This window comes from Oryza sativa, chromosome 2 (genome assembly GCF_034140825.1).
Source record: "Oryza sativa Japonica Group chromosome 2, ASM3414082v1".
Lineage (NCBI taxonomy): Eukaryota > Viridiplantae > Streptophyta > Magnoliopsida > Poales > Poaceae > Oryza > Oryza sativa.
In genome coordinates this window covers 8,909,198-8,970,555 of record NC_089036.1, presented here as the reverse complement: position 1 = coordinate 8,970,555, position 61,358 = coordinate 8,909,198, and the positions used below count along the sequence as shown (strand labels likewise).

At 40.5% G+C, this 61,358-nt stretch overlaps 4 protein-coding genes across 4 annotated transcripts; 3 read left to right on the top strand and 1 right to left on the bottom strand.

The window, feature by feature from the left end:
• The first annotated feature begins 859 nt into the window (after window positions 1–859).
• Window positions 860–6,379, top strand: LOC4328928 (protein ENHANCED DISEASE RESISTANCE 4). Its single transcript, XM_015768419.3, has 5 exons — window positions 860–1,394; window positions 2,926–4,963; window positions 5,082–5,142; window positions 5,229–5,452; window positions 6,105–6,379. Exons 1-5 carry the CDS (start codon window positions 1,244–1,246, stop codon window positions 6,157–6,159), a joined length of 2,529 nt encoding a protein of 842 aa, XP_015623905.1. The 5' UTR covers window positions 860–1,243; the 3' UTR covers window positions 6,160–6,379.
• A 1,028-nt stretch (window positions 6,380–7,407) lies between these two features.
• Window positions 7,408–9,384, top strand: LOC4328927 (high mobility group B protein 13). The gene is made up of 3 exons (XM_015768067.3): window positions 7,408–7,856; window positions 7,972–8,106; window positions 8,183–9,384. Exons 1-3 carry the CDS (start codon window positions 7,470–7,472, stop codon window positions 9,173–9,175), a joined length of 1,515 nt encoding a protein of 504 aa, XP_015623553.1. The 5' UTR covers window positions 7,408–7,469; the 3' UTR covers window positions 9,176–9,384.
• Window positions 9,385–15,847: 6,463 nt separating this feature from the next.
• Window positions 15,848–17,004, bottom strand: LOC107278569 (uncharacterized). The gene has a single exon (XM_015769255.3). The coding sequence runs from the start codon at window positions 16,725–16,727 to the stop codon at window positions 16,311–16,313; it is 417 nt and encodes a 138-aa protein (XP_015624741.1). The 5' UTR covers window positions 16,728–17,004; the 3' UTR covers window positions 15,848–16,310.
• A 4,103-nt stretch (window positions 17,005–21,107) lies between these two features.
• On the top strand, window positions 21,108–31,371 carry LOC107276690 (uncharacterized). Its single transcript, XM_015769392.3, has 9 exons — window positions 21,108–21,276; window positions 22,246–22,394; window positions 22,480–22,554; window positions 22,808–23,317; window positions 23,627–23,962; window positions 25,695–25,786; window positions 25,887–25,933; window positions 26,007–26,059; window positions 29,922–31,371. The coding sequence occupies exons 1-9, from the start codon at window positions 21,258–21,260 to the stop codon at window positions 30,222–30,224; spliced, it is 1,584 nt and encodes a 527-aa protein (XP_015624878.1). The 5' UTR covers window positions 21,108–21,257; the 3' UTR covers window positions 30,225–31,371.
• The last annotated feature ends 29,987 nt before the right edge of the window (window positions 31,372–61,358 follow it).

Sequence of the window (61,358 nt, the reverse complement as noted above, 5' to 3'; positions counted from 1 at the left end):
GTATGTAACAACTTGCAACAACTTGCATCAACTTAAACCTACTAGAAGGAGAACTACTTGATGGTACAAATAAAACATATTTATTAACAATATAGTTCTTTAGAATTTGTAAAAAAACAAGTAAAAATTCTATTAAAAAAGGGGCCAAACAACTTACTTCTAATTTACACTTGATTTGTTAGACATGTTTTCCAAACAAACTAAATCGAACTTCCTTTTATATAATAAAGAGATCATAGATAATTATTTATACATATGTAATAAATATGATATATTTTAAACCTAACAAATATCTTGGAAAAAATATCGAAGAAAAATGCCGAAGACCAGCGGAGGCTTCACCTGATGTGTCTTATTCAAACTTTTAAACATGGGAGGTGTCAGCCGATTGATATTCTGTTATATATAAATATATATATATATATATATATATATATATATATATATATATATATATATATATATATATTTCAAATGCAATGTACAATCATGGTTGGAAATTTTGGTCATTTCGGACCCCTCCGATACGATATTATTTCAGCCGAATTTTTTTCATGAATTTTGGTAATATTTGTTTAAATTCAACTAAATTTTGTTTAAAATTTCAGACCAAAAGTTTAATCTTGTGTATAATACATGCCCACGCATTCGCGCGGGCTACCCTCCTAGTTAGTATATAATGAGGAATACTCGACCTGATGAGATGCATATGCTGTGCATAGTTTGGTCCAAGGTGGACGACCACCTTTGGAGCAAAGAGAGAGCACAACAACACGATGCCTTCGTACGGCCGACCTAGCTACCCAAGAAAAACAAGCCCGGATACCATAAAAGCAGAGTGTGGTTGAGCTGCCTGAACAAGTACCGTGTGGTTGATCCTCCTCCTCTCCCCCCCATAATAAACTAACCATCTCTATTCTTCTTCTGCACCACCATCGCCAGCAGCAATTTCCCTTTCTTTTTCCTTTCCTTCCTTTGCTCTTTTCTTTGCTTGCGAGTTGCGACAGTGACGGAGAGAGAGAGAGAGAGTACTGTAGCAAAGAGAATCGGTGAGAGAGTGAGAGCGGCAAAGACAAAAGGCGGCGAGGGCGAAACCCCCAAGAATCAAGGCAAGAGGGGAAGCTTTGCATTTGCCCGGCCGACTCTCTTCTTGGTTCTTGGTTGTGGCGTCGGCGTCTCCGTGTTGTTTGGGCTGGCCACCGTTGCTCGCCGTTCTTGGGGGCAGGCAAACGGCACCGGCGGTATGGAGGCATTGGGAGATATGGAGGGGGAGGAGGGGCAGCGGCGGCAGCAGCAGATACGGGTGGTGCGGTGCCCCAAGTGCGAGAAGTTCTTGCCGGAGCTCCCCAACTACTCCGTCTACGTCTGCGGCGGATGCGGCGCCACTCTCCAAGGTCCTCCTCCCTTCTCTTCTTTCCCCTCCCTCTCTCTCTCTCTCTCTCTGTTCTTCGCGTTGCACCTAACTGTTCCCTTCTCATTCGCCATTGATCTCGCTTTTCGGTTTGTTTCTCTCCTTTGAGAGCACCCGCAATGGTAAAATAAGGTGCTATCTAGACTAGATTAATAGTAAACCATCTCAATAGTATGTCTACATGGGTATCTATAACTCTCTAATACATTGTCTCGTTTTTCTCTATAGACTATCTCCAGGTTAGTAGATAGCTTTGCTCTCTCTCTCTCCATTTAATCTCTTCCAAGTAGGAAAATATACTGACATGGATCTCTTATAGAGAGCCTATACATAACCATTGTGGGTGCCCTGATTAATTAACTGTTGATGTGGTGAAATGTTTGTATTATTTTTTTTTGTCACTGAAGGTTCGTGATGAAATCAGGTTGTTCGCCATCGATTTTCTTGCTTTGTTTTGGTATATATATATGCACGCGGAGTTTGAGACTCAATTTTGTTTGCTTCCACACGGTAAAGGTTCCATTTCTTTTTTTTTAGCGCGCCTCTTTGGCTTCAGCCATTTCGGCGGTTCTGCTCGCTCTCCTATTGGCTTTGCATTGGGTTTTCTTCCCTTGTTGTGTGCTTGATTTGATTAGCATTGTTTGACGCAATCGATGCATGTACAAGAGCATGTTTGGTACTACTAGTAGTAGTAGTAGCAGTAGCTTTGCATCCCTACGTTTAATTTACTTATTTATTTTCAGGCCGTGGCTTCAAAGCCCAGTTATCTTGTGGGGCGAATTTGTTTATTTATTTTTGTGTTTCGGTCCGGACGAGAATGTTCATGTGTTTGTAAGCTCTTCCCAACTGGTTAATAATGTTTGATACGGAGTATTAGTGGGTTTATGCAACGGGCTAGCTTCACAAAACAATTTTTTTTCGAAAATTCTATTTACTCTACATGAAAGCTTTATTTTACCCTGCATTAACATGCTGGTTTGGTTACTTGAGAATCATGCATTTCTGTCGGTTGACGCCAATGAGATTATAACACATCCTTCGTGGTGAAATTTAACTAATCATTCTGGGAATTTGTCTCCTTTTTTTTTTTGGGGGGGGGTTTGTTGTCCCCAAATTTTAAACGCTGAAACATGTTGAATTTTCCCGGCCCTAATGTTTGTTTTTTTTTCAGTTAAAGTTGTAAGCCCTTTTAAAATATGAAATGGAATTTAGCTAGTAATTATTTTGAACAATTCACTTGGTGCTATTTTTCATTCAGTTCTCATGTTATATTATCAAGTGCATTTTCGTATTAGCTGCTCATCCGTAGGATTGATGTCATGCAAGAATTAAGTGTGTACTTGAAAGTCTACTTTTTTTTTGTACAGATAGTCTACAGAATCAGTTGCATTAAATTCTCTCTATCTTTCAAGGGTTTTTTGAAATCTTTTCAATCTGCATATTTAGTCAAAATTTACATTAAAGTTGCAATATCCGAAAGTAATATTTTACTGCATTTATGGTCCATTTTGCAGCAAAGAAGAACTCAGCATCTGAGAATTCCTCAGAGAAATCTGATGGTGGACATGTGAAGTACCTTGAAGTGCTGGAGAGTTCACCAGATAACAAAGGAGCTGCATCTAAAGACACTTGTGAGGCTGCCCAAGAAGGAGAAGCCAAAAATGGAGAAGCTAAAGCAGAAGAGAGACAGGTACTTCTTGACAGAATGGCAGCTTGTGATGATAGCCGAATTCCAAGAGAACCAAATGCCTTGAAGCTTGAGGCTTCACTTAGAGATGACAGCAGGGAAATTCGGGAGGCCAAGTACCGGCGCATCCGCAGTGAGGACAAAGGAGAAGCAAAACACACAGTGAGAGCCAGAGACAGATCGCCAAGATCAGTTGTTGATGCCATCCCTCCGAATGCATATCCTGCAGAAGGCCCGTCTGACTACCATATTAAGTCAAGATTCAGACATACCAATGGTGAGCAAGCTGATATGAGAAATTTGGAGGGCCTAAACAGAGTCAATGGTCTTGAAAAAGACCGTGCTGATCTGTTACGGATGCTTGATGAGCTGAGGGATCAGGTGCAGAGATCCTGTGAGATCACCAACAAGCCAAGTGGAAGTACTTCTACAGATAAAGCGGTGGATGCCTCAGGGTTATATAATCCTCGTGAGCGGTTGAGTCGGTTACGACATGGTTCACCTCAGTTGCAGCGGAGTGGTTCTCAGCAGTCACCATCCTTGAATGGGCAAGCTCCTTGCATTCCGCAAGCTTATGCTCCAGGAACTGCTCAGCAAGATCTTCATGGATACGGGGAGCCAATGGCACACATGGGGGCTCCAAGCTATCCTGTTGGCACATATCCATGGAGAAATTTTGATAATTATTTTTATGGACAGTATGATCCTGACCCTCTGATCTCTTACCACCATGATGGCTTCTACCATCAGCCTGCCTGTTCTTGTCTACATTGCTACCACCGTGAGTTCTTACCTGTTCAGGGGCCTCCTCTGGGTTTCAACCATCGCAGGGTACCACCGTATGTTATGAATAATCCTAGAGTTTACCCGGTTGATGGTCCTGCAATGTTTGGCACACAGAATTACAATTCAAGAGTCAACGCTTCAATGCAGCGCAATCACATGAGGGCCGCTATGAGTAAAAAACCTGCACAGACTTGTGAACCGATTGCATGTGGTGCCCCATTCACTATATGCTACAACTGCTATGAAGTACTGCAACTTCCGAAGAAATCCCCCGTGCCAGGGAAGGATGAGTACAAATTACGTTGCGGGTCATGCTCACATGCGCTTGTGGTCAAGCTTGATGGAAGCAGGCTTGATGTTTCAGCACCTTCACCTATTTCACACATATCTGGCGGCAGCAAAATTAGTTCCAATGATGGCCAAGGAAGCAATGCGAATTCTGCTCCACATGAGAGGGTGCTTCCACTTTATAGTTTTTCTGCAGCAAGTCATGGTTCTCAAGACCTACCCTCGAACTCAAGTGAAGCTGAAAAAATGCAAGGGATATCGTCTTCTTGCAGCATTTCTGAAGATGAGAACAGCCCTGCGAGATCTAATTCCCAGAGGGACACCCCTGGGTCTAGGGATCTTCATCCTGAAGCTGAGGTGTCTACCCGTGTTCCAAGTTTACATCTTCGTGATCATTTTGGATACTCGCCATCTGAGAAGGTAGTTGATGGATCAGGGAAAGGAAGCAGAAGTACTCGATCTGAACATGAGAAGGCTGTGTTGACAGAAAGTTTCAAGCAGAACACTGTAAAAGATGTATCAGTAGTGAACATAATGGACTTGTCGGATGATGAGTATGATGATCCTGACTACATGCAAGATCGAGGTGATGTGGCACAACCTGTAGATCACCCTCGGGCCGTGAAAACGGGTGATTCATTTTTCACCAATCTCATAAAGAAGAGCTTCAAAATTAACAACGGAATGGGCAATGGCAGAGCAAAGGTTTTCATTAATGGCTATCCCATCTCTGATCGGGCGGTCAGGAAGGCTGAGAAGATAGCTGGACCAATCTATCCTGGTGAATACTGGTAAGCCTGCAACTTCTGTTTGCCTCCGATCAGTTTAGACATATTTTAGTTTTAAATATTACTAAATACTGTCAGCACCATTGGCAATGACATTTTGTTCTTATGTCCTATTGTTTAGGTATGATTACCGTGCTGGTTTCTGGGGTGTAATGGGACAGTCTTGCCTCGGCATGATACCGGTAAGAGCAATTACAGTGTAGCTGATATGTTTGTCTTACCCTGATATGTTTTGATCAAAGTTTTTGGCTGAATGTCTATGCTGCAGCCATATATTCCAGAACTCAATTATCCTATGCCCAAGAAATGCGCTGCTGGAAATACAGGTGTATTTGTTAATGGGAGAGAACTTCACCAGAAGGATTTGGATTTACTTGTGGGTCGAGGACTCCCAGATTCTCCCGGTAGATCATACAGAGTTGAGATGTCCGGTAAAGTGTCGGATGAAGTCTCTGGTGAGGAGCTGTATTGTCTCGGCAAACTTGCACCAACGTAAGTAACTTAACAACATCAAATAATGCCATTGTACTTCAAAATTCTAATGCGCATTTAGTAATCACTGTTTCAATCATTGTAGAGCTGCTGTCAGAAAATTCATTTCTTCTGAGTATTTGCTTGGCTGGTGAATGTATTATACCATTGCATGTTTTGGGTTTTTGTCACTAGCTTATCTGCTATAGTGTAACTTAGAAACAAGAAGGCCTATAAACCATGGAAAGAGAAGTCATGTTCGTATAGTTTTGTAATGTGGTAGCGGACAAAGTGAAACATGCCGTTCCCCATTTTAGTACTTGCTATTGAAAGATCTTAAAGTCATCGAATAAAGACAAACAGGCATATCATTTTTAATAGAGAAATATTGCCACCTCTAAGAAAGCTCCTATTGCTGATGATTACTTTCATGGGTTAACATAGAGATGCAAAATGTGCCAAATATCGATCGTTGAGCTGGGAACATCGAGAAAGATGCAATCTAAATCTATATGGTTATATAACTTAATATTATCAGGAAATGTTTCGTGACGTTGGGGCCTTTCTTGTGCATTTTATATGCAATGCTACCTCAAGTTATTTATTTCTTTGAAGTGAACCACCCTCTGTTTCTTACTTCGAAGTTCTACTTACAACTGATCTCTGTAAACAGCGTCGAGAAAATGAAGCGCGGATTTGGCATGAGAGTCCCCAGAATCATCCCTTGAGATCAGTGATTCTTCGGCACAACTGTAGAATTCAAGACCCCATTTTGGATGCTGTTTCGGTTCTTCTGCGAAATGCTTTGATGCTTGTTGGTTGTTGATTGTCCAGCCGTCTGTTTGCGTGGTCTCATGATCTGAGATGTATAATCTGTGGTTGCTTTGACTGGTGCTTGTCTGAAAAATTATCCAATGGAAATTTTGCAATGTGAAGTTTGTTTTGTGCTATGAAACCGGGCCATGCTGGAAGTATATATAAAAAATGTCAATTGGTTTTTGACCAGTTAAATTTGGCCAAACTTTATAACAGTTCTTTTTGCTTGGAATGGCTATTTGATATTTGCTCCGTTTACTGGATTTTTGTACACAATGGATTTTGTAGATTACTGAAATATTAAAGTGGCCCGATCCTCTTATTTTATTCTAAAATATGTAGAAAATGCATCACCCTAATAGTCTTCAGGAATATTTCAAGGCAGAAATAACTTGATCTTAAGAAGAACTTTGGATCTAGAGTTGGGTTTGTTTCGTAGGATTCTACTCAATTAGGGTAACTTTTAAATTTAACTTTAGAAATAGGGTGTAGAGTGAAGTTGTGGAGCTGTCTTTTTTGGTGGAGCTGAAACCGTTTGGTTGGACCTCTAGATGGAGCTGAAAACTATTTAGTTGGGTTCTAGCTCCATTTGGGTATGGAGCTGTAACATGTGTTAAATTTGAACCGTTTCCAATCAAATAGTGGGCTAAATTTCACAAAATTAGGACATCTCCCTTGCCGGGCTAAAAGGCCATAAACAACTCCTGTCTCTTCACCCTTGGGCCCTTGGGCCGGTTGACTTCCAAATTTGACCCATTAGGCTTGGCCCAGATCACTAACACCCGGACACGCGGGATCCCACCCGTCGATTGCTTTCCCTTCCGCTCCTCCCGCCGCAATCACAGCCGTTCACTTCACACTCGATCGGCTTGAATGGAATGGAATAATCCGCGCCACATCACCCGTGTGAACAGGTCCACGGATACCTCGCCGCTGACAACCCGGCCCCACCTCCGGCAACGGTCCGATCCCTTCCGCGTGGATCTCTCCCAAGTCCCAACCCCGCGTGGACCCCACCTGCCAGTGACTCTCGCGACTAGCCGTTACGCTGACGTCACCTTCCTTACTCTATCCGACGTTCAAATTTCCAAAAAATTCTGACCGTTGCTGCCTCCGCTCCTCGACCTCTATAAAATCCCGCGCGAATCAGATCACCGACCATTCATTCCCATCTCCTCCTCCGATTCGAAACCCTAGCTCGTCTCTCTCTGTGCTAGATTCCATGGCGACGGCGGGTAGTAGGAAGGGCGGGAGGGGCCGGAAGGCGCTGACGGCGGTGCTGGACAACGACGCTAACATCTCCGCCGGGAAGGCCGACGTGGCCGCTGCCGCCGGGATCCTGTCGCCGCCGCAGAAGGCGAAGAGGGCGACGTCGAAGAGCAGCAAGGGGAAGGCCGCGGCTGCGGCGGCGGCGGAGGAACAGGCGTCGGTGGTGGACGCGGTGTCGGAGCTGCAGGGGATGCTGGAGGAGCTGCGGCTGGAGAAGGAGAAGGCGGAGGAGATGGTGCGGGAGCGGGACGAGGTCATCCGCAGGAAGGAGGAGGAGCAGGGTCGCCTCCAGGCCGAGCTCAAGAAGGTCCAGCGCGCCAAGGAGTTCAAGCCCACCGTGGTATGCTCTCGATCTCAACTTGCGCGATTTGAGCCACGATCTGATTTCTGCATCCATTTTCTTCGTGGTTATTCTTGTGAATTTTGATCTGATTCGATTTGGTTTTGCCTTGCAGAGCATTCCTCTCGTGAAGGCATTGATCGAGAAAGACCAGGAAGGAGAGAAGAAGAAGGGCAAGGGCAAGGCCGGCCATGAGAGGAAGAAGCCCTGCCCGGCGTACGTCCTCTGGTGCAAGGACCAGTGGAACGAGGTACGAAACCCGCACCATTTTCTTCGCTTCGTTTTACTGCCCGTCAGATGTTTGACGAAATGCTTGCCTGTTTCAGATCAAGAAGGAGAGCCCGGACGCCGACTTCAAGGAGGTCTCCAACGCTCTGGGAGCCAAGTGGAAGGCGCTGGGCGCGGAGGAGAAGCAGCCGTACGAGGAGAGGTACAGGCAGGAGAAGGAGGCGTACCTGCAGGTGGTCGGGCAGGAGAAGCGCGAGGCCGAGGCGATGAAGCTGCTCGAGGAGGAGCAGATGCAGAGGACCGCCAAGGAGCTGCTCGAGCAGTATCTCAAGTTCCGGCAGGAGGCCGACGACGACGGCGACGGTGGTGACAACAAGAAGGCGAGCAAGAAAGGGAAGAAGAAGAAGAAGGAGAAGGACCCCTCAAAGCCGAAGCAGCCCATGTCCGCCTACTTCGTCTACACCCAGCAGCGCCGCGCGGCGCTCGTCGCCGAGAAGAAGAACGTCCCCGAGATCGGCAGGATCACCGGCGAGGAGTGGAAGGCGATGTCCGAGGCGGAGAAGGCGCCGTTCGAGGCGGCGGCGCGGAAGCAGAGGGAGGAGTACCAGGTGGAGATGGCGGCGTACCGGCAGAGGAAGCAGGAGGAGGCGGCGTGCCAGGAGAAAGAGGAGGAGGAGCAGAAGAAGATCATGAAGCAGGAGGCGCTCCAGCTGCTCAAGAAGAAGGAGAAGACGGACAACATCATCAAGAAGACCAAGGAGGAGCAGAGGAAGAAGAAGGTGGGCGGCGCCGCCGCTGCCGCCGACCCGAACCGGCCCAAGAAGCCGGCGTCGTCGTTCCTGCTGTTCAGCAAGGAGGCGAGGCGGCAGCTGGCGGAGGAGCGCCCCGGCGTGGCGAGCTCCACGCTGACCGCGCTCGTGTCGGTGAAGTGGAAGGAGCTCGGGGAGGCGGAGAAGCAGGCGTGGAACGGCAAGGCCGCGGAGGCCATGGCGGCGTACAAGAGGGACATGGAGGAGTACACCAAGGCGGCGGCCAGCGGCGGCGGCGGCGGCGACGCCTCCCCCTGTACGTCCTCCTCGGCCTCGTCCTAGTCGCCATGGATGGCGATGGTGGTGGTGGTCCTAACGCTGACGAGGATTCTCTTCTCTGAATCCAATGGAGAAAACAGTAGCTTTGGTGATTGGTGCGAAGTTATCTGTTGCGTTTGGTCTGGTTTAGGCGTAACATTTCGTATGGATTGGGGTATTCTGCTTCAATTTTATAACTCAGCAAGCTTGAGAAATTTCAGCTTATTTTCATACATTCTCGTATCAAAATTCGTTTTGATGCTGTGTCACCAAGATTGGTATTCTATAATTGAATTTCAATCAAAACTACTTAATCTCTTAAAGAAGGCATTTAAGTTATATATAACGCAAGGAATATTTCTGATCGTAACTGAAATTCTTAACTGAAAAGCTAACTGAAATTCGTAACTGAAAAGCTGTTTCTTGAGATCACAGTTCGACACAAAATTTGGGAGAATTATTTCCTGCTCATCCGCCAGTCTAATCTGAAGGCCTTGAATTTTTGTCAAGGCTGAAATCTAGACCGACTTCATAAATGAGTCCACTGAAATCTAGGCTGAAATCTGAAGGCCTTGAATTTTGTCAAGGCTGAAATCTAGTCCTGCGCATTCATGTTATGGGCCAGCCTTGTACTGTTCGGACAAGGCTTAATCAACAAGGCCGAATTCAGTAACCTTATGGATTCCAGCCCACCAGCCCACCTTGGGATGTGCAGATAGGAATAAGGCTGCGTTCTTGGCTGGGAGTTACCAACTCTCCATCATCGTTTTCCGCGTGCACGTTTTTCAAACTACTTAACGGTGTATTTTTTTTGCAAAATGTTTTCTATATCGATCCATTTTTTAAAAAAATAGCTAATACTTAATTAATCACGTGTTAATGCGAACATCGTTTTGCGTGAACCCCTCCTCTCGAACACAGCCTAAGTCCACTTATAGTCCCTCATCTTTACTCGAGTTTATAATTTCCAAAACCACAATACCTCTTCCACTTTCCTCACTCCTGATCTCCTCCAGCACATCAGCAGCGTTCCTTCCGCCAGCCTCTCCCTATCCCTGCCGCAGCAGACCCATCCACTCCAGCCTGTCTAGACGCCCCGGCCATGGCCGATGGGGGGCCAAGCGGCGGTGGGCGGGTCGGATGCCCTCACCGCAGGATGCCGTGATGCCACCAATTTATTATAACGAAAAATAATTCGTGGCAATATATTGTACTATCGCAATGATAATTTTTTGGCAAATAATTATACTTTGTTGCAACGATCTACGATCGTTGTTTTATTTAGTATTTTTGTTGAAATAGGAAATGAAAAATTTATCATCACAAAAAAACATGTTCTATTGTCACAAATTTAATTTTTGTGGCAATTTTCATAGTATATGGTACTTTACACTATTTCTATTGCCATGATCAACAAATTCTTTACAATAAAAAATTTATCATCTCATAATTTGACTTATTCTTTTCATATGGACACAGATTAGGACAAATTTTATATGAAATTTATAGCTCTCGACGAGATATACAACTTCAAGTTTTCATTTGAAATCTTTTAAATATTCAAATTCATGATTCAAATTTCAGTTAGGCAGGCTCAAATGGAATTATATGCATTTTTAAACAAAATTGATGCGTAGGTGAGTTGGTAATGGAGAGCGTGCGTGAGGGAGAGATCTTGGGTTTGAATCCCAGCCATGAGAAGATATAAAAAAAGATAGTTAGGATGATAAATTAATATTGGAACATTTAATTTGGTACGTAGAACTAATGCCACACATGGAGTGATGGCAATATTTATTTATTGCAACGATATGAAGTGTTGCAATATATATTTTTTGCCACATCCATTTTATGACAATATCAAAATTTATTACAACTAAATAAAAATCATTGCAATAACCTATTACTACTCTATTTATTACTACGGTTAGCAACGATTTTAAGATTGTAGCAACATGAATCTATTGCCACTATTTTAGCATTGATGCTACGATTTTTTTCGTGGTGATAAATTATTTTTCTAGTAGTGAATCAATTGGCATATGAGATTATTTGTTTTGATATTTGGATATTATTGGTGAAGTGGTGTTGGAGATTATTGGAACTGTTGTTGACAGGTGAGAACCGGTCAGACCTGAGGTATGCATGCAGTTACTCTGTATCGGTTTCGATTTCGAGATGTTTTGTTGGATATCCGTGGATAGTTCATGTTTATGACTTCTAGATGGATACTATGCGTATGTAATATTGTTGTTTGATAACAATGAGTCAAGTTGGAGATAGCTAGTGCTCAGATATGGTTTCTTGGTTGATGCATGTGTAGATGGTCTTGATGCCTAGGGAGAGTATTGCCGGTGATGGATCAGGAGTCAACTTGGGAGAAGATAACGTCCGGACGATCAGGATATCATGCGGGATGCTTAGGCTAAAGATCAATGCATGTGGTTGGTGAAGATTCCATATGACATACGATGGAGATATTGTGTTCGTATGGGATGCGGAGTCGAATTTGAAAGAAGTCTAAATTTGGTACAATTGGAGTTTGTAAAGTTTGTTTCTTGTACGAGAAGATTTCCTAGGGGATTAGGACTTCTTGTACAAGTTTGGTTCATGGCTTTAGGCTGCCTACCTCGGATATAAATAGAGAGTAAGGGTGAGGCCTCCCGGTATCGCTTTAGAGAGAGTTGAGTTGAGAGAAAAGTTAGAGTTTCGAGTTTAGTCGAGATTTTTGTGATGAGTGTTGTTGTTGCACTTTGTGATCACAGAGAGAAGTAATAAAGTTGCAATCTACTTTGAGAGATCTTCGATTTGTGTTTGCTAGGTTCGGTGGTCCAACCGACGAGACACCGACGGTCAGACCGACGTCATTGTGCTAGTCAGACCGATGGGAACACGGCGGTCAGACCACCGGCGGCGACAGGAGGCAGAGGCCACTTTGGTGTGGTTAGACCGGGCGATCAACATCGATCAGACCGGTGGCATAGGCGTGGTCAGACTAGCAGATCAACTCCGGTCAAACCGATCTTCATCGGATTAGAGGATAACTTTTAATTCTGCTAAAAGTTTTTGTTCTTGCTGTTCGATCCTACAGTACGGGGACCAGTCCCAGGCCAGGTCATCCGTCTCGGTGAAGAAGGCCAGGAGCGGCAGGACGACGTGGATGGTGCCGGTGAAGGGGCGGAGGAGGGACATATAGAGAGGTCAATGAGATCGATGGAGTGGTGGGACTCCACCATGAGAGCGAGCTTCCGCAAGTCCTCGCAAGGGCAGAAGAAGAGCTGAGATGGGAAGGATGGGAGAAGCAACCATGGCGACTGCGACGGTATCGCAGCCGCCGCCCTACCTGCTGCCGCCCGACAAGAGGATCAGATCGATTGGAATCACATGATATCCGCCAGCTTGATGAGACTGCCAACGATCTCAGAGAGGAGCTCCGACGATAGGTCGGACCAGCCCATGGCAGCCATGGCAACAATGAACTTGGTTTGGAATAGTGTTGGGCGGTCATGGGGGATCAAAATAACTGCCCTCGCCGCCTCGTAGCCACCACTTCGTTGTAACACTTGCCACCATAGCCTCCTCGCTGCCCGTAGTCAGCGTCGCTCCTAGGCTTTAGGAGGGAGAGAAAGCAGAGGAAGAGAGAAGGTAAGAGAGTGAGGTTGCCACATAAGCATCTAGTCAGCGGGAGTGGACCAGGTCAAATTTCACGCTAGGGAAATCATGCATCTATACTGCCGGAGGACTTAATTTTAAACGGTTTTGCAAGTTTGAGGTTTATTCTGGTATTACGATTAGGGATGTAAATTAAACTTGATGTAAAGATGGGGGATGGTAAGTGAACTTATTCCGCGCAAGGCCTCAAATGAAAAATCCAAGGTCACCTAGCCCTCTTGCAAACAGAGTTCATGTATGGGAAAAACCACTGCCTGCATTAATTGTCTGATAGAGCTTCAAACTCATATCCTAACTTCAAGCTAACTCCAACGGGAGAAGTGAAACTGGAAGGGGTGTGATGGCAATTTCCTTGTAAATTCGACGAAAAGAGCTGGGTATCATTTTAATCTGGTTAGGAGTGGGGCAGTGGAGCTACCGAAATCTATCCCTCTAGTTCATTTTATGGGAATGATCCAGCCCACTCCATTCCAATTTTGGTCACATCTGAACTATTTGTTGTGCTCCAGGCTCCAGCTCTAGGAGTTAAATCTCAGAAAGATGAATCTAGGAGCTAGAGTCTTTGCTAACCGTGCCCTAAAACCATGGAAACCGAATCATAAATATTATGAAAGAGAACTCAACTTCATTAGCAAGATATGAAATTAACAAACAGTGAAGAAAAAACAGTAGCATTGATTCTTGTCTTGTTCTTAGACAAGAAAAATGGTAGTCTTAGATATTTGTCAGTTTCATATCTCTTAAACGAGGTTGAGTTTTCAACTACATCTTTTCACTGCCAAATTAATGTAGGCAGTTTGAGCAACTGTCAAGTGCAATTTTGTTAGGCAAACTGCCAATATTACGAAAATCACGTGAGAGTCACTAGCTAGTATTTTTGCATGAATTTGGAAATGTGATCTAGGTACCTCGCAAAGGGAAAATAAATAAATGCGATCTACCCCCTCCGTCCCATAATATAATGGATTTTGACTTTTTTCTTGCACTGTTTGACCATTCATCTTATTCAAAAAAAATTTAGTATTATTTAATTTATTTGTGACTTACTTTATTATCCAAAGTACTTTAAACACAACTTATTATTTTTTATATTTACAGAAATTTTTTAAATAAGACGAGTGGCCAAACAGTGTAAGCAAAAGTTAAAATCCTTGTAATATGGGGCGGATGGAGTAGGTGTTTACATGTTGCAAGCTACCATGCCAACAGTGGTGGTCTGGTGGAGCCTGGATTTAGATATGACAACAATGTTAATTTAAATTTAATGCAAATACTCCCTCTATTCTAAATTGATCTACATATTTCATAGGTACATCAAGACCAAGAAAAACTAATAACTCCCTCATACTATATTTACTCTAGCAACAAACTCTATGCAAGCACAATCACCACTATTTCCTAGCTAATAGCAAATCAAGATATTGCATGTGGGTTATAAATACTTGTATGCATGAATGCATGCATCAATTTCCATTTACTCCAATGCACAAATAACGAATAGACTTATGTAGATCATTTAGGAACAACCTAAAAAACTATATGTAGATCATTTTGAAATGGAGGGAGTATATCCCATCAGTATATATAGAGCAATTCTCTTTTTTCAAAACAAGACTCCTTTGGAACACAAGAATCCTCCTTGGGCTCCGCGCCTCTGCATGCCAAAAGCTAGGTTATAATTTTCAAGAAAAATCCACAGGGGCAAATCAATCGTTCTGGTTTTGAATGTTTGAATCCAACAATGAACTAAGCACTTGTACCAAATATATTATATATACTACGTACTTTGGACAACGGTACAAAAAATTGTCTACAACAATGACAAGGAAAAAATAAGTTGCTAAGCACATATGCTAAATTTTCGCTTTTACTTTCAAATTTAGAATAACCACTTTCTTAAAAATCTAAAAATCATAGTTGACCTCCATCTACTTGTCGGCTGACAAGTGGATCAACACCTCTTACAATATAATGGATCACCACAAAATTATCTGAACGTACACAACTAGTACACATCATGTGAAACTAATAACACGTGAGAAAGTGAAACGGGAAAATATTGACCTTTAGCCATTAATTAAGTTATTAAAAGAAGAGTAGATTTCACAAAACTACAAATACTTTGATCTAACTATTACTCCCTCCGTCCCATAATATAAGGAATTTTGAGTTTTTACTTGCAATGTTTGACTACTCGTCTTATTCAAAATTTTTTGAAATTATTATTTATTTTATTTGTGACTTACTTTATTATCTACCGTACTTTAAGCACAACTTTTCGTTTTTTATATTTGCAAAAAAATTTGAATAAGACGAGTGGTCAAACGTTACATGTAAAAACCAAAAATCCCTTATACTGTGGGACGGAGGGAGTATAAAACTACAGATTTAAGATTGTGTTTCAAAAAATTACAAATTTAGTGTCAAATTTATCACGGAATTACAGATTTAAGGTATTATATCACGTAACTATAGATTTAATAATAATTTTATCACAAAACTACATATTTATAGCTTTAAATTAATAATAGTGCTATGATCTAAACTCTAGAATATGTAGTTCTTTGATAATTTCATTACTAAATCTGTAGTTTTATGATATGGTGCATTAAATTTGTAGTTCCGCGAAAAGATTGACGCTAAATCTGTAGTTTTATGATACATATTCTTAAATCTATAGTTTCGTGATAATTTGATCCAAGTATATGTAGTTTTGTGAAATTTACTCTTAAAAGAAAAAAATAAAGGGAAATATAAAAAGGTCTCCTTTCCCAAACAACACACATGAATGAAAAGGTTTGCTTTTGTGATAGCTCCAAAGTTGTTGTAGCAACCAGTAAGAACCATACAGGAAGAAAAAGTTACAAGTGAACATGTGACCGGCCAAGAGAGAGAGAGTAGTAGTAGTACACCAATGTATACTCTACTCTGGCCACTGCTACTGTACATGTATTGAGAAGTTGAAAAACCACACACATCACTGGTGATGTCAACAAGACAGCAGCTTTTACTGCTGCCCAAAAATGACACAACAATGTTAGTAATACTATTGCCTTTTTACACAACTACCTTCTCGTGAGTGATCACTGTCCCCTTGACGAATTACATGTGACCTTATTTTCACTCTCAAATAACAGAGTTTTCTTTTTTCCTTTTTTCCTATCTATCATCTACTACTTAAGTATATATATATACACATCTCTATGCTACACAAATTAAAATCTTGTCACTAATTAACAACAAGACTAAAAATTTGATCTTTGATACATGCAAACTGCACAAGTGCAGATTCGGACCATCCGATGCTGGCTTGAGATGTAACACTTTCTGCCTCTATTCTCGGGAGCCGTCCGATGAACTTTGAGATGCGTGAGTGAGGGTTGATGCGTGCAGAAGATGATCTGAAACGTCCATGACCTCATCCAGACCGTCGATTTCTGATCGGACGGCGATGAGGATAGAGCTGAGTATAGCAAGCTTAGCTCACTCAGCTAGCTGCGCCGCGGTAATTTACTACTACTACGGCGACGGCGGCGGCCTCGGCGGCGACGAACTGGTCGGAGTCGGAGCGCGCCTTGCGGAGCGTGGCGGCGTCGGCGGCCGGCGTGCCCTCGTCGGAGCTCTCCTCCTCCGGGATGGAGGAGAGCACGCCCGCCCAAGACGCCGGCCCGGCGGCGCCGCCGTAGCTGTAGTAGTAGTACTCGTCCACCATCCGGTAGCCGTAGTAGGCCTCGAACGCGGCGGCGCCGGGCTCCGCCGCCGCCGCCGCCGGCCTCAGCCGCAGCACCTTGAAGAAGAACTTGTGCAGCAGCCTCGGGAGCCCCGCCCGCTTCTTCGTCCTCCCCCCGTCGGCGACGCCCACCGCAGCGGCGGCGGCGGCCATCGGCGGCGGCAGCTGCGACATTTTGTACACACGAAAGTTAATTAGTTGCAGTAGCTAACTAGGCTTGTGATGATGGAGCTCGAGTGTCACGTACTTAATTGGCTAATTAATCTATTTTTGTTTAGCTAGGGCTGTGGTTTTATATACCCCTATATAGCTAAAGCTTTGAGCTTAGCCACAAGCTTAGAGTTAGAGAGAGAGAGAGAGAGAGAGAGAGAGATTAGGATAAGGACATGGATGAAGAAGAAGCTTAGCTTTACAGGTGGATGGAGGAGAGAGGAACGCGAGGGTTTGCATGAAGCTGTGAACGTGGAGGTATTTAATGGAGGAAAGAGGTTAGCTTAATCGCAAGGCTAAGGGAGTAAGGACGCGCGACGACAACGACGACGACCTAAGCTAGGGTTCTTGAGGCCGTACGTTAATTAGGATGGATCTCTTTTTAGATTCGAACGATGTCGGATTACATGTGCAGTGACATAAGGGGTAACATATATTCCTTTTGCTGTCAAAACGATACTTACAAGAGGAAATTAAAGTAACCTGTCATGTGATTAAACATATCGATTGGATGTCGCATTTCCTTTACTTTAATTATGAGCATGCATACATGTAGCCAAAGTTCTGAAAATTTGGCAAAATCACCTTATGTAAAACTTATTTTAAGAATAGAACCAAAAATTAACTTAAAAAATAAACCGTGATCTCAGCACTGAAATATAGTGTCTTAGTGCCAACGGCCTGTTGGCGCTTAGATATTATCCGAGGTGGTATAAAATCGACAATTCAGCCTAGCTCACCGCCACTTTAATTGGCACACTAGATTAAATAAAACTATAACCTTTCTATACATGGTATCGAGGCTAGTATGGTGGTGGAGGACTTTAGCAACAACCCTGGGGAGTTTTGCCCACACCTCTGCAACTTTTAGATTTTCTTATTTTTCTTTTTCTCTATAAATTTATTTTTGAAATTAGAAAAATATGATAATAAATATGTTTGATGAGGATACTAGTCCCGATCTTCCGATAGGTATTGATAACTCTCAATTTAGTGGAAACTTGAAACACACGATCCGGCTTCCAATCAACATGATCCGGACTCTGCAATCGTAGCACCGTATCTCCTCTAGTTATCAACCGTGCACTGCCCGGTTGACCTCGCTTAGAAGTCTAATCTCTGCATGTTAATCGAACAACACAAGCAAAAAAAATATAGATTTCAACTCAATTGCATATAAATGATTAAGCACTTGAATTTGGGGTTCTACAAACTAATCTAGCGGTGAAACTGTAATGGCAGAAATAATCTAAGCAAAATAAATATAATTTAAACTATGATGGCTATTGAATAAATATAATTTAGGACGTCCTAAGGTTGCCCTAGGGCGCACACCCCTTTGGGCTTAGCCCATGACACATTAGGCCCAAAACCCAAATCAGATTCCGACTGGATGATATATGTGGCTTGTTTTGCAGATTCCATATAGCTCGGTGGGAATTTTGACGTGGGACCAAAACCATATGAAAGTAGATTTCATAAGCTTTCCAACAAGTACTCATGGGCCCCTAAATTTCTTCTAAATCAGCGGCTAGGTACATTTGAAGTTGATGCTGTCAGGTGGCCCGAATCCGAATCCAAAACGTGTAGAACTTTATCTCTTGCCTTTTATGGACCAAAATTGACGTGGTGAGGTAAGAGTGGACTTGGAGAAGGTCTTGGTTTGCCCCCCAATCAACTTCTTTGATCATCCATGCATTCCTTACGCTCGGTCTCTTTTCCTTCACAAAGCAAGTACCTCTACAAAGGAAAACACACAAAACTCATTGTGTAGTAATGTTTGTTCAAATATATAACAAATAAATCTAATATAGAACATATGCACCTTTGGTTGATGTATAAATAAGATAGTAATGGTCATATCTGAGCTACTTGCGTCACATCAATATTACTCCATCCGTCTCATAAAAAATCAATATTACTCATCCTAACACTACAAATTTGGACAAACAAATTTGGAAACTTAAATCATATAATTTTTAAATTAATTTCTATAAATTGATGTCCTGATAAAAAATTGAGAAGTGGATATATAATATACTTCATTCCTATGAAGAGAGAACATTATAATTAATTCTTTTCATCAACAAATATACTTCATTTGAAAGTTCACGTGATTTCTAAGTTTGTTTTATTTCTAAGTTAAGATCGAAAATATGTAAATTTATAGCTGTTAAGCTAAATATTTTATTTAGAAAAATATTATACAAATATGTTCCTTCCAAGTAAAAAAATGCAAATATGTACTTGTTGAGTTACATATTTTATTATGATTAGTATTATAATTCAACTTTCATTTTTCTTTTCAAATTTGAAACTTCAATAAAATTTAAACAGAACATGTGACTTTTTTAAAATAAAAAATAGACAAAATAAAAAAAGGGGAGAACAGTAGACAATATTATCCAAAAATTTCACAGTGCTGTGACTTTTTAAAATAAAAAATAGACAAAATAAAAAAAAAAGTGCTCTGCCACCAGGGTACTAGAACTTGCTAACAATACTAGCCGATGCGTTTGTATATAGTATCAACACCTCAGCGCCACTTACACAGCGGTGAGCTAGGATGACTTGGCGTTTGTGACACCACAGGCAATATCTCAACGCCAACCCCATTGGTGCTAAGACACTATAAATGGTGCTGAGTTGATGGTTCATTTTTAGAATTAGTTTTTAACACGGTCTATTTTTAAAATAAGTTTTGTAAAATGGTCATTTTGTCAAAATTTTCGAGCCAAAGTTGAGGGTGATCATTGATAGAGAGATCTTTTTGGGAGATCAAGCGATTATATATAAGTGGTAATTTTTAACTAGAGGACTATATGACTGTGTCGGAGATATGGGAACTGGGGTCCTCATTCCTCCGGATTACTGAGGCGTAGTGATACATATCGAGACATACAAGATCTAAATCTTCAAGGTGCAGAGAGCAGGTGCATTCAAGTAAAGGCTTCACTTCCAAATTGTGCAATCATGAACGCCTTCATCTTTGACATCTTCGAGATGCTCGTACAAATCCAACAAACAATCTATGTCTAGCAGTGTGCGTGGCACACATTCCTGGGGGCGTATGCCTCGGATGCGGTGGCCGTCCAAAGTCTAAAATTTAATTTGTTGCAGAGTCTAAAATTCATCCTTGAAATGCAATAACAGGTATAACATGTAGCCGAACTCGTAAGACTGTATCAACTTTCGTACTAAGACGGCATAGCTCCTAGTTTAGTTCCACGTGGCGCTTTAACTCCGGTATGCTGTGCTGAGTCAACATGGACCTATGTGGCCCGCACATGCTAGTAGAAACCTCTCTCCTCCTCTCTCTCTCTCCCCTCTCTTCGCCATCCTCACCAGGCCAAGGCAGCCCTGGGACAGTGGGGGCGCGGACTAAGTGGACATGGGAGGCGTCCTGCATCATCCGGCAGGCGGCTGGTAGCAGGCCTGACTTCACGCCAAGCGATGTCCCCACCACCACCCCAGCTTGATGACAGAGAACACCGGGAGGAGTCCTCTCCACGCATCACGGAAGGTGGCGTCGTAGAGTCGGAAGGTGCCTCGGGCGACGTTGGCGATGGTGCGGGAGTTGGAGATGGAGGAGATCAACTGTTGCCACCCGTGCCTTGTGGCCCTGTGCACCGCACGTAGCACATGATCCCACGCCACCGATGCTCTCTGATGTCATCCTCTCTTCCTCTCTTTTCCCAACCTTCAGGGTGACAGCCAACTGGAGAAGGGCGGCACACGGCGGGCGCTAGTGGTCGACGAGAGAGGAGTTGAGCGGGCCCTTCAGCGTGTGGCCGCCGTCCTCGCGCACGAGGAAGGATGCGGCGGCACGCTTTCGGGAGAGGAGGAGCTTGTGCGGTGCCTAGCCCCTGCCCCACAACCCTCTCATCCCCTCTCTCCCTACAGGCGGGAGAGGAACTGGGCGCACGCGGCGGGCGTCACCGAGGACTTCAACCGTTCGACGACTCAGCATCCTATCATCCCTTGTCGCACATGCTCCTAGCATGTGGGTCCACCAATTCTTTTTTTATTTAGACTAAATTACCCTGATATGTTTGTCCCATGATGATTCAGCTGCCACGTCTGCTGAAACTGGGAATACTATACTTCCTTGGGGCCTCGGGTACACTGTTTTGCCAATTAAAGGACGCGTTATACCTGATATGGCGCTCAGGATGAATTTCAGACTGGTGACAAACTAAGGGACCTAAAGTGAACTTATTCCTAACAGTAAAGTCGTGGAATGGAAGGGAAGTGATTGGAGTGGATTGGGCCTGATGGCCCAGCCCATGAGACCATGATGGATGTGAGTGCCTTTCTTTGCGTTGCTTATTTGTCAAAAAAAAAAGAAAAGAAAAGAAAAGAAAAAAGAAACCCTAGACGAGAATTCCTCGCCTCTAGTTCCACACAAATTCATCTCATCTCATTCATATGGAGATCTGGTTGGTTCTACTCTACTGATCCAGGATTTCTTGCCCAATTAATCTCCGGGAGGCCATGTCGGAATCGATTCCAGGTAATACATCAATTAATCAGTTTTTGATATCACCATCGTCTTCTTCTTTGTTGTCTTCCTCTTGTTGTTCAATTACCATATCGTTTCCTTTTGCATCTTCAAAATCATACATTTGCAGATCGCCACCTCCTCTCTCTCTAGATAAATTTGATAATTTAACACTTTTTTCTTTGCTCAATTGTTTTGATTGATACTTGTGAAAATAACATGTGGGATCATCTGGGTGAATGAGAGTGGGTCAAGATGTCAAATAATTGAAGCCCGTCTTCACTTGTGTTTTTCTGTTTCGCCCTCCTTTAATTTCTGTTGCTCTGCCGCCAACCGGTCGAGAGCAACTTGAACATGTTGATCGGCATCAGTAATCACTAGTTTCACTCTTTTTTTTATTGTTTTGTTGAACAGAAATATCAATCTTAACTAGTTTTATTTGTGCAACACAATATTGTGTTACATTTCAGTCAAGCATACATTTTTTTTATTTTTGATATATATGGCCATTGAAGTAGGGAACTTAGCCCCACAAACAACCCAATCTGAAATTCGCTCCATAGAAGATTTGAACTCAGAACCTTGGGTACTACTCAGGTCACTGTAACCACTAGGCTATATGCCCTTTCGTAGAGCATACATGTGCCCTCAAAACATATATCGTTTTAGTAGGGTTCCTACCGATCAAAATAATAAACTTTCACTACTAATATAAAAGAACAATGTAAGATAGATATTGCTAGATTCTTCACGAAAGTAACTTCCATAATATTTAATCATCTTTTATTTCAAATCTCGTGTTTTCATAGAAATTGCTAGCGAAAGTGCCACTCTGCGGGTCGTCTAGACATCATTTATTTTGTCTTCGTGGTCGTAATAAGGATCACATTTTACTATTTTGTATGTATGCCTTACATTATGTTGCTAACAATACAAAATTATAATATTCTTTTGAATGAAACTCAATCCTCTTTGTTTCAGACAAGCAAATAGTGGTGAGATTTCCCAATCATGTACTGCCAGCAAGTTTGCGCGAAAATATGGGCAAAGAAGGAGCAACCGTAGATAACATGGATCCTTCCTGTCCTTTTCTAGTTCTTGAGAAATATGATAGAAAAAAGTCCTATGAGGTATGGTGGCCCATCTTTACGATCCTCCTCTCGGTTTCTGTCTTCCCTTAATTACTTACCTGTTTCTTGACATTCTCTCTTCCAGTGGCTGAATCTAAGAGCTGCTTGGGTCGCCAAGTCCATGCCAAATGATATAATTATCCCAGACCCTACTCCTGAGGTTTTTCTCTAATCTTCATTTACAGATTTCAGTTGCCAAATCATCCTGTTATGTTTTTTTTTCCCAATCCTGCCGCATTTTATTTCACCCAAATCGTCTCTTCTGTTTTCTTAAAGAGCTTTACAAAATGTTCTGTTTCAAAAAGTGCATGTCAATGATACTTTATTATGTTTTGATTTCTTAATTACATGGAAATTAAACTGACCACTTTTCACCTCTCTTAATTTAATTGCCGATGGACCCAATATTGTAGAGGGTGCGAGATGCCTTCTCTGAAATATCTCGCAGCTTGAGCAATGTCATGGCAGAGGACAGCGTCCAGTGCTTCCTAAACATGTTCTTGGAATCTCCTTCAACCTTCGCATACAGGTTCACCATCACCTCAGAAACCTTAACCTTCATGATCAGGTACAATGCCTTGCGATGCATGAAAGCCGTGTTGGAGGGCAAGGCACCTGGCCTCGGCTCGATGCACGCCAATCCAAACTGCATGAGCCCGTATGGATGCTTCCCTCTCCATGAGGCTGCAGAACGGTGTTCGCCTCGGATGATCAGGTTGCTCTTCAGGCACGGAGCTTCAGCAAACGTAAGAACACTCGCTGATGATGGTACGACCGGCGTTGATCAGGGACGGCTACTGCCGCTCCATGTTGCAGTTGAGAATACTTGCTTGCATAAGTGTCTTGTGGACAATGTGTCTCCTATGCAGTATCGTGAGGATTGCGTCTACAGGCTCGTTCATCTGCTGTGCCTACCTGATATGGTTTGTTTTGATTCACTTATCTCTCGATCTTCCCAAAGTATACTATCTTTTCAGCATGACAAAAGGAAGTTTTTCCGTGTCATCTTTTGAAATTTTGACATGTGCTAAGGCATGTTCTTGTTTGAAATTTATAGACAATAAGTTAACTTAGGTAAATACTACTAGATTTTATCCTGCTTGGAGCTAGCCTAGGAGGTTCGTCCTACTTCATGCTTACTATATATGATTAGAGGAAATAAGATGTAACATGAAGTTATTCCAAGCTGCTTGCCTGCATACAAATTCTGAAAGTCACTTATTATTGTGCAGATAGTTTCCTTGGAGGTGATTAGACTGCTTGCCCAAAAAACAGATAATGTAGTCGATGAGCTCTGGAATTACATGAAGAACGGCAAGCTTGCACAGGCCACAGTTTTATTCCTGGCAGCCCAAAAACATTTTCGCAAGGGCAAACCTAATGGGTTTTCTATCATCGCGCAACGCATATTTGGAGACTATGATTCCCTAACGTCTGACAAAGGTAATGGAGAGGCACATAAGCAGTTGGAGGAAAGAAAAGCACTTTTGAATTGCCAATGTCTGCTTTATAATATAATTTCGCAAGCTGGCGAGGCTCTTTATGATTACGTTCAGACACATTCAGAGGTACCACTATTGTTGGATTCAGTGCCATCAGATTTCTTCCTCTTACAGTAAATTTTATATTGGCATTAGTATTTTCACTAGTTACTTCCAAAATTCCATTGTTCCCTAATATGAGCAAGAAGAATACTAGTGATTTGTTGATTTCCATGGCCACTTTTCATTATTTGTACTACTATAGTGTGCATGGGGTAGCATATCCAGCGTGTAAGTGAACGGTCAGTCCTCATTTCTGTCTTCAACTCTTCAATATCATGTAAAAACCATTCACAAGATTAAGCTTCCCCAGAAGTGGTGAACGATCGGTCCTGTTCTGTCAATCTTCTCAATATCATGTTAAAACTATCACAAGAGTAAGCTTCCTCAAAATTGGTGGCATCTTGAGCTTTCGTATGAAGCTTATGATGTAGGAGGCTCCACTGCTTTGAGAAGCTGAAACCCTCTGCACCTTATTGGGGTAATTTCCAGTAGTAGTGGCTAACTGGCTATATCCTTGAAATAGATTAGCTTAGATTAGTAATCCTCTTGTTGATTTGAGATAGGACTGAATTAGTGATGAGATTAGATATTTAGATACATTATTTTGGGCACACCATTTGACAAGTAATCCCTGTGAAATTTTCTCCAACCAACCCTGTGGTACCCTATCCCGTACAATTGGCCCTGTTTGATTCAGCCTGTTAATTCATACTAGCTTCTTTGAAAACCAGGTTTTGGAGGAAGCTCAGCCTTCCTAAACAACAGTTTTAAGGTATTCCTTTCAGATGGTGATATGCATTCCAATATCTGAGTTCTGTAGTTGAATCATGAACGCCAAGACCCACATAGTAAAATAAGATTGTTGTGCCTTTGTATGAACTTTTTGTGCTTGTTTTTTCTTTTTGACTAAACTTTTTGTGCTTGTGAGTTAGAGTATGGAAGTATTATTACATTAAAACTGATTAACATTATTGACAGAAACGTTCATAAACTATATGTATAAAAAATGTCACTTTTATATATTAATAGAATAACCAAATATTATAAACGCAACAAGCCTCTATAATTTTAGTGGTAAGCACAGCAAAGCCTTGTATACAGAGCAACTCTGTGTACACAGTTTTATATATTTTGTTTACTCATTAGCAGATGTTGATCGTGCAATAAATAACATATCGAATTGAAGTTCAGGTTGGCGAGAAACCACTATCATGTTACCGTGTTATATTTTTGGTGTGAGATTTGTGATCCAGTTTCGTAAGTTTGGGGGGGGGGGGGGGTGAAGAAAACCAGTTTAGGGTGAAAAATGGACTGCAAGCAAAGTTCAAGTGCTACAAAATGGACTTATACCTTTTTTATAAATTTAATTATAGTTACAAAGTTGATATTTGAATGACTAAAAGACTGCCTGTGCCTACCTTCTGGACCATCTACTTGTATTCTTTGGTTTCTAATCCTGTACGTAAAGCAAGACAAATAGGCTGTGTTTAGTTACCAAAATTGGAAGTTTGGTTGAAATTAGAATGATGTGACGGAAAAGTTGGAAGTTTGAAGGATTATTTTGGAACTAAACATGGCCATAGTTAAGGCAATTTTGAATATGTTTGTTTACAAACTTTATGAAAACATGTATGCTTGAATTCAATGTGATTGCAACTTCCTTTCATTTCAACTAGTATAATTAAATTTTCTCTAAATCATTTCTTCTTTCTTTTCCTTTTTATCTATCTGATACAACGGTTTAAATGTGATCCAGGTGTCCCACGTGGAGGTCCTTGCGCATGTCTCATCTATTCTCAAGGAATTTGGGTTTTGCCCCAAGGAAGAGTACATTGACACCATGAACCTGTACTGATATCACCTCTGTATTCAATGTTAGTAATGTTTAGTATGCAAATGGATATTTGGTTTGTTGATAATTAACTATTTCTTCAACTTGTTCTTGAAGGTCTCCTTATAACCTGGATAATTTTTACAGCGTCGTATTTCAGGAAGGTGTGTGTTTATTATTTAAGTAACTGTTTTTGAGTTTCTTAGAATGAACCCTTATTTTTTTAATGGACCTTAGGTCAAACCAAGCCAGTTGAACAAACGTCTTCTCCGAATGCTGCAGAGAAAAAGGTAATTGTATTCAGATGTTACCAATGAGATTTTATATTCACATTGTTAGTTTTCATAATGCCTTATTAATTACTGTGTTGTGTATATATGGGTGGTGTTTGAATCTCGATAAAGATATAGATTAAGTGTTTCACGTAAAACGAGGTGGTAATAACATGTGATTAATTGAGTTTTAATTATTACAAACATGAAAAAGGGATTAATATGATATTTTAGAACAACTTTTACATAGAAAATTTTCGCACGAAACGTACCATTTAGCAGTTTGAAAAACGTGCCACGAGTATCCAAAAGTTTATTTGGATAAAAGAACAGGGCCATATGGTATACATTGTAGCATAGCATGCAGAGAGTAGCAGCAGATAATGATAATTAATTTCTTAGGCTCCAAGTTATAACTATTAGTTACCATCTAGAAAAGTAGAAAGTCATTCTCCTGTCTGGTCTGTTCTCTATCCCTGGTAAGTCATGGTTGCTCGGCGTTTTTTTTTATTTTTTGAACTAGGGCTTTGCAGCCCCATTTCTCTTACTAGAAATGAGCATCATCTTACAGAGTTTTGTTCAGATAACAACAGCAAAAGACTAGGCCTATTAAAGACCAGGCATATCGCCAAGCAGAGTTTATAGGCAAAATTACAGCAAACACTGTAAAAAAATGATTTTTCTGGACGAGACCCTCGTTAGGTTCTAGACGGACTATAACTGACCGCGTCTGTAAAAATCAACCTCCATTTTCGCATACGGCTCCTTAAGAGAGCCGCACACAAAAATCAATTTTCGCAGGCGGTCCTCTTAACAGGTTCGCACAAGAAAATAATATATTTTCGCAGGCGGGCCACTTAAGAGACCCGCACGGAAAAATCTATTTTCGCATGCGGGCCCACCTGCAAGTCCAATCCTCCTCTTTCCCTCTCAACCTATTCAAAAAAAAATTAACTTCCTCTTCTCCTCTCTCTCTCTCCCCCTTATCTTCTCCTCACTCCCTCTCCTCCTCTCATTCTCCCGGTGAAGGACCACGGTGCCGGCGCCGGCACTGCCTCCTTCTCCTCCTCCTCCGGCTCCAGCCTCTTTGCCTCCTCTGGCTCTAGCGAAGGCGGTTCGGGAGCAGCGGCAGCAGCCGGTCACGGCGGAGGCAGCTCAGGAGCGGTGGCCGGCGTGCGCGCGATGATGGAAGGCGGTGAGGGGCGACGGCGACCGGCCCCTGGCCCCGGCCCAGATCTGGCGGAGGCGGTTGCCCCCCGCTTGGATCTGGCGGTAGGCAGGAGCGGGCTCGGACGGTGGGAAGGCGTAGCGGCGGCATCCGGCGCTGGGGATGTGTGGGGGCGATGGATCCGGCGACGGCCACGACGACAGTGACCACGAGGAGTGCAACGGCGACGATAGCGATCATGAGGAGGGTGGTGGCGACAGCTTCTAGTGTTAGGGTTTCGGTTTTTCGATTTTATTTTTTTTGTTTTCTATTTTTGCGTGCGCCACCCGCATGTAAAAATAGCAATTTTTCCAGACCCTTTGATTCGTGCGGAGGGGCTAACTGCATGCAAAAACCCCTTTGGGACCGCATGGAAAAATCCTTTTTTAGTAGTGAAAAGGCTTGGAGCAACAGCTATCTTCAGCAAAGGAGGTATACTACAGACATCATAAGTTTATGGAGCAACTTTTTCAGCCTTCAGTCCTTCTGGTTCTCTCCATCCATATCTTGAACCGAAAATTTCACTTGCAACTTGTCTTATGAGCATGGCCGCCAATTGCAGTCTTCTTCGGTTTGCTTCCAGCTTCTGCAGAGATGTCCAAGAGTCCACCCAGGAATAAGCCACAAAGACCAAATCAGTGGGATCTTTTGAAAAGTTATTCTCAAAACATGCTTTGTTTCTAAATTTCCATATAGTCCAAATAATTGCAGCTAGACCCACCACAATCAATTGTTTCATGTTTTTATCATAACCAGTAAGCCAATGACCAAAAAGTTCTTGGTAACTCAAAATGGGAGTTACATTCAAAGCACAGCTCATAATATTCCAAAGAAGTTTGGCCATTGGACAATAAAAAACAGATGCTGAACATCCTCTTCTTTGTCACAGAATTGGCCTTTTTTTTATCAAGTTTTCTCCAACCTCTTTTATACAAATTTTCTTCTGTGAGTATTATGTTTTTAACAAACAGCCAAACAAAAATTCTGATTTTCAAAGGAACTTTAAACTTCAAAAAAATTTTCTAGGGAAAGCATACCTGTTGCATTTTAAGAGCTCTATAAAAAGATTTCACAGAAAAAACACCATCTTTTGTCAAATTCCACCAGATTTTGTCTTCACAACCATCCTGCAAATTCAGACTATCCCAACTAATTTTGATTCTGTCCCAATCTCTGAGTTTGTCACCATGCAAAGTTCTTCTAAATTTTATATGCTCCAAACCTTTTATTTTTACCTTTGCAATAGTCACATGTTTTGTCAGAATTATATTATAAAGGTTTGGAAACTGTATGTTTAGGGGTCACCCACCAATCCATCTATCTAGATCATAGTACTGTCAACAAATTTGAAAATAGTTGATCAGCTAAGGGCTCAAATGCTTTGCTTTAAGTATTTTGTGTTTAGATTGATTTTTTCCTCATTTATCTGTGCGTATGTAGTCTTGTGAGTGCAGTGGTTCTGCTTGGATGTTTAATCATTGAGAAAATTCAGTCTATATCACAGAAATAAGACCGGTACCAAAAAAAATAGGACAAAAAGTTTCCATTTTCAACTGGTAGCATAAGCCATACGTTTTCCTTCTATCAATAGCATTTCTTTCTCATCTAGACCTAACGGAGGTCTCTAGCATATCTTCAAATTGTTTTCCCCACATCTCTAACTAACCCTAGAACAAAGATGGAGAACAACGGAGACGCGCAGTTTATCGCCGATGCGCAACAGTTCCCTGTTTCTCTCTCCCTAGGAGAAATTCAGTGGAAGGGCCAAGTGCTCACCACACAAAGCAGGAATTGAGTGAGGAGATGGAGAAAGAGATGTTAAGAATGCAGTTGTGCTCCGCAGTGCAAATTATTGGTGTCCTTTGGAGCTTAATTTTGCAAATCAATGATTGAAGACGACACAACAAACTACTCCCTCCGTCCAAAAAAACGAATCTAGGACGGGTATATGTAGACTTATAGTATTAAAATGTGTCACATCCAGTATTAGGTTGGTTTCTATGGGACAGAGGGGGTAGTTTATCATCACGAGGTTTAGGGATGGGAAGGAGCCGCCAGTTGCCGTCGACGTTGCGGCGGAGAAAGCTCCGCCGTTGTCGTCAAATTCCTTGATCCCGTGTGCCATAGCGCAAGCCGCTAACCGTCGACTGAGTGCTGTTGCCCTTTTTCCGCCAGCCACTGCCCTCGCCTGCTCCCATGACTGAACGAGTGATGAAGATCAGGAATGGTTCAGCCTAACGTGTGAATACGGAGAGGACTAAGGGTAAATGAGCGTTCTGTCCTATCAGTTGGAAGCGGAAATTATTTGTGCTTTTTTTTTACCGGCCTTATTTCTGTGCTACAGATTGAATTTTCTCTCGATGATAACCTAGGTAAGATGTTAGATAATAGAACTCAGTATGATTAGTCATGTTACAGTTGGATTATAATGAATGAGTTATGCTCTTGACCAAAGGAAAGGGATAAATAGAACAAAAACGAAAGGAAAAAACATGCAGAATAGCCACCTCCTGGTTGCTCTGTTTCTGCCATTCTGCTTACCCTGGTTCAGCTGCTTGTCAGGTCGCTTAAGCACGGCAGTCAGCTATTACACTTATTAAAATCACTCAAAAGTAACTAGAGAAAACAATATTGTGTTTCACAACGCCTAATCTGTATTGAATTATTGGACAGGCTATGAGAAAAATAAGACTTACAGGATCTGAACCATCATTAAAGAGGAGAGGTTTTTTCCGCTACAGGAGATTACCAGTAGAGGCCCAGTCTCTATCCACAGCAGCAGATGACAAGTCTCTACGACTCCATGGTGGACAGCTCCGTAATTATTCGAGTACTTCGATGAGCAATGAGTCTTTGGTTCCTAATCATAATATTGGTCTCTTGGGAAGAATTCAGCAACTAATAGATTCCCATCAATCAAGAAGGTGCCGTACTGCTGCATTCGATGTGCTCAGGAAGGTGCTAAAGCATGCATGAACAAAAAGGTATGTGTACGATATTTGTCTTCCTGTTTGAAGTTCATGAACATGTGGAAATAATTGCTGTGACACGCATATAATAAATAAAAAATAGATTATACTGAACATTGTTTGTCGGGGCTTAGGAATTCTACCTCAAACACTACTTAAAAAAAGAATTTTTCTGTACGAGAATCCCTATAGGTTGCAACCGGACCGTAACTGGTTGCATCTCCATTTTCGTATATGGCTCCTTAAGAGGTCCGTATACAAAAATCGATTTTTACGGGTATACCACAGAAGAAGCCGTATGCAAAAGTGAGCTTATTTTCCCTTGCGATCATCTTAACGGGTCACATGCAAAAATATATTTTCGCACGTGGGCCTCTTAACTGTACCGCATGCGAAAATACCCTCATCTTCTTCATAGATATTTTCTCCTCTCCTCTCTTTTCCTTCTCAACACTTCAAAATTTTCCACCACCTCTCCTCTCTCTCTTCTTCTCCTCTCCTTATGTCTCTTCCTATCCTCTCTCTCTCTTTCTCTCCTCTCCTCACCGACTAGGAGTGGGCAACGCTACCGATGAGGCGGCTGGGAGCAGGTGGCACCGCCCTGCGTGGATCCGGTAGCCCTCACTCTCCCAGCCCCCACTCCTCTCCCACATCCCCCCACTCCTATCCCCCCTCCTTCCTCACTCCGACGGCAGGCTCCGGCGATGGCGGTGGCGACCGAGGGTGGCGGTAGAGGGAGAGGGCAGCATGCGCGGACTTCGGCGGCAGCGGTGGCGGTGGGAGATGGCCACGGCGGGGGCGAGCGTGCCTGACAGCGGGAGCGCTCCACTACCCAGATCCAGCAGCGGCGGCCCTCCCTCGCCTGGATCCATCGGTCGCAGCCCTCCCTCGTCCCAATTCGGCGGCGGCTGCCCTCCCACGTGGATCCGTCGGCGGTGACAACGGGAGGAGGAAGATGATGGCGGCAACAACGGGAAGAGGAGGAAGACGACAACAGCGGCAACGAGAGGATGATACCAACGACGACGGCGACTGGAGGATGAGGATGGCGGCGGTCGACTAAAGGACGAGGATCGGAGGATGTGGCGACGGCGGCGACAAGTCTAGGGTTAGCATTTTTTGTGTAATTTTCAGTTTTGGAATTTTAATTTTTTTTCATGATTTTTCCTTTTCGCATGTTGTCGTTTTCAGCGCTGGTTGCACTGGCCGCATATGAAAATCCCGATTTTCATATACCTTTGGGCGCATTGTGGGCTACCCGTCCGCATGCAAAAATCGATTTGAGCCGTATGGAAAAAATCAAATCTGTTCTAGTGAAACTAGCTGAATGCGTGTGCTTATCTACCGACAAGAGAAAATATATTATATATTATCTATAATAATAATAATATATTCCCATGAAATGTGTTATTATTCCTTTTTATAGGGAATGCATACCCTAATTTGATTTTATACATGGCTTTGCATTAGATTTGATTGATCCTCATGGGGCACTTAAATCACTCTAATAATATATTAGATTTTTCCATGAAATTAAGAAATGTCATGTAATTATGATAATATAAGGGTATTAGTTCGTAAATCCTAACTACTTCAAAGATTGATAATTTTTTTATCGTAAAGTCTTTGGGGTTGTTTGGTTTGCTCTCAAAGTTTGCCAAAGGTTACCACACCTCATGTTATGCAAGTTTGACCAAGTTAGCATATTGTTTGGTTCATAGCCACACTTGTGGCAAGATTCCTTCTCATCTATTTGGGCCCCACATGTCATTAACTCAACAAAGTGTGGCACAATCCAATTTTGCTAGCTAAGATGTGGCTCACTTTTTGTAAGCCACAACTTAGGCAAGTGTGGCACAAATAGTATGGTGAATGGTGGCAAACTTAGTATAGCATCCAAACAGCCTCTTTGTCCGTCACTCTTGCATCATGCGTGCGTCATCCCTGAGTCAACGACATATCGGTTATGATCATGATTTTATATATATCAGACTAAATTTACACTAGATCGTGTTACACCAGGAGAACTTGCTTCATCGTCCCGCATGTACATATATAGCCGCATATACATACAGGATTAATCGTTCAGCTGCACTATAATTCTTGTTTGATTAGAACTGATCAGAAGAGACGGCTTCGCTTATTCAGTGAGTGTCCCATAAACTCTTAGCATGTGTTTGGTTCAATGGATGGGGTGGGTCGGGTTAGATCGAACCTATTTTTAAGTGTTTGGGTGTGATGAGATAGCCCCCGAAAGGGAATAGTCCCCAAAGATCCAGATTAGCTTCACACCTCAAAAAGTGACGGATCAATCCAACAAACTTTCTCTTTTTCACTAATATGTGGGCCACACCCTTCCATCTTTTAGAAAACCAGGACCACTGTATCGCTCAAACCAAACAGATAATGGGATCATCCTATCCGAAAAAACAGGGATAAGTCGATCCAGTCCCACCTCATCCCAAACAAAACACAGGCTTAGGTAGACTTGAAAAGCCTAATCCCAAAAGTGAATAACCATAAGACTACAACCATCAAATCCCGTGGTAATCTATCAAATTGGACTTGACACCTATAAATTTGGTAACCTATCAAATTACACTCGATTATAGTGATTTGGGATTATGAAGGTGTTAATATACCATAATGTTATTTGGCAAAGGCAAGATGCTAGTAAATAAAAACAACTGTACTTTGCAGGCACAAGAAATTAAAGTGGACCGGTTGAGTACTTTGTGGGCCTTGGTTTGGTGGATTGGAACAAAGAAAAAGTTTGAAGGGGCAACTGTAATGGGTAGATTTGATCTTGTGGCCCAAACTCAAAACTCTATGTATAGCCCAAACAACATGAACAAGGCAAGGAGTAAGTCCACTTTACATCCCTCATATAGAGGTTGATAAATTTCAATACCTCAACTACAAAACCAGAAATATTGCATCCCCAACTTCTAAAACTAATGCAAATATAGTCTCGAAGCAATGTCGTGGACTGTTTCGGCTGATATGACTCCTACATGGCATTTCGTACTAGTGTTTGTCCAACGTGACAAGTTATATGATGCTTATGTGTCATTACAATAAAAAAGAAATAGAAACATAGTGGGACCCACGTGTCCATATGTTAGTGACCAGCATCCATCTTTGTCCTCTCAATGGCGAGAGGCTCCACTACCCATCCCCTCTCTCCTCTCACCGCTGAAGACCGACATCAAGTGACAGCTTCCAATAGAGAGAGTACACTATGACGGAGAAATAGAGCACACATACAATATATATATATGAGCACCATGGGACACTCATATGGGGCACCATGGTGCCCGGGCACCATGGTATCTAATGCACAAAATCACTCAAATTTTTTAAAATTTTCAAATTGTGAGTATATACCTAGTTATAATAATTTGATTCATACCTATACTTATCAACAAAACAACTCAAATTTAACTTTATTTCACAATACATGATTACATACCTAACTAATTATATGTATGGATGCTATATACCTAGAATCAAAATCTAACAAAAACAAGTTCAAATTCAGTTCAAACTTGCTTTAAACTAGTTAGTAAAGTAGTTAATGTTAATACCTAGGTAATTGAAAAAGTTTCATACTCATTTGAATTGGGTATATACTCAATTTCAACAATGGTGCCCGGGCACCATGGAGCACCAAACAAATTTACTATATATATATATATATATATATATATATATATATATATATATATATATATATATATATATATATATATATATATATATATATATATATATATATATATATATATATATATATATATATATATATATATATATATGATAATCTTTCATTACAATCAAACTCTTGTACTTTACAGAGTATCTGTTGACTGGATGTACTTGTTCCCTGTTATGAGAAACGCACTATTACGCAAGAAAATTTTCAAGTTTTCATACATCATTCTTTTTTTTTATCACGTAAAAGACTTACGTGTTGATATATTAGCAGGAAATAAATAAATTTTATAACTGTGACCCGCTAAAGGGGTTACGGGGGAGAGGGAGGAGAGAACACTACGCAATCTACGAAAAGCAACCGGGCCTCAAAAAGCAACAAGGGAAAAGGAGAAATAGCTTGTGAAAGCCAAGAAGAACTCCAAGGGAATTAAGCTTCGCTACAACCCAAAGTTTCCCTTATACGATGCGATTGATCACCATGTCCATTGTGGAAACATTTAAATAGCTTCTTTATACTATTATTCCTAATTGGAGGTTTTCCTTCTATACAAGCTAGAGGCACAGGGTTGAGGGTTTGCCTTATCACTGGTTAATGCAGTAACCAAACTTACTGTTGGGCCTACATTAGGGCCACTAATCCGGTATACATTAGCAGTAAGGACCAAGTTGAAATGAAATTTAAATATATTTTTTTTGAATTTTAGGTAAATTTCATCTGATATTCCCATTGTTCAGTGAATAGCGCCATCTACGGTTACCACAGTTAGCAGGCTTACCGTCGAGGTATGGTAACCCCTCATACCAAGGTAAACCCTGGGTGGGCGCTCACATTAATGAGAAGTCACATATGTCCCTTGTGAAACCAAGGTCTACATAAACTATAAATTTAAGTTATAAAAAGTATTTACATGTGCGACATGAAAAAAATATTGAATTTACACATCAAATAGTGTATGCACAATATAGAAAATAATGGACTCAATATTGTAAATAACTATTCCCTTGAATAAAATAAACTTGCTAACAAGTACTACTACTAGAACATGAATGGAAATTACAGCAAAGATTCCAAAATACCCCCATGAACAATTGTGACATACGAATTACCCCCCTAAAATATAAAACCAGACATTTGATATACCCAATTCATCAAACCAGACGAATTAACCCTCCCTCCCCCGAACTATTTCGGAGCGGTTTTAATCCTATGTGGTGCACACATGGTGGTCTAGTCAGCCAAAAAAGTTATCATAATAAGCAGGCTCCACCTGTCAGCTACTTCTCTTCTATCTTCTCTTTTTTCTGCTTTCTTCCCCTTCAATATTATCTTTCTCTTCCTCCGAATGGACCAGGCAGGGGGACAGCGGATTGATTCCCTCCATAGGTTGGCGACAGCGACGGCCTCCATCCTTCAGCCAGTGGTCCCCCTCCATGGAGTTGGCGATGGCGGCAGTCTCCATCCTCTTTCGTGGAGGATGTTGCCCCAGATCCACGCTAACGGTAATGGTGGAGCTTTGCTAGAGCAAGCGATGGAAGGACGTGAGCTCACCAATAGATGGTGGGGACTATGGATCGGACCACCACGTGCGTGGTGAGGAGCCCTGCGAGCCTCCGCACCACCCCGAGCACCGCCTCCGTAGCAAACCTCCTCCGCTTCCTCATCCTCGGCACAACAGCATGCGACCACATTGTTGCTTTCTTGCCGCATACGCTCGTCATCGAGGGGTGAGGGGAAATATAGGGAGGAAGCGGAACATGAGGTGGCTCATGGGTGAAGGCAGGACCCCTCAACTTCTTTTAATTTCTTCCCCGATGGCGGTACCGAGGAGGGACTTGCAGTGGGTGCGAGCCGAGTGTGCACGAGGCGACGGACGATGTCGAGGTAGAAGGGTGGCAGCGGATGGTGGTGGCGAGATCACAACAATCCTGATCCAATCCTCCCAAAGCGAGCTCTATCTCCTACACGAGCTTGCTCCACCGGCTCTTCCCCGACCTTGCGGGCACCATAAGCTCTGTCCAAAGCAAGCTTGAGGGAACCGCTTGTCATTGCACGCAGTCTGCCTGGCTCCCTCTTCTTCTAGCTCTCGCACAACAAGCTTTAGCAACAAGGTCGTCATGGATCCATGAGCTTTGTGTGAGAATGATATAGCGGCGACCTCTCTCCTCCACCACCGTCCTCTCCTCGACCGGCGCATCGAGCAGGGGATTGGAGCGGTGCGGTCTGGCAGTGAGCTCCTAGACTTATACGTAGATTAGGTCGAGGAATTGCATGGATCCATTGGTACGAACGAGGAGCACAGGGTGGGATGGTGATGGAGTAGCGGAGGGCGAGGTGGCAGAGGAGCAATTGAGCCAATCGGTTGAGCAACAGGGAGAGGGTTCTTCGGGCGACATGATCTGTCAGCGAGAGTGAGTCCTACATCATGTAGAGGATGATGAAATGGGTACTGACCAGTGGGCCCACTATTTTATTTATTTATTTTTCTTGCCACACTGGAAATGCCCATGTCAGCAAATCTAGCCCAAAACAGTGATTAGGGGGCAATTCGTCCAGTTTGATGAATTAGGGGTGTCAAATGTCTAGTTTTGTAGTTTATGGGGCTAATTCGTACTATCGCAATAGTTCGGAGGGTATTTCAGACTTTTTCCAAACTATAAATTAAAAGAAAAAAATAAAGAAACCTAGTGTGGAATATGACATATTCTAGTACTAGGATGTGTCATATTCCATAGTAGTAGGTTTATTTATTTTGAAAACCGAGGGTGTAAGCTGCAGAGTCGAGATCGTTCAATCGATAGCTAGCTTGCTAGCCAACCATTTGATAGATCCAATCCAAACGTGAAAAGAGCTGAGAGAAGCTCTGAAGGCATGCAGCATGTATGCATCCACCGTTAGCATGCATTCACATTTCATTCAGAAACCTTTACTTCTCTGTCAGCCGCCGCCTGTCGACAGTCGATCCCACTCGCAGCCGACATCCCTAGTGAAGGCACATCATCGCATGCAATAATGCACATATATATGGCTGTGTTTAGATAACCGGTGAAAAGTTTTGGCGTGTCACATCGAATATACGGACACATGTACATTTAAAATATTAAATATAGACTAATAACAAAACAAAATACAGGTTCCATCTGTCAACTGCGAGACGAATTTATTAAGCCTAATTAATCCGTCATTAGCAAATACTCCCTCCATCCACAAAAGTTACACATATTACTTTTGACACCAAGACCAAGAAAAAAAATTAAATCACCTTGGATGTTACAAAATTAAGGAGTGAATGCAACCATGCAACCAATGAATATTTAGATGACTCCTTGGGTTCTAATAAAGCATTTAATTTATCTCTTTATTTAAGTCTTCAATGCATAAAGACTACAAATAAGACCAACTTATTTGGAAAAACTCAAATGTGATATAGGTGTAACTTTTGTGGATGGAGAGAGTATTTACTTAGCACCACATTGTCAGACCATGGAACAATTAGGCTTAAAAGATTCGTCTCGCAAATTAGTCGCAATATGTGCAATTAGTTATTTTTTAGCCTATATTTAATACTTCATGTAGGTGTTCAAACGTTCGATGTGATAGATTGAAAAATTTTGGGGTGGGATATAAACAGGGGTGGGATATAAACGTTCGATGTGATATGCACGGTGTGTGAGACCAGACTGGAGTAGCTAGAAGGAGGATCGGAATGCACAAGTTCCCAGCACGGCTACAATTCACAAAAATTAACGCATGCCAAACATATTGCAACGGCCAGAGTGCAGCACTTGCTGATGGATCGATCAATCCAGTCTCTCATTTACTGCATCCCATCTCGATCAATTTAATGTGTTTCTCTCTTCTTCTACTACTACTACTAGCTATAGCTTTCAATTTAATTTGTTCCTGTCCATTCAATTCTCGCAGTACGTACGTACTTAATGCATCTGCATGACAAACTTGAGGAGGATCGGTATCGATGCTGGAGAGATCTCCTGATCTGATCAGCCCGGCCCCCTCCAGAGAGAGTAATTCCAGCTCTACTCTCCATCTAGCTATTCATCTCAACTTCACCTTTGCATGCCCCTTTCGTGCTGCCATTCAATGCATGTATCCCGTGCCCTTCCTCAGCTTGTGCTTCTTCAATGAACCTTCAGCTAATAGCCGCCATACTGAAATGTGCATGGGACTGTTTGTGCGAGGGATCGATATCTCAAACAGCGTCGATTACTACTACGATAACCATTTAGAAAGGCGCTAGGTTTTTATTTTCACAAGCGGCCTAAAATAAAAGGCGCAGTGAAAATAGTTTAGGTGGTGGGTTATACACTGTTTGTGAAAACCTATTTTTACTTACACAGGTCGGTCCTTGATAAATTCACTTGTGAAAATAGATTTATGATTTTTGCAGCGGTTTGAGGTATATGCCTGCGCAAAACCTCGATTGCTATGGACCCCTAGCTGCAAGCGGTTAAAAAACACCCGTGTAAACGAGTTACCAACCACCTAAAAAATGTTTTCTGTGCTAGGGATAGGGGATATAATTGATATCGATGATCTTGTAGTCTTGTACTAGCAAGCCCCTTCCTTTTTAAAAATGTAAGTTCTAGCTATATATAGGTTTCCTCAAGTTTGTTTTTCCAAAATATAAGCTTGCAGGCGACTTAATGATGCAACATTTATACTGCCTCCAGTCACCAAAGAATGTTGTTAATTAATTACGTGATCCTTGCAATTTTGATTAATTACAATTATTGATTAAAAATATTGGCCCTAGACATAGAAATTGTATAGCCAAATTTCTTATAATACAAATGCTCTTATAAAATCAAATGTTTGTAGCTTTTTCGTATTTATAAAAAGAATAAAGTTGTCAAAGTTGTACCTTGTTTGGCTTTGAAAAGTCCAAAACAACATTATATTTTATTGGGGGAAATAACTTTTACACACCCCCCCACTAACTATTCTATACTATTATCGTGGTGCAAAAGAAATGTGATGATGTTTACGTACTCCCTCTAATTTTTTAAATAGATGACGTGTTGACTTTTAGACACATAAGTGATCGACTTATTTAAAAAAAGAATTGCACATGCATAAGATATAAATCATGCTTGAAATATTTTTAGTGATAAAACAAGTTACAATAAAATAAATAATAATTATGTAAGTTTGTTTGAATAAGATGAATGATTAAACTATATCCAAAAGTTAATGGTGTCATCTATTAAAAACGTTGGTAGTATTTTGGTTACAAAACACATGAGTAAGCATGATTCATATGAAACAACTCTAATAATTAAATGATGATTAATTTATCTCTACTACGGTTAAAAGCGGAGTCGTCCTTCTTCCCTCTCCTTCTCCCACATGTGCAATGCGTACATGCTCCTGAGTAACAACCGGTCATTCTACCCTGTCCCCTATTATATAGACCTGACCCGTTATGACATATGGACATATGGGAAAATATGTAGTGCAAACCACATATGTAGTGGAAACTTGGAAACTACCGTTGGATCGAGAAATGGACGTCCGAGATTCGTCCACGTCACCATGAGTTAAAATTTAACTCGCAGATTCACTCGTGAGTTAAAATTTTACTGGGAGTTAGATTTTAACTCATGGTGACGTGGACGAATCTCGACGTCCATTTCTCGATCCAACGGTAGTTTCCAAGTTTCCACTACATATGTGGTTTGCACTACATATTTTCCCTGGACATATTACTAGTGTAGGTAAAAATATGGAGTATTATAAAATATAGCTTAACCTCATTATCGATCACGATGACTGGAGAACTTGATCCAAACTTTCTGTTGATGCCACTTGAACTTCTGGTCTAACCTCTCAACTAGGCAAAGAGCTCTAGCCAGAACTTTCGGTCACTATTACTGGAACATTTTTCCTACGTGAGTGTGGTGCATTGTGTCTCACTTAAGATAAGGCTAGAGTAAATTCTATGTGTACTCCTGAAAACTCACTCAATCCCTTTTGTACCTCTGAAATTTACCCAATCCCTTCTATACCCCTAAAATTTCAATTTGATCTCTTCCATGCCCCTACCATTATATTTTCCATCATTTCACTATTACATTTGGTTGCAAATGTCTTTTTTTGCCCTTGATGCTTTAGGTTTGAATATAAGCTTAAAAAATGATTAAAATTTTGTTTGAGTGCGCAGTATCTGCAATTTATGAAACTAATGGATCTAAATAATTAGTGCATAAAATTTTGACATAATTAAAATTTTTATTTGAAATTTTAATAGGACAATAGATTTTTTTTATCGGGAGCATTCATAAAAAAAATTATTGTGAACATTGGTCCTATCTTTGTATGAATGCTCCTAATTTTTATGAATTTTTTTATAAAAAATAAATACATTTTTTATTTCATTATATAAAAATATTTTTTGGGATAAATAATACATCGCACAACAAATTCATAACTATAATAGTCTCATGCGAGAAGCTTTTACATTTTTAATAATGTTCATAAATTTCTATGTTCATCCAAAGGGTAAAATGGTTATTTTTATAGAAATTAGACGATCAACTGACGGGAGGGGTATGGAAGGGATCAAAATCAAATTTTAAGGGTATATAAGGAAGTAAGCAAAATTCAGGGGTATAGAAGGGATTAGCTAAAATTCTAAAGGTATACAAGAGATTTTCTCTCAAAGATACTATGAATACTTGGGCTGAAATCCAGGCCTTATACATGAACCACTCTTAATAATACAGATTTTCTAAGACTCAAATTAAAATTAAAAATAATTTGCGAAAGGGCCTGTAGCTTAGTGGTTATAAGAGCCTCAGTAGCATTTTAGGTCCTGGGTTCGACTCCCATAGGAGCGAATTTTTCAGGATTTAACTGTATTGTGCTTTTCAGTGGTAGGCGATGTACCCATCGACAACGAGGTGTCTGTGGTGACTTTGTCAATCTCTAGCCGGTCCAGTATTCGAAGATGCTCATAGGGATAGGGTTTGCGTGCGTATGTTCATAGGGTCAGTGGCGGATCTAGAAAAATGATTCATTGGTGTCATAACGTGTCTATCGGTGTTATAGTATGCTAATTATACTTAGACTATAGTGTTATAATATATGGATAAGCAGGTTTTGCCAAAAGTTGTCGGTGTCTTCTGACACCGATGTTAACACTGTAGATCCGCCCCTGCATAGGGTGAGTGTTTGTGCATTGTGAGTGTATGTGTTGTACTGTGTAATTCTAAAAAAAAATTAAACCATCTTGAGTCCTTATGCCACTTGCTTTAAATTTGAGCATTTGAATTATTTTTAATTTAAATTATTGTCACTACCGCAGAAAACGTTAAAGGTGCCGGTTGGGAAACCACCTTTATGTCAGTTTTCCCAACCGGCGTTTTCCCAACCGGCACCATGGAAGCGGCACAGATGACAGAGCCGGCACCGATCGCATTTTTAAAACCGGCACCTTTGATAGGTTCATGAGCCAAAAAAAAATTAGCTCGATGCACCGGCTTGAATCGAGCCGATACATTGAGCCGATCTCATCTAACATAGAAATCCCAAATCAATCCCAATCCCCAATCAAACAACATCACAGAATAACAAACATGAAAAACATCACTAAAAATCTTTCACTAACATTGAATCTTTCACAAAAATCATTCACAAACAACGTAAAAAATGGATCGATGCGGCAGCTTCAATCTTTTACTAACAACAAAAATCAGGAAAAACCAGAGGAAAGTGCCACCACCGCCGGTCACCACCACCTCTTGCCGCCGGTCCGCCGCCGCAAGTCCCCCCTCCAGATCCGACGGAGGGACGGCACCACCACTGCCGGTCACCACCACCTCTTGCCGCCAGGCCGCCACCGCATGCCCCCCTCCAGATCCGACGGAGGGAGGGCGCCGCCGCCTCTCGTCCCGCCGCCGGATCTGGCGGACGGGAGGGCGTCGCGCCCAGCCCGCCGCCCCTCCCACCTCTGCCGGGCCACAGCCGCCTCCACGCCTCCGGATCTGGCGGAGGCGAGGACTGGCCCACCGCCTCCACGCCGTCCACCGCCACCGCCGCCGCACCTCCCGTCCACGCCCATCCTGCCGCCGCAGAGAGAGAGAGGAGAAGAAGGATGGAGAGAAGGGAAGTAGAGAGAGGGAGAGAAAAAGCCGAGAAGACGCAGCTCGACCGCTCGACCTTATCTCCCCGTGGGTGTGGGCCCCACCGTGGGAAAATATCTACCCGCTGGCTCGACTCGATCCTGTGGGTGTCGATTTTTTAAAAAAAAACCGGCACCTACAATATATTATAGGTGCCGGTTCTTATAATAAGAACCGGCACCTATAATTGCTTAAAGGTGCCGGTTTTTTGCGATTTCAACCCGTGGGAAGTGGGAAAAGGCATATAGGTGCCGGTTTTAGCACTTCCGGCACCTATAATGCCGACACCTATTTGATGTTTTGTAGTAGTGTGTGGAGTGTAGGGCGGTTGATTGATTTAAAAATAATTTGAATAATTTAAACCGTCTTGAGCTCTAGCCTTGATCGATCTCCACAGGGGGTTGAAAATTTGAGATGTCTAGGAAAAGGAATACCTGCGGTCTTGCGAAAATTATTTCTGTATAGTAGGGAGTTGTTCTTGTTTTTGGAACCACGTTAGAGACTACAGAGAATGAAATGGTTAACAAAGTACTTTCTCGGATGGTAGATGGGCTTGCATACTTGAAGTAAGTTTGGAACATATCTTCATGTAATTGACCAATTGACCACACTTGTGCAAATAATATTGTACGACTAATCGCATGACTTGTGATCAAATTAGGACACCTCTGGTGAGGAGCTTTAATTAATTATTTTCAATGTATTTTGTTTTGTTTGGAGAGTGCATGCATATATCATTGAGGTGCCTATGCGTATATATGCATAGTAGTGAGTATATGTATGTATTTAGACATGCATATATACGTATTTACACGTATATACAGGGGCCGATTTGCTATGCGTCTGGGTCACACATGTTCAGATTCACGTAGAATTTGATGGGTGGACAGATGGACGGATGGATGGATGGCAAGTGGTAGGGAGTGTATAGATTTGTAGGAGAATGTTCCACAATGGCATTTAATCGCCGTGGCATCATCAATCAGCTGTCTTAATGCATGCAGGTTGTGGAGTATAGTTGGCACATAAAGCCAAACTTGAATTGAATTGCATTGGATCTCCTTTCATTTATAATTAAACCACACGCCATCAATCGAAAACGGCCACAGCATTGATGTATGCCTCAGAAATGCACTTCATTGGCCTGTGCAGATGCTCCAGAAATTCAATTATTTCGACACGCTCGGGATGTTTTGATTTGATCGATATGATTGGCGTGCGAATTTTGTAACAGTCCAAGATTTTTTTTAAAAAAAAAACTGCCCATTTTAAGAAAACTTGAAATATGAACAACAAAAACAGAAGAAGCTAGCAGTTTTTTCGATTTATGAACACAATTATATAGGAAATAGTTCTCCATAATCAAGAAGGTACTAGCAAGCAGGGGATGCAGGGATTTGGATTAATGAAATAAATTGGAGCCGTTTCTCTGACAGTATGCAAAACAATACTCCATTGTTGAGTGGCAAAAGCAAGCAAAGGATGGCCCATGCAAGCTTGCAGCTGCGATGATATATGATGGATGCATGCACAAATGCACATATAATTGTTTTGGCTGCCTGCAATTCTGTTTGGTGGTCACCCGGCGAAAACACAGGAGACTCCCTTGTCGTCTAATTGTTGTTCGCTTCTTCCCCTGACGGATCTTTCCTCTCTTTTCCCCTCCCGACGACGTCAGAATCTCTCTCTCTCTCTGCTCCTGCCTCCTCTGCTATGGCCTCTGCCTCTGTCTCTCTGCGACTCTGCCCTCCCTCTACGTAGTTACGTACGTACATGCAATCACAATGCCTGCCTGCCTCATACTATCATATACATACTATACTACGTACACTCCATCCGTTCTGATCAAATACTACCCCCGTTCTAAAATATAACAAGCTAGTATTGAATAGAACATATTCTAGCAATACGGATCTGAACATACATATCCCCATTACAGATTTTTAGTACTAAGAAAAGTCTCATATGGTATTATATTGCTATATTTTACAATGGATGTAGTATAAATATTTTTTGGATTCAAATTTTGTATATAATATAAGCATTTGCATAACACTAATTTAAATATGGAGGAATCTGTGCATTTTTAGCCGATCAGGTTTTAGGCGGGCAATCCAAGTAATTGAAAAACACGACTGATCAAGTGAGACTGAAAAGGAATTTTTTTCCTTTTATCTTTAAAATTTTTGCTAAATAATCTAGAAATAATTATATTTTAGAACAGAGTGAGAATGGTGCAACGGAGCTATTGAAGCTAGTGACTCTGCATGGCTTGGTACCACACCTACTACTACACCAACAGTGGCATACTACATGTATTCATGGGGCTGGAGCTAGCCTAGGGTATATGTTACCACTGCAACTACAGTTTCTTCAAGAGGGTCAGGCAGGAAGGCAGGCAGCTGCTAGGAGAGCTCTGCTGGAATAGAGATAGGAAGAGAGAGAGAGAGAGGTGTATAGTAGGTGGTTGAATGGGATTAAATTGGGGGGGAAGAAGAAGTAAATGCCCCAATAGCAGGGGATGAGAAAGCATTGCATGGCTGATGCTACTATATGCATGATCCTCTTAATAGGGCCTGCAGCGGCTTATTTATGTGTTACTTAACTATGCCATGACTTCTCCGTGTCTTGTATCATTCAATCCCTCCTCTCATCAATAAATCAAAGCTAGCTAGCTTGCTCTTCAGCTTGTAGAAAAGAGAGATACTCTACAAACTCCTCCTACTCTCTGGCCATAGAAGGGGGACAGAGTGAGCTAATGAGCAAGTGGCAAAACTATCAGACAACTAAGCCATCAAAAACATTATAACTTCTTTTCCTACTTCTCAAGTTAGAATAGTATACATGCATGATTGCGTACCTTTGAATCATTTCAGGTGACCAAATATGAAAGAACAAAATAAAGAACATGAGATATATGTATGTATGCATGTGACATCTATATATGTATACTGTACATGAGTACACATATCTGAATGTACTAACCATTTAGTAGTACTTTGCTGTGTGTAGGTGCAATATATCTCATATCTGTACAATGCATGCAATGGTGATGAGAGCCGGCCGGCCGGCCAAGATCAGCTGATGATCAAAGCTATGAACATTATGCATCCATCAGCATGCAGCCGGCATCCTGTGCGTTTCCGTCAGTATGTGCATGCATGCATATATTATTTGCACATGCATTTCTGTGCCACACAGCTTGTCCGCATGCGTTTGTTTGCGTCCGAGATGGCATGTATACGTACTGACATATTGCTTATGGCTACCTATCTGCCATGCATTATTCCCCTTTAATTTTCTTTAATTATATATGCAGTTAATAATTATATACACGCGCATATACACCATTACTCCGCGGTACACGCCGACGATCGACTGTGTTCCATAAACGCATATTCAAATAGGTACACTAGTTGTTTTTTTTTCCTACCATTTTGAATGAGCTTTTTCTAGACGTTTAATTAATTTCCTCTGTAATTACAATTAATTATTTAAAATTTGGTCAATATATAACAACACATGTATATATATTCTAATTTCACAATATATACCTCGAAGAATTAACCAACGGCGGTTTGTCAATTTTATTTTGATTTTTTTATTGTCTCTCTCTTCTAAATAACTCCCTCCGTCAAAAAAAACAAACCTCATTATTTGTCTTTTTTTTTACGGAGGGGGTATTAATTATTGTATCGGCAAGTGTTCCACATTTAATTAATTAGCACCAAAACTAGATATAACCAATACTCCTATACGTATACGTTATATATGTATACTACACTCAAATACCAACATCAACATTATTTAGTAAACCCACTACTATTTATCACCAGGCCAACCTGTCATGCATTGTCTCCCTGCTCTCCCTAACTTCTTAGTCAATGCAATACTTTTACCCTATCATACCGTACAAAAACACTGTGTAGTGTGTACGATGCATATATGCTTGAGATTTTGAAACTGATCCTCCTACCTAGATAAATCCTAAGTACCTCTCGTTTGTTTTTTAATGTATGACATCATTAATTTTTTTATCAACGTTTGATCATTCGTCTTATTCTCAATTTTTGTGCAAATATAAAAATATTTAAATCATGCTTATCAGAACATTTGATGATAAATTAAGTCACAATAAAATAAATAATAATTACATAATTTTTTAATAAGACGAATGGTGAAACAACGTATCTAAAAAATCAACTGTGTCATAGATTAAAAAATGGATGGAGTTTATATAGAGAGAGTATCAGAATATACGCGCACACTACTCTGATCAATGCATTCAAAATTAAACAAGGGATTGCATGGACGCCTCCTTTACCTATTTAAGCCCCTTTGGTTTGTTTCTCTCTTGTCGCTTCCTTTTGTCAAGTTTGTAGTTAATATATCACATAAATACATTAAGGAATGAGATAATTAAGTTCAGGTGAATTCTAATCTAGGCAACTTTCAATTAGCTGCAAATTCAATTCTCATTCAGCTCTGGGCAGGATCCTCTCCTTAACATATCACGCCATTGTACACCCAAATTATTGCACTGATTAGCAGCTTCAATGCATATAGTGGTCCAAAAGAACTAACTGATATGAGACATACACAACAAGACACACAGCAATTTAGACAAGCACTTTACGTACACCCACTTGTTTACAAGAGACATACACATGAAGACATATAAGTGAAGCTGGATAAACACTTTATAACCACACATGGCATGCTTAATGACTACAAGAGACACACACAAAGAGACACACATGTGGAAAGGAGATAGGCTTACACTTTGTCCATTTATTCTTCCCTTTTTCATGGATCTGTGTTTTACTTCTTGGACTCATCTTGTTAGCCAATAGCAGTTTATTGCATTAGCCAGCAGCTTTATCCATGGGCAAATAGAATGTTAGAAAGAAAGGCGATAATATAGGCGTCGTTTTACATATTTATGCAAGCTAACGACTTGACTCTTAGCAGCCTTTTGTGGCAGGGCAATAGAATGTTCATGATCACATGCGATCGATCAAGTACACTGACACTTACAAGCTAGACCAATTCCACTTTAATTAATTCATGACCTTAAAAATAATTTTAAATTAAGAACTAAACTTACCGTACACTATATAGCTGGAATATTAGCAGCCATAATGTTACAAGAAGTGTACGTGGACGATTTGGAGGGCATGAATCCAAGTATTCCTTGCAGCGGCCGGCGTGCCCTGCAGTTTAATTATTCCCATTTATTGTGACAGTAGTGATATTTAATTTATAAGTACCTCTCCTCCATCTTTTAAATTTATTTCATGTATACCGGCACTATATTAATTGATTATATTTGAAACTAATTTTCTAGTAGTTCCAAAGTAAGCCACAGAACTGAAATATGTGAACTTAGTTTTTTTCTTTAATCATCGCAATCACACGCGCCTTATGTTGCATGATGGTTCAAGAACCTAATACGTACCCTCTCTGCAGATTGCTTGTTCTCTAATGGTACGCTTGATCTGATGTTACTACGGAGATATATCAGCTACAATTATCTGGATCATATATTATACAAGATATTTTTACTAAAAAAAGTTTTTTCACGCAATGGGCATCTGTGTATAATTTTTTTTTAAAAAAAAACATGCATCAGGGAGTATACAGTGTTATGGTACATTCTTCTCCCTTCCTTTTTCTCTTTATTTACTTCAGAGTTCAGATTTTTCATCAACCATGCGTGCAAGCTCTGGCCGTACGTGCCCTTCAATTTGGATTTAATTTATAGCTAGCAGAAACTTCAATCTGCCTATACAAATACAGTATAGTACTAACTTAGCAGATCCTAGTTCTTCTAATCATGTGCTGCATGCTTGCTAGCTGCAGTCTACACAAGACTATATTTCAGATCGAAAGTTCCATACTTATATATATTCATCTAAACATACTTTTTTTAAGGAAGTTAAATGCATTCTATACGGTGGTATGTCTAGCTAGCCAGCTACTAAGTGAAACAGTACTATATGGAAGCTTAGATATAGATATGGGTCATATACATATAAAAAAAAATAAACTGTGCACACATGAGTGACCACGCTAAATAATCTAGATTCACATAAATAGCATTCTGATCTTGCATGATCCCTCTCCTACGATCGATTACACCCCTAAAAAGCTTCAAACTTTTGCCTGCTGCAGGCCGTGTCTTCTTCCAGATGCAGCCTTCCAGTACATACAGTACATGCTACGTACACACTCAGATTAACTGCATCTGCATCGTATCTAATAAGGGGTGTCACTAGCTAGCATGCAAATGTAGATACAATACTTGAACATAAATGCCATGGCAATATGTGCTGCAGCTAGCTACTATAGCAATATATGATTTGAATTTGGGTGTGGCTCTATACTTATTTCTCTGCAAAAAGCTGGGGTATCCATATATGTGTGTGTGCATGCAGGCCGTTGGGTACACGTATATATACTGCTATACTGTGGGTGCAGTGTAACTACTACATGCCGTCCTTCATCTGTTTTCAAACAGGAGTAATTTTATTTTTTTTCCAAACAAAAATTTTCAAATAGGACTAGCTAGATGATTGTTTACATTGTATGAAGTCATTTTCAAAATCTTAAATCACTAGCTTATACAAAATTAAACTATCAAGATATATTTCAGATGCGACAAATGATATTTATATTATAAATAATATTTTATTCATTTATTTATATTATTAAAATAGACTACCTCCGTTCACAAATATCATGGATCCAGGCTATATATGCACCGGGACATATTCTGGATGAAGGTAGTGTTATTAAACATATATACTAAAATAACACGATAGAAGTTGAGTTGATATCCGAAACAACGTGCAGTAATAATAGAAGGGGATTGCTAGGCTTATGCTCACTGGAATTCCTCACAATTTTACTTACGCAATATTCAACCTCAATCTTGACTGATATATGCAGGAAGAGAGGAGAGGAAGGAAGACGGCGACTCACCGGACATGGTGACAGCGATACCCAACCCTAATAAAGAATCTATGCATTAAGATCTTGAGAGGTTGGAGGGGAGGGGAGGTATAGAGGAGCGGTGAGGACGGCTTTAGAGGGATACCGTGGTGGCGCAAAAAGTGACAGTGGCATCGGAGCCGGCCACTAGGATGGATGGTGGGGCAGAGTCAACAGTGGGGGGGGGGGGAATATACTGTGTGGTTAGGTAGCAATGCAGATCCGGCAGCACGAGCCACCAGACATGAAGGAGGTGGTACTGGGCCTCGCCGGTGCAACGATTGCAAAGTAGAGGGATATGCACAGGGAGAGTGAGACATAGTCGATCGGGGATCTAGCTAGCTAGCAGCGGTGGAATGGACCAGGAAGGGCGAGGGCGAAGGGAGAGGATTAGTTTTTGCCCGAATCACTACGCCAAATCGGCCCATCTGTGACGGCCTATTAGTGACAGACCAAAGTGCCTCGTCAGAGATAACCTCATCTGTGACGGGTTACAATAAATCACGTCATAGATAGGGCTCAAGAAAATAACCCGTCACAGGTAAGTACTCATCTGTGACGGATCTATATAAGGAACTCGACACACAACATCTTTAACGTGTCTACATATAGATCCGTCACTGATGACCTCTTACCTGTGACGGGTTTTAAGTTTGTAACCCGTCACAGGTGAGATACCTCACCTCAAACGTGTTGGATTTTTTTACCCGTCACTGATGACTTAAAAAAAAGAAACCCCTACCACCCACCCAGGGGGCCCACCACCCACCCACCTCCCGGCCTTATCTCCTCTTCTCTCTTCCTTCTCCCCACCACTCTCTCCTCTTCCTCAACTCTCTCCCTCACTTCCTCCCGACCTCCCGCCTCCACCTCTCTCTTATTCCTCCTGACCTCCCACGTCCCGCCGCCAGCCGCCTCCACCTCCCGACCGCCGCCTGCCTCCACCTCCCACGCCTCGCCGGCCCCTCGGCCATCGGACGCCGGATCCGGCCGCCAACGCCTCCCCCATCGACTGCCAGACTCCTCCCCTGCCTCCCCCACCGGATCCAGCCTCCACGAGGTCGGGGAATGTGGATCCGTGTCCCGCCCGCCTCCCGGCCGCCAGCGCCTCCCACACCGACTGCCAGACTCCTCCCCCGCCTCCCCTACCGGATCCGGCCTCCACGAGATCAAGGGACGTGGATCCGCGTCCCAGCCACCAGACGCGGCCGCCTCTTGACCGTCGGACGCCGGATCTGGCCTCCGGGAAGCCGGATCCGGCCGCCAGTGCCTCTCCCACCGGATCTCGCCTCCACAAGGTTGGGGGACGTGGATCCGCGTCCCAGCCGCCGGACGCGGCCGCCTCCCGACCATCGGACGCCGGCTCTGCTTCCCCTTCACTCCGGCGGCCGGATGCGCCTCCCACCAGAGGGCGCTGCCGCCTCCACCTCCCGATCATCCCTCGCCATGGCCGCCATCCTCTCGTTTTGCATTGATATTATATTGTTGTATGTGGATTGAGAAATTCTTGCCATCCCCTTTCTTTGAATGTGTGCTATATGACATCTATGAATGTGTGCTATATGAGATCTATCGGTTTGAATTTCTTGTGTGAGCAAAGCAATTGTGTCAACGAGCACCACCATGGCAGCGTGCGCCATTTTTTTTGTTGCTAGGTCTTTCACACCAGTGACGGGTTGCACGCTATGTCTTTCAATTTTTTTTTGTTGGGTTAAAGACATCACTGACGGGTCACAAACTAATAGGTCGTTTGAGATAATAGTCACCTGTGACGGGTTTTATATATGGTCCGTCACAGGTGTTGGTCACCACTAACGGACCTTCACCCATCAAAGGTGAGGACAGTCATCAGTGACCACTTATCTCTGACCAGGGCTAAATCCGTCAGAGGTGACAGTTTGAGCCCGTCACAGGTAGCCTTGTCCGGTGTAGTGAATCTTGATGCGATCTGAGCCATCCAAAAGTAACTAAAATTTGTGGTTATTTATTTAACTAGGAAGGTAGCCCGTGCACATGCACGGGCACCTTGTTTAATGCTGATTTAGTTTTTCGAATGTTTAATTTTTTTAGATATACTGATTTTATTAGTCTTGCTAAAATGTTTAAATGTTTCTATTTAGAATTAATAATTTTTGGTTCAATTTTCATTTCCTTTCATCTCTTTTTTTTGGGAGAATTCCATTCTATGAAACATCCTTGAAATGCTTTGATCCCTGTAATTCGGGATGAAAATATGTGGGTTGATCCTATAACCCGGCATGGGGTAAAGGTATCCATTCTAAATTATCTCTCTCCAATTAAGTAAGAAAATTTTAAATAAAGGTCATAGTTTTTTTAGCAAATTACCACTAAACTGGAGTGTCATATAAAAATACACGCTTCTAGAATGTTCTATGCTAAATGTCAGGAATTCATGATGTACCGTATCAAGTTTAAATGGACATTTTTCTTATTCCTATATGGAATTAGCTTATATATTGCTAAGGCGACGTCATGGTTATTTCAATGTTAAGATTCCTTAGTGCAACCAACGTGCTCTGTACGATCAATATGATATTCAACTGGTTACGCGACTTCATATATCACATATATAATTTAGATGCTATGATCATCTTAAGATTATTTATTTATCTCTTAAAAAGATCATTTATTGATAAAAGATCAATATAGGAATGTATGGGTAAATAGCTCTTATATACATGCTGAGGGAAAAATATAATTAAGTAGATAGAAAGTCATTAGATGTCTAATGGAATATAAGTAATGGGTCTACCAGTTTTATGAAAAATTAAGGTGGGATATTTTGATTTTTAGTGAGAAATTTTAGAATTTTCTTTTATTTAGTGGAGGCCTCAATATGGATGTGGGTCTAGAATGTAAATTTTTGTTAGCAAAATATAGTCCATATGGGTATTAAATTATTGATTTCACATAAATAATATGGTAATTCAAACAGATCATAAGGGGCATAGGGATAGCTGGCTGGACCTAATATATGGAGGTTAAATTGTGGTCTTTTCTTTGCCCATAAAGATAATTTTAATTTTAATTGTTATAGAGATGGAATAAATAGAGAAAAGTAATGCCGCAGGAATAGGGATGGAGGGAGGGTTGGGATGTTTCTTTTCTTTAAAAAAATATTTATTTAATGATATGAAATAATGTGTTGATGTTTAAGTCAAAACCGATGGCCGGATGTTTTTTTTTTCTCAGATTTATTAGGACTTTCTGTAATTTAAGCGAGATTAGTAGCAGCTTACTAAAGCATTTACGTACTTTAATGTCCTAATTGTTTGGGATTTTTTTTAAAAAAAATCTAATAACAACGTAAAATAATGTGTCCATCGATTTAAGTGAAAACGAATAGTTGAATGTTTCTATAATTTAAAAGTGCCACACAACTGTTAGAGAGATTTATAGTATGTTTAGTGGACATATGATGTATTTTTGTGGGTCTTTTTTTTTTCCATAAAGATAATTTTAATTTTAATTGTGATTACGATGAAAAAAAAAGAAAGCAATACTTGTGTGCTGCACGGAGGCGCGGCGTTGAGAGGTTTTGGTTTTTAAGATACATCTAACATTCTAAAATAATCGGTCCACTGATTTAAATAAAAATAAAAATGGATGGTCAGTTTTCTCTATTTTATTAAAATACCATGTGGTGGCTTGGGAGTATTTTTAGGGTGTCACATGACGGCTTAGGAGCGTTTATAAAAAGTTTAATAAACTTTTAATATGTTATAGATAGATATGAAGATAAAATTAGGGTGCGTAAAAAACAATTAGGATATGATTATTTGATTTTAATTATTACAAACTTGACAAATGAATCTATTTGACTTTTTAAAACAATTGGCACCTTATATAAATTGTCAAAATTTTTGTGGCGTTAGGATTTGAAATATTTTGAATTTGTCCATTGATGAAAGAATATGAATTTTAATTGTAAATTCAAATTTTATCTTTGAGCTACGTAGGATATATAATTTATTGACAGCGTCCTGTATATAGGAGATATAATTTGCTAGTCCCGTAGGAGTAACTAATCTGGCTTGCCTTTGCTTAGAGATAGATTTGGTATCTTATATGGAAGAAGCATCAAACTAATCTACATAAGATGGATGCATCGTGCGGGAATGCACATGTGGGCCCTCGCTTTCTATACACACAGATACACGATACATTGAGTGGGGCTGCAAATGTGGGTCCCTATATATATCTTGTTGTGCCATGTGGCAGCTTGAGATCGTTTTGAGGATGTCACATGTCAGCTTGAGAGTGTTTATAGGAAATTTAATGGACTTTTAGTATATAATAGATAGATAGAAGATAGATAGATAGATTTGTTGGAACTGAAAAAACTAGACAAAAAAAATTGCAGAAAGGAAATAATGTGAGGCAATCAATAATTAAGTAATCATGCGTATACCGTGGTATGCGGGCGGCCAGTACAGTACTACTGCATGCATGGCACGTACATGTCCATTAACTAATATCGCTATCACGTACTAGCTATACGTACGTAATACGTACACTACGCAGCATAAGAGGATGGCAGAGAGAGGACAGCGATAGCATACATATGCATGCAAATCGACCGGCCGGCCATCAGATCTGATGAGACCGGCTGATGAGAGCAGAAAGTTTAAATTGCATTGGTCGGAAAATGTATTATTGCATATGCATGCATGCATGGACCGTTAAAATTAAAGTTTGGTAGATTTGTAGTACTAAGTTTCTAAAAAAAAAGATAGATATATGTACTACTACTACCTTAATTATAATGTGAGACGACGACGCTATAGCTTAATGCATGAGGTGTGACTATAGGAGTAGTTGTGATCAGTGTAAGTTAAGGCTGTCGATTTGCAGGCAGCAGGCCGGCCAGGGGCGCCCCTGTTTTGTTGGTAAGTTAATTAAGCCGCTCCCTGTGCCTTTTGGATACATGTAGTAATACGTCATAGTGTAATTTGTACCTGATCTGATGCATCGATCAGTAACAAAGTTAACATGCTGCATACATGCAGGACATATGAAAAGTGAGAAAAATATACCGAGCCTACTTGTAGAAAAAAATAATTTATACAAGCGGCTAATGAAATTCATTTTCAAATTAAGACAGGTGTAGGTCGCTTGGTGGAAATGGAGCAATTTCCACATATATTGCCGAACCTGTTGCTGTATCTCTCAAAGAAAATAGTCGTAGTAGTTAATTCAGAGCATGCACAAGCTAGCCTGGTCGATCAGTGTGTGAATGAACTCTGAACTTGAATATATTAATTAATTATCCCCTCCACGTACGCGTATGTATACATACGCTGTACGGTGGTGGTGTAGACTATACGCGTACGTATACTTGAGAATACACAATGGACTAGTACTACTCTAGCAGCGCAGCTAGCTAGAGCGAGGTCAACTGGCGGATCAATGTGTTCCACATGTAACGAGACGACGATACGATGCGAAAGGTATGTAGGAAATCCGTACTCCTAGCTATACCCCTAGGTGTCTGCATGCTAGAACGAAGTCGATCAGTACGCGATAACGAACATGCGAAAGATAACCTCTGTTTTAAAATATAACAACCGAAAATAATGTACGACATGTAATAATAGTTCAAACAAATCTGGATATATGAAATGTCTCATTTTATTTCTAGGTTGTTACTCCCTCCGTTTCACAATATAAGTCATTCTAATATTTTTCACATTTATATTAACTAGAAAGGTAGCCCGCGTATTCGCGCGGGCATGTATCATAGGTTGTGTTCAAACACTATAACGACGTAATATAAATTGGAGAACATTTCCATAATATATTTACCATAAAATAGACGATAGATTTTAATATACTACTAATGTGATAAGAATGTCCCTCGAATTTAAATAAAAATTCCTTTGTCCTGGTCATATATAAACTGGTTGTTTCTCATCATTACTTACTATCATTGTTTTAAGAGTTAGGTGCACTTTTAATAAATGAAACTATATTAGTACCACTAAAATAAATGATACATTATTGTTACATTATAAAAATTCATCACTTATTTTCACATCTATGTATAAATAGTCTAAATATAACATATCTACCGAATAATACGATAACATCTTTAAAAATAAACATGAATACCTCTCTAACGGATGAAGTCAAATGTATCTGCCAACCAAGGCTTTCATATGTAATGCCTTGAAACATATAGGTTCCGCATCGATGTAGCCATGCCCTAAAAAAACATCATAGAGTACTATTTTAACACTTAGTTTACTATTGGTACACTCACAAATGATTATATTGATAAGTCTATCACTTTAGTTACATTGTCTATGGTGACCTTAACTCAACAATGTGCATGCCCATACAATATTTACGATAGCATAGCAAGTACTGCACTTTGCATTAAAGGACAAAAAGGGACAGAAAGAAGAAGGAGGTGATTGAAACAATTTTTTTTTAAAGTTTCGAGTCGATTTGTGGTAGAGAATAGACAATGTGTATATGAAGTTAGTAATAAGTGCTTCTCAAATTTTAATGCAATACAAACAGTATTATGTTTTTCAAATGAGTGGGGTTAATCATTCGGCACTACTTAGAAAAAAAAGCTATAGCTAAAGAGACGTACCACCATGAAAATCTACAAAACACCATATCATTATTTATATTTTGATAAAGATTCATCCTTTAGTGCTAGATTTTTTTTAACATATATTGTTTATAACTAAATGAGACTCATTTACTAATTGTAATAATGTACTTATTTTCACAAACTTATTTACACTATCTAATTCGCTAGAGTGCACTTATTGCTGAGTTTCAGTGGTGTATGACATTCATCCATCAATTATACCCGCTATATTAGAATTTCTATCAATTAAAAAATATAATATAAGTAGTTTTATGCATGTTTTATTGGATTATTCATTTTTTCCAATACTATTTGGCAAAGAACATACATAATTCTCGTGATGAATTACGGGTTGTATTGTAGCAAAATAACTGTCTAAAATCTTATTTATTTATTTTTTCATATCTATCCATCTTGTATGCTTCTCACTCCTCAAATAGCAATCAAAAAGGTTTGAAAAACTTTCAGATACTTTTAGAATCTCAATCTCACCCAAAATAAACCTAAAAAGGTCTACTTAAAAACCAAAGCTAAATTATATTTTTTTTATTATCACTGGCTAAAATTTAATTTAATTTTTCTCATCTATCTATTATTTGTGCTTCTCACACCTCAAGTAAGAAAATTTTTGAAAACTTCCAAATACTTTGAGAATCTCAATCTCTCCTAAAATTAAATAAACCTAAACAGATGTACTTAAAAAACAATGATAGGTTTTGTTTTTTTAATTTTTACACATGTAGATTAAAATTAACGTTGTATATTTTTGTCAAGTGATATTTGACACTGTAAAATATGATATGAAATTATTTGAAACATTATTATCGTATTAACTATTACATGTTAGCGTCATTTTTCATGATATATTTATCACTATAATAAGTTTATATTAAGTTTAATTGTGCATATATGTGTAGTATTATTTTTAATAAAATCGTAGATTAAAGGCTGTTGACAACAAATCAGTGCCGACACTGATGATTTTTCCTTATTAGTATATATTTCCGATTTTACTATGTACCTATGCATGTTTTCTTGTTCTTTTTTGGCTTTATTTTTTTTTTATAGTATATGATGTAGGTATTTAAGTTTTGTTTTTTTTCCGGGAGGGAGACGATCGTATGACGTAAGCGCATTATGTTTTTTCCGGGATAGAGATTAGCATCATGGTATTTTTAAGAGCTCTAATCCATTGTTTAAAATAACGGGTCCACTAATTTGAGTGAAAACTGAAGGTTGGATGCTTTTCTTTTTTTATTCTGAATTTCTAGGATTTCTGTAATTTTATTAAAGCGCCACGTGACAATGTAGAAGCATTTGCAGTACGTTTAATAGACTTTTAAGTATATAATAGATTTCTAGGATTTCTCTAATTTATTTGAGAGCCACGTAGCAGAGTAAAAGAGTTTGTACAAAGTTTAATGTAATTTTAGTATATAATAGATAGATTTAGAAGATGGTTTAAAGAACATTGATTGGATATTTATTATAGATCTTAATTTAACTAAATATATTTATACATGTGAAGTAATATATTTTATCTTTATATTGTAGAAAATCATATTTTAAAAACGGTTGATTTTTATGGATGTATGTTGTTTGTGACTTTTTTATGTACAAGTGTATGGTTTTTTTTTCTTCCAGCGAAGGTTAAGAAAGCTTGATCATTTTATTTTCAATCATGTACGTTTGTATGTTACGGAAAGAACATCAGTAACGTTTGTATCGTACAATCTCATACATACGGACAGTAGCAGCTAGCGTTTGTATGTTATAAACATGTGGAAGTTATTATTTTTTTAATAATAGATCTAATCTAATGGTGTAAAATAACGGGTCCACCAATTTAAGTGAAAATCAACGGTAAGATTAGATAGTGCCATGTGGCGACTTAGGAGTGTTTGTAGGAGTGCCACGTGGCGGCTTTAAAGCGTTTGTATGAAGTTTAATGGACTTTTAGTACATAATAATAGATGTTAATGAATTTGGATAGATATATATGTCTAGATTCATTAACATAAATATGAATGTGGGAAATACTAGAATGACTTACATTGTGAAATGGAGGAAGTATATATATTATTGGACAGAGGGAGTATATTTTAGAACGGATTGCATTCATACGCACATATATATACTTCCTCCGTCCAAAAAAAAAGTAACTCAACCTAAGAATGGAGATTCATTGTATTACCAAGGATCACATCTACTTCTAAATTGAGTTCTCTTTTTACTACTCGATCGATGCTCCTTGTTGTGGGGGATTCCTATTTCGCGCGCGCTGGCTACGGAAGTAGCGCGCTGCCACGCCCCCCTCAACACCTTGCGCTGTTAGCACCGTAATTAGCGGTAATGATGATAGTTAGTGCTAATTATGGTAATTAGCAATATTTTCCTTTTTTTGGAAGGTTTTTTTACTAATAGATTGATACGAAATCTATACGTGAAGTCAAATTTTGAAAAATTTCAACTCGAAATTTGAAACTTTCAACCCAAGTTTGAAAACTTTCGATTCGGATTGAAAAACTTTCAAGTCAAGATTTGAATTTTCAAATCTTTATTTAAAAGTTTTCAAATTAAAATTTAAAAACTTTGAACTCAAAAAATTGAAAACACATGCTTTGAAGATTTAAAAAATAGTCAGAAAAAACGCGAAAAGAAAACGCTAGAAATAGGAGAAAATCGAAAAAGAAAAAATAAAATCGCAAAAAGAAAAAAAAAGAAAGAAAAAGCTTGGCGCGCGCGCTGTGCTGGATCGATCGTACCACGCCTGCATGCACAGAGAGGAGGGAGAGGGAGAGAGAGAGAGGCGTGCAGTGCAGCTAAGCTAGCAAATTCCTCGTGTTTTGTGATAGATAGTACTCCCTCCGTTCTTAAAAAAAGATAAACCCTGGGTTTACGTGTCTAACTTTGACTGTTTGTCTTATATAAAATTTTTTTATAATTCGTATTTTCATTGTTGTTAGATGATAAAACATAATTAATATTTTATGCGTGACTTGTCTTTTTAATTTTTTTATAATTTTTTCAAATAAGACGGACGGTCAAACGTTGGACGGGGAAACTAGGATTTGTCTTTTTTTTTTTGATGGAGGGAGTATGCTGGAGTAGATGCTGGTGCTGCTGCTGTTGGTATTTCGGGATGAACGACGACGTACGCGCGGTCGCCGGCCCGGCCGGCCAGCCTCCAGCCGGCGTACGCACGGCGTAGCATGCAGGTAGGTAGCTGCAGTGCCATGCATTGTGCGCGCGCGGCCATGTGGTGGGTGTACGATACGACCGACGTCGGCGGGGCAGGCGGGGGGTGTGGAGCCCTCGATCGGCGTGACGACTTGACGCTACATGTGTTGGAAGGATCCATCAACTGCCAAACCAACATCTCAGTTATTTGCTCCCCGTGTCTCAGAATACAGTAAGGCAGAATTAGATTAGACACCATCTAATAATATTATGAATTTCAGTAACGCTATATCTAGATTCGTAATAATTAATGTACTAGATGATATCTAATTTGATCCTATGTTTATTATATTTTAAAACGGAAAGAGAGAAGGAGTAGCTAGCTAGCTAGGGTTAATTACCTGATGTAATAAGGTTATCACCAGTGATAGAAAATTAAGGAAATGCATGGAGTGGAAACTGACTGAAAGGTTTAATACAAATGAATCTCGCTAGAGACGCTAGTGTTAGACATTACTGTAATACCCTGTATATTAAAAGATATTTAGTATTTTTAAGTTTGGGTTGACTTGTTAAAATAAAGATGTTAACAGAAATAAATAAAAGAAAAAATATCTTTAGAAGTGGGCCAACATGAGAAGGCCCATAAACCCAGCCCATTAGTTCTCCCCTAAAACCTAGATAGAGGGGAACCGAATCCCACTTCCCCTCATAGTGCCGCCACCCCTCTCCCTGGCCGGCGCCTCCTTCCTCCCCTCCTCCTGTGTTCGCATCTCTCCCATCTACAGCAAATTGCTCTCCCTAGATCTCCACCTTCATAGCTTGGATCAAGAAGCGAAGTAGAAAAACGGAACGAGGAGGAGGAGAGGAGTAGAAGGAGGGGTTAGACCGGAGTCTCCCCTATTGTCTCCTCACAAGTTCTCTAAAAAAACCGTAGGTGAGGCTTATCCCCTTGTTGTATTAGTTATTCTAGTATGGCTTTAGTGCATTAATTCGTGGTTAGTGAAGGCTAGAGAAGGAGTTTGGGTAGTTGCGGTTCGGTTTGTTGCAGTTCTGCATGTGGGCAGATTTGCAGTGCTTCAGTTTTTCGATATTTCGGGGCTCTAAATGTTATTTTCTGCAAAAGTGTATAACTAGGAAGTTGTAGATAATGTTTGGATATATCTTCTGACTAAAGGGCACGATTTTATCTTAAGTGGTTTAGGAGATATAATTTTTTTAGTATGATTGTTGTTTTTTTGTCATAATCTGGATAGTAGTAGACTGAACTGTTTTTGAATGGGTTAAACAGTATAATCAGCCAGGCCGCCTATAGAAAACATTGTAGAGGTTTTTCTTAGCTTACCTTATTGGTAAAGTACACCCTGATTGGGCGAGTAGAACTCCAGTTAAGGTTGTTTTAGTGTAGACAGTCTGAAATTCTGGACAGATTCTAAAGCCTGCATTCAAGCGCAAATTAGACCATTTAAATGGCAGAATAAAAATATGTTTTCTACATGAAAGTTGTAGGTATTTTTTTGTAGATTTTCAAAATGTATACATTTTCAGTCATAGCCTTTTCATATTTCAAGATATAAAGGTTTGAAGCAACAGTCTTGTGTATAGTCCAAGCGACGTTCCTTGTTATTGAGTTTTGATAGGATGGGGCAGTAGGTTTACCTTTTTCATTGTTTTATACGCATGTTTGAATGTGTTTGCTAATGTTTTGTTTGTGATTAGGTGGTGGTCCATCAGATCGTACATGATACCAATCCTTCGTTGGAGGTAAGTGCATGACGAACTAATTGTGTGATTCATCGATTGTTTACTCTATCTATTTATTTCTGATATATTTCAACGTGATAAGTAACTGCTTATGTTCATATTATTGTTCACGCCATTTAGATTTCAAGTTGATCTTTTGTGTACGATGTTATTCTTGTTTTAATATTCTGGATTCTGGTTCTGCTTAAATAAGTCAAGTTCTCTGCTTGCCATGGATGTGTTTCAATTTGGTTCTTTAATTCTGGTTTCAATTATTCAAGTACCATGCGTAGTCATAGGAGTGCAATTTGGTTCTTTATTCAAGTTCCTGTGGGTAAGCACTGATCACGCTTACTTGGCTTTGCCGGCAAATGCTAGGATGTATTCACTATTGTCCGGGATGGAAACTACTATTTCAATTCATACCTGCCCGGGATGGGAACTACTATCTTCTTTGATTTGGTGTTTGAAAATGCGTTTCCTATCAAAGAAAGAAAGCCTTCTGTTCATGCTTTATTGCCAATGTTGTGTATATGTGTTTTCTAGTTCCATATTGTACTTGCTGAGTATTTTTATACTCACTCTTGTATTTTATTTGGTTTTAGGTACGCATTGAGACCGACATGCACGAGCGGGAAGTAGCACCCTTATATACACATTACTTGCACACTATCAAACTATATTGCTTAGGTCCATAATGACACTTAAATTATATCCTGGTTTGGTCTTGTAATAATCTTTTAG

What these genes read in the sequence shown, in the direction of transcription:
- LOC107276690 (XM_015769392.3), top strand. An exon ending in TGCTGTGCCTACCTGATATG is followed by an intron (nt 23,318 to 23,626) that starts GTTTGTTTTGAT and finishes ATTATTGTGCAG; the next exon opens with ATAGTTTCCTTGGAGGTGAT. An exon ending in TACATTGACACCATGAACCT is followed by an intron (nt 25,787 to 25,886) that starts GTACTGATATCA and finishes TTGTTCTTGAAG; the next exon opens with GTCTCCTTATAACCTGGATA.
- LOC107278569 (XM_015769255.3), bottom strand. Translation starts at nt 16,727, where the DNA reads ATGTCGCAGCTGCCGCCGCCGATGGCCGCCGCCGCCGCTGCGGTGGGC.
- LOC4328928 (XM_015768419.3), top strand. Translation starts at nt 1,244, where the DNA reads ATGGAGGCATTGGGAGATATGGAGGGGGAGGAGGGGCAGCGGCGGCAG. An exon ending in ATGCGGCGCCACTCTCCAAG is followed by an intron (nt 1,395 to 2,925) that starts GTCCTCCTCCCT and finishes TCCATTTTGCAG; the next exon opens with CAAAGAAGAACTCAGCATCT. An exon ending in CTTGCCTCGGCATGATACCG is followed by an intron (nt 5,143 to 5,228) that starts GTAAGAGCAATT and finishes TCTATGCTGCAG; the next exon opens with CCATATATTCCAGAACTCAA.
- LOC4328927 (XM_015768067.3), top strand. Translation starts at nt 7,470, where the DNA reads ATGGCGACGGCGGGTAGTAGGAAGGGCGGGAGGGGCCGGAAGGCGCTG. An exon ending in AGGAGTTCAAGCCCACCGTG is followed by an intron (nt 7,857 to 7,971) that starts GTATGCTCTCGA and finishes TTTGCCTTGCAG; the next exon opens with AGCATTCCTCTCGTGAAGGC. An exon ending in GCAAGGACCAGTGGAACGAG is followed by an intron (nt 8,107 to 8,182) that starts GTACGAAACCCG and finishes TGCCTGTTTCAG; the next exon opens with ATCAAGAAGGAGAGCCCGGA.